Source organism: Pteronotus mesoamericanus, unplaced genomic scaffold, assembly GCF_021234165.1.
Source record: "Pteronotus mesoamericanus isolate MK-2021 breed Mesoamerican mustached bat unplaced genomic scaffold, CSHL_Meso_final contig_94, whole genome shotgun sequence".
In the NCBI taxonomy this organism is placed as follows: Eukaryota; Metazoa; Chordata; class Mammalia; order Chiroptera; family Mormoopidae; genus Pteronotus; species Pteronotus mesoamericanus.
In genome coordinates, this window is record NW_026555285.1 from 38,561,006 (window position 1) to 38,633,094 (window position 72,089).

Sequence of the window (72,089 nt, forward strand, 5' to 3'; positions counted from 1 at the left end):
TTTAAATCCTTCTTTATCACACTTCTATAGAGATTGATTTTCTGATAAATTTGGGCAATGTTTTTTTTGTAACCTACCTGTAATTTCTGCTGCAGTTTTGCATGGAGGTAAAGCATGTTTACCTGTGCCTGCATTCTGACCAGAAGTCCTAAAATGTGAATTTTAGTTACAGTCACAGACAGTATTAACTGTATACTTTCTAAGGACTCCTTGCAAGGAGAAAAGATGGGGCTTTTTAAAAATCATTAAGAAATTATGATATCAACATTAGAGCATTAAATGTATCTAGAGACCTTCTAAACTGGGGACCCTGTGTGACTGCAGTGGAAGCTGGTGAGAGCCAAAAATCATTGTCATGTAGATATGCTTATCAGATCTCTGATTACAGGGAATCTAACTGACCATCGGTTTGGGTTTCTATGCCTTGAAATCCATTGCACTCCCAGTGAGCTCATACTTTCAATAGGGTGCTCTCAGCAGTATGGATGTGTCGAGATTACTTGACACATGCTTGTTTCTGTTCCTGGACTATAGTTAGATATGCCACATTTCCGACAGGCAACTTTGGCTTGAAGACTCAACATTATCTTTGCCATAACTTTCTTAGAACTATACCACAGTCTAAGAATTTGTTGTTTTCTATTCAAACTTTATTACTTCCCTCTCTCCTCATTATGGTCTCACCATGTTTCTGATCTTCGCTGCTCTCCTCCTATTTTCTCCCATCCAATAAATCTTTAGCATGTCTAATTCCATCTTGCTTCTCCAAGGTATCTGCTTCTCCAAGGTATCTGCCTCTCTAAGGACCCAAATTAAAATATACGTTACCAGCAGAGGTCTGAAGCAATGAAGCAGTGTTTGGGGATCACTTACTCATTGTCTGGTGGGCAAAAGAAAACGAAAGAGTAGTGTTTATTCAGTGGCTACTCAGCTGTTAAGGATTTCACTGGAGGTCCCCTAGGAAATTGTTACAAATAGGGAAATGCCTTCCCAAGTATGATGATTCAGGCATTTGAAAGGTAGCATAAGTGGTTGGTTATTGCTGACTTTTTCCAGAGGGATAATGAAAAACATTAGGTCATTAATAGCATATGAAGACTAAATCAAAGAGTGTATTGTGTAGCTTACAAGTAGGTCTTTCTCTCCTGTAGTGGAAAGACAAACATAGAAGAGAAGAAAACAGAAACTCACACAATTAGAGGTATAGAATTGGCAGATACTTAATACTCAACCAAAACACATTCAGTCTACTATGGGAGCATGCCATGTGTTGGATATTGAGGATGTTGGATCAAGAGGGTGAGCATATAAAAATGATAAGTAAAAATTCATTGACTTAAGAGTGCTTTCTAGGGAAATAGGACTTAACAACCTGGCGAAGATCCTGGGGGTGAATCAAGCTCTGTTAGGATGGCTCTGAGAGATCTCAAGAAATTGATGGGTAGCGCTGAGCAGAGGAGAAGTGATCAGGCTACTCTGGTTGTCAGTAGAAGAAGGAAGAGAAAGACTGTGGGTAGTGGGCATGCTAAAACCCAGAGCGTCTGTGAGATAAAGAAAAATTCCAGAGTATTGTGTTCTGTTGATGGGCAAAAAGGGCATAAAATTCAGCAAGGTTGTCAAGAATGTGTTGGTGAAGGAATGCCAACCTCATGAGGAAGGTCAGTGACAGCTTGTCACTGCAGGCTAGGTATGACAGTCAGAGCGGTGAGGTTAGTGTTCACTTAGTTAATGTTCATGGTGTCCTGAAATTAAAAGAGGCCAGGTGACACCATTTAGCTACCAGAAACCAGGTGTCAAGGCAGGGCGAGGGGTCTTCACAAGCAAAGAATTGTATGGGAAGTTAAAAACAACAACAACAAAAATGGCATCCCTTGGAACAGCCAACAGTGATGCAGGAGCAGGCAGCTCAGACTGGTTCGCTCAATAAAAATTGGTGACACTTGCTCAGTTCCCAGACCTCAGTTCCCAGACCTTAACAAATTTTTAGTTCTGGACTATATTGACTGGAGAAGTTACAAGGATACTTAGAAGGAAGTACTCTGCAACTATACAGCGAGTTTATACCATACTGATTCCTTCAGCCTTTCTTCAAAAGAAATGATGGCTATTTGCTCAGTTTACTATACACTGAGGAAAGAAGAATAGTCAGGACATTTTGTGGACCACTGAGCACAAGATTGAGAGATGGCATGGATGTAGAGACCAGTTGTCAGTATGACTCCCCTATTAGACGAAGGCTATCAGAACCATTTGATAAGTAACATCATAGTCAACAGTGGTCCACTGGGTTAATGGACATATCCACTAATAATTTCCCCTGACACAATTGTATAAGTAGCATGTATAGAATTGATAATTGGCATAAACCCTGAACTGCATCCGTGCCTATGAAGTATGAGGTAACACAGAAGAAAAGAGCCAGTTGAAAGCTCTGAAACTGCTACTTTTATCTGTCAAATTCACATAGCAATATTTGTTGTGCTTTTGTTAGGAAAATAAATATATTGACCTGAAAGCAAAGAAAGGGAAAGATACTCTGATCCAGTAAAAAGGGACAGAGTTAGACAAAAGATAGAAAATTAAGTTTTAAAAAAATATATCTTTACAGCTGTGTCTGCTTCAAAAGATTAGATAATTAACAAAGGGGAATTAAATAAATATTAAAAATATATCTAATCATTATGGTAAAGGAAGAGGTCAATGAAAAATATGTGTGGAGTCGTTGATGTCGAACAAGTTATTTAAGATCTGGGAAACGCAAAACTGGACGGAAGGCAATACATTATAGGGAGGACCGCCTGTCTAAGTACATAGAGTTTCTTGCTGGGTTCATAAGGTTACAGAATTTGGAAGCACCAAGAAAGTAGCTTCAGTTCAGAAATCTGTTAGTGATGATTCTCCAGCTAGTATAAATGTTCAAACAAGAGAAAAGTCATTTCAAAAACCTGGATTTATGCACCAAAGGAATTCAGGAGGGGAAGGGAAACAGAGAAGGAAAACAGGCACCCAATAACTACATTCTAATACTACCTTGCATTTCTCCTGAGACTGAAGCAACGTAGAGAGAACAGCATGAAAAGGGATTAGCATGAGACTGTATTAACTGTGGCTTGTCTTTAATTAGGAGTGCCCAGCTCATAATACAGAGAAGGTTATCTCTCTGGGTATTGTGATTCTACATAGAGTTAGTTGTTAGAGAAGAAAATAGAAATGGAGTGGTTTGAAATATATAAGAAATCCATATGGGGAAGCGTCATAACCACACTGTTATCATTATAGCAAATGTGGACATAAAGACAGGTCATAATTAATTCTCTCATGAATAATATTTGTCATCTGATTTAAAAATCTCAATCTATAGGATGTGATCAACTATTATGGATCAATTAGATTTTTGTATGCTACTTGGATGAATTGTTTTCTAACAACTATTAGGTAGGGATATTATTTATAGCAATATTTTTGTTATAACTTTGAAATATGAGCATTCAAAACTAGAACCATGATATCCTTTTGTCCTTTGAATTAATATTAGGCCACTGTGAGGGGTATTTTTGTTAAATTTGAGAAATCTGAGTTTTGGGTATGCCAGTGGAGCCCCATTCATTATAAAGAATAAAGTCCAAACTGAAACCATATAATGACAGTCAAAACAACCTGGAGTTCAGCCCACTACCACTATCTGCTTTCCTTGCTCAGCAGTTGCTATTCAACTCTTCTTGAACACGCTGATATTGCATCTGCGATTATGGCTCATAAAATCATTATCACTTTTTAAAATCTCATCCCTTTGATTGATATTTGGCTTCTTGAAGGGTCTTGATTTTACCGAAGCTAGACAAAACTATTTTGCAAAGCTAAGAAAAAGACCAAGTGTTTCTCTGGGAACAAACCTGTTCAGTTTCAGTGAGTGTCCTTGTTTCCTGACATGTGTGGGAAGCCTGCCTGGAAATTGAAGCCAATAAGCAACAGGAAGCACTGGTGAAAAGATTTTATGGTAAACGCCCTAGTTCCATTGGTACTGAGGCTTTGCTATTACATTGCCTTTAAAAAAAAAAATAGGTGAATTTTCTAATAAAAGCTTTTTTGCCAAAGCTACTTGGATCTGGGATTTCTTTGTCTTTGTACTGAAGTAACAATGAGGAGATGATAAACTTTAAACACTTTAAATTTGCCAAAATAGATTTGTAATTCTACTTTTTCAACATAAACTTATTATTTAAAAATACATATTATTTGATATCGCAGGAGAAATGGTTGAATTAATGTCTCGGTGATTTTGGTGTGCTACAATAATTTTATTTGAGATATATTTTTATTTGTGACTCAAGACAGAGAGAATACTAGAGAAACTAAAGATTCTTAGAAAAATGGAATTTCTCTAGGAAATCCAAAGGTTCTCTGATTAGGGTAGGGAAGCATTTTTAAAAACCTGGAATATCTTGAATATCTTGTTGTGCCACAGTGAGGATGTGCTCAAAACAAGAAAGGGAAATGTCAAATGGACACAGAAACGAGCTTTAATGGGTTCCTACTGGTCAAATCTGGAAGAATTTAAACATCAAAGTAACAAAAGATCATACTGTATTATAATCCACTGAAGAAATTTGGAAACCATGGCCCCGTGATAATATAGATTAACTCATGAATAAATATTTACAGAGTTTTGAATATTCTCCCTACAAAATACTTATTTATTACAAAAGGTACAAGAAAAGTAATTCTACAATGAAGAAGACTAACAGGCAACACATAAATCAGGTGATCAATATGAGTATCAGTAGCATTAGAGCAAATTATGTGCCACCTGATTAGACACAATGAGAACACAGCGTCACTTCTTTAATTTTGCCAAAGATGTATAACCAGAATCTAATCAAGAGGACCAAATGAAGTATATTTGCAGAATAACCAATCTGCAGTCTTCAAAGTGTCAAGGTCATGAAGACTGAAGAACAGTTTTAGATTGAAGGAGACAAAAGACATGTGACTACTAACTGTACGGAGTGATTTTAAGCTGTCTGGGTCAGCTGGACTTTACCTGATCTAGCCTATGCTACTTGTCTTAACTCCAGGTTGTGGATTGAGTCCAGGTCAGTTCCACATGTCTTTCATTTTCTGGATCAGCAGGTACACGAGGCATAATTTTTTATGTACGTGTGGCCAAAAATCAAGGTAAGCTCAACTGTACAAGTATAGTTCAAGTTTCCACTCAGTTGACAGCTAAAACATCTAATTGACTAATGCATGGCACAAGGCTAAGCCCAATGTCAGAAGGTGGGAACATAAATGGATACATAATACTGTTAGCAGAAGGCAATGAAGAATTGAGACCAATACTTCAAGCTGTCTTACTGTATACCTTAGGCATTTTTAGGCTTACTATATGATCTAACAATGATAAATTCCCGTTTCAGGTATGAATTACAGTAGTATCTCCTTATCCATGAGAATACATTCTAAGACCCCCAGTGGATGTCTGAAATTACAGATAGTACTGAGCTGTAAATATACTATTTTTTCCTATACATATATAGTTTTGAGAAAGTTTAATTTATAAATTAAACATGGTATGAGATTAACAGCAATAACTAATAATAAAATAGAACAATCACAATATACTGTAATAAGAGTTATATGAATGTGATCACTCATATCAAGGGATCCCTTGCTAAGGTCTTCTTATAGGCTCAAGGCCTTTTGGAGCAACACGTTGTCATCAAAATACATATTATGCTCATGTCTTACACCTACAAATGTAATGCCTTTTCCATCTTAATTAAGCACTTAACAAACATTGTGACCTCAACTTTTGCAGTTTGAGGTACTCTTTATCTTTCTTTATAATTTCATGGACAGAAGATTTATACTTATTTTAGATCTTAGCAACCTTAGCATACAATTTTATTTTTTCCTTATTTTAATAACTTGAAACTTTTACCTTTTTGCTAAAAGAATTATCTATGGTTTCTCTTTGGCTTACTTAGTTGCTAGTTTCATCACAAGTCATGCATTTTGGGGCCACAATTAAGTAAAATAGGGGTCACTTGAACACAAGCACAGTGAATTCATGACAGCTGATCTGGTAACAGAGAATGGCTACTAAGTGACTAAAGGATGGGTAGCATCTACAGCATGTGACACTGGACAAAGAGAAGATTCAAATCCTGGGCATGGTCAAGGGAGACAGTGTGGGAGTTCATCATGCTACAGAGAATAACATGCAATTTTAAAGTTATACAGTTATTGAATTTTTATATCTGGAATTTTTATTTAATATTTTCAGACCATGATTGACCTCAGATAACGGAAACTATGGAAAGCAAAATTGTGCAAAAGAGATAATACTGCAGTGCCAGTCACCCTGCTGAACCCAAGAAAGGTGCTTATTCTTACTGATCTATTGCTGTTAATTTTTTTTTTCTGTCCTGGTTGATGAAAAGACTACCATGTCAATGATCTCTAATTATGATGGTTCGATGCAGAGGTAGACTTCGTATAATTTCCTGCACCTTGGATAGCTTAGGTCATTTTCATTGGGTCATAGAGATTCTATATGCTGGAGACAGCATATAAACCCAGCAATTGTGAGTCTAAAGTGCTCATTTTACCATTTTATCTTCTTCTTATTTTAACTTTATGCCATTCTTTCTTCTTTTGAACTGCCATAGAAATACAAGCATTATTTAACTCCTATTTTGTTGAGGGTCCTTTGGAATTTTCTACTATATCACTCTCAAAAGCCATGCTGGAATAAACCTATTTTGTTCATTTTTTAAATCACATGTGTGATTATTTCTCCAGAGCAGAAAAAAATGGAACTGATGATATATAGTGTTTGCAGAGTTTATAATAGATAGGTTACCTACATTCAAAGGAAAGCATGAGTTAAATAATAAATATTGCATTCCATCTAAAATTCAAATTATAAAATGCATTTACTATTTCTTCAGTATAAGATCCCTTACTTTAGGGGAAAATACAACTAGAAGAATTTTTTTGAATTCAAATATTAGACCAATGATGTGAATATTTTACATTAAGATAGTTTATTAATTTATTTTTCTCTACTCCTGACTACAGATGAGCCTTGTAATAATTTTTCCTCACATGAAATTTTGTTTTTCTGAAAAGATACCTCACTTATTTGTTGCATTATCTACCTAAGTTTTTGTCCAATGCTTTTGACAACAAATTAACATATACATTAATTTGGTCTCCTGTTTTTCATATAATGCATAGTTAATGAGTGTCTTCTAGGTGAAAGATACTATACTAGGCACATGAATGGACATTAAAATCAATAGTATTAATAATTTAACTTCACAGAATTTAAGAGTTTCAGTGCATGATAAATTACTAATTGCCTCTAAATTGTAGTGAAAATGCTCCTGAGAACAACCTAATATATCACAATGGTACATTTTCCCCTTCAATATCTCAGCATTGCCTTTTAAGACTCATTTAAAGAGGGGGGATTCTAAAGTCAATATAAAGGAGTTCAAATATTCTGCTACCTGGAATCAGTAATGTCTATGAAACCATTCTGAGACATTTCATAACAAGTACCTTAGCCCTTTCTCACTGCCCTTAATGTACTTTAGAGACAAACACGATTCCTTGCTTGTTCCTGAGCACATTCCCATCCATTCTGGTCTCCATTTAACTGTTTTTTTCTAACTCTAAAATTTACAAAGTATCATTTTCATTACCTATTTGTGACTTACACTTTAACTCCACTCTTCCTCATTCTTCTCAACACTTACACACAACCTCCAAATCTCCAAATAGTAAGAGCTATTGGTAGAGCCGGGGTGCACAGCTCTGCGGATACACAGCATCTAGTCAATTTTTCTGGCCACTTTCAAAACAGATAGCCAATGCTAAGTACCAGCAGTTATGACATCCATCTTTTGTTCACCTAGACATTGAAGACTGACTCCCTAGGAAAATGGGCTCTCACCATTACTGAGCACCCTAATACTTTTTATTTGTTGTAATAATAGTAACAGCAGTGTTAACCTGCAGTAAACAACAGTATGTCTAAGTGTCTGATAATTACTTTTCAAACATTACTAATCTGTGCAATGAAACTAAAGCTTTCATTATGCTATTTCTTTTTTGCTGTTAGTTGTATTTATAAATTTGTTATTTAAATTATTACAGTTTAGAGGAAAAGGCCTATATGATTTGTGTATATTTCTCTATCTATCTCTCTGCCTCGCTGTTGTTGTCTTGGTTATAGTGGCCTGTAAAAAAAGGGATACTCATTAGGTAGTTATTGGATTTAGTAGTTAAGAAAATAAATCATGAGTGCCATAAGAACATTGGCTACTTCATTACACTGTTTTAAAAAATTAGTTTGTTTCCCATAATCTTCTCATTACATTTAATGCTAAAATTAAATATGCTTAATTTCTACACTTGGAGAGACAAAAATGGAAAGAGTTATGATTTAGTCATGAAACCCACTAATAGTTTCTGCATAAATTCTGTTAATTCTTATCTTTTTTTTTTTTAAAGTACAAGTGCGTGGGCTGTGATCCTCACAAGCTTCGGACAAACTCTCCTCAGACTCGGATTGTTCTGGTGATCAACCATCTGCTTCTGAAATGGCAATTTTACATCTTTCAGAAGATTAGAATAAAATAATTGAACATTCTTATGCTATTTTTTAATCATTCCATTTTGTTATAGGGCTGTGAGTATTGGCAACTTGACATCAGGATCATTAAAAAGTTTTCAGAAGATGTCTTTTGATTTTATCTGAAATTAAAAATATTACAAACTTTAATACCTTATGATAACTAATAAAGTAGATTTGTTGATCATATAAGAATTAATATAAATTCTTGTATGTGCAAAGAGACACAGAGAAAAATAGAGGGTTTTTATTATTTTTCATTTTAAGTTACACATCAAAATGGTGTTATAAGGTAGTATATGCCAAGTTCAGGTTAATATAAAGGCAACAGTAATTGCAATTGAACCTTTAGATGAAAGGGATATAAAAATTAAAATATTATATCTCATTGCTATGAAAATACCTTAACTTTGTAAATTGTATATAATCATTGTGACTACAACTAAGCATTAATAAGACCCTTCCCAGTGCTCCTAAAGAAACCTATACAAATGAGATCCATGGATTCTGAGTTTCATTAACTTCTTAGTAACTCTGCCTGAATCCATTACATAATTCTAAAGCTTTATTGAGGTATAATTTATATAAAAATTACACATAGTTAATAAATACATTTGATGAGTTGGACGTACACATACCCCTGCGAACATCATCACTATCACCAAGGTGCTAAACATATATATCATCTCCAAAAATTGCTCATGTTCTTTTTTTTTTAACTAAATATTTTTTAAAAATCTGACCTCTTCTCATCAAAAGACTGTCCCTGGCGTACAATGTGACTGCGTGTGTGTGAGTGTGTGTGTGTGTGCACATTCCTCCCAAATGGTCTAGTGCCACTACACAAAGTGATCAAAAAGTAATTCAAACACAAACCCACCAACAAAATGCATATTCAAGGAACAATATAATAATAAAAAGGTAATTGTTAGAAAAACGTAACATAAGTGTAAACAATAGAAAAATAGAAGTTTTATATTTGAGCACAAGAATTAGAAAATTCTGAAAATCAAGAGCAAAATAATGACTTTAAGATTTGAGGTTTTATTTCTAAACATTGGTCAAAAACAGCAGAGAAAATTGGGAAAAGGGGAATGGGGATGGAGAGAAGAATTATATTTATGCATGAGACAACTTTTCTAAAAATTGTATTTCTAAATTCTAAAGAAAAATAATCAAACATTTTCTCATCACTCTTTTAATTAAATGACACGGATAAAACTTCTTTGATCTCAATAATAGGCAAAATCAAGAAACTTGTTCGGCAACTAAGTAATCTAAGTTGATCAGGATTTTCTCTAATTTAAATTATTACGTCATTTCTCACTTGCTGCGCTCTTTTGTTACCAGAATAAATTACTACACATATACTGAGTTAATGAAGCAAACGTATCACAGTTCTGTAGGTCTGAGTTTGATACAGATCTCATTGGGCTAAAATCAAACTGTGCGTGTATCTGCATAATCCCTTTCGTCATAAAGGTAATGTATTTACTGTTTCTGGAGATTTAGGTAATGAACCTCTTCAAAATATCATTGTTTTCTTTTCCATACCCATCTTAATTTTACCTGCAAAATTCTGAACAGAACACATTTTTGAAATAGACAATTTTATACATTGTTAATATTAAGGTTGACAAAATGAACAAAAGATATTGAATTCTTTTCTAAGATAAAGATAACAAATTCTGGAAAATCTTAAAAAATAGGAGTCCTCTAATTCTGAATGACAATACATTTCAGGCCCAGAGTAAGAAAGCTGCAAATATGAAACTTACTAACTGAATAAAGAAACCAGTTATTATTGCTCAGTTCTGTTCAATGAGAATCTGAGCACAAAAAAGTTTATATAAAGTTAACAATTTGGAATACTTATTGTATGAGGCTTATTTTTACTTATAAGGAAAAACTTCAGGGAGTTAGCTCTTTACTACACATAATATTGACTATTGAGATATGAAATACCAAAAAATTATTCCTCAGGAGTTCTATTGACTTGAAAGTTTATTAAGACTGACAAAAGAACTCAGGTGGATAGTTAAGACATTTTAAACAGAACAATTACTTGAGACATATATTTCAAAATAGTTGTCACAAGTAAAAGCAAGGTGACACCAGTAAAACTGTGACGTCGGCATGGTTACTTCATCTCATCTTACTTTTGCTAGTTTCATCTCTGAACAGGTGAGCCGAACCCCGCCCCTGGACCACATGGTCCCTGAGATCCTCAGGGGAGACAGTGTGTTGTTCCTGCATATTTCTGTCACTCCTATGATTCCACACAATAAGCCAGATCTATTCTTTTAACACACCCAGTGGCTTATACCAAATATGTCTCCCTTGTATCCTCTCTTCGCCTTCTCACCTGGAACACCCCTGGGCTTTGCCGAGAGATGAATGCCCATGCCGCACTTCACAACCATGGTGCATTGGTTGGATGGCAGGTAGCCAGAAACAGCAGCTCCAGCTCTTTTAAAAAAGAAATGTGGACTAAAAACGAACAAAAAATAAAGTTAGCTTTATTATATATTGACTAACCATTGAGTTTCAAATTTATTTGTTCATTAAATGATCGATGCCAATTCACAATTTGCCCACGCACATCTGACAAATTTTTCCTGCTTAAAGTTCCATCTCATTCTTAAATACAGTGGAATGTCTGGGATAGGTAAAACTACTTACTGTGCCTCCTCATGTGCATTATATACATATATTTTCAAGGAAATACTAATAATTATTGACGAAAAAGAATAGATTCAAGAATATTGCTTGCACCTTTTAATATTTGAAACCTGTTACCTTGAATTAAGGATTGACAATTATGCCAGGATCATGTTACAAATTCAAATATCCCTTTCAGTAAATCTACACATATTCCCAGCAGGTTAATTAATTTCCATTAGGTAAAATTACTTTTTAAAAAATTTCATTCTAGTGGAATTACATTGGCAGCACCTAGTGCTAAGAGCTGTTCTAGTTCTAATTATAGCACCTACCCTTTTTCCTGTAACCAGAGTAAAAAACAATGGGCATGTTGTCAATTCATTATCATGTAAAAAGATGAAAAAAGAAGTTATACACTTTGCTTTATAAATAGAGTGTTGCTTTACCCTATCAGCATGCCTTTGTTGTTCTAGCAAGTGCAGCCATCATGCATACACAATCTAGCTAAGAACATTATAACATTGCATCCTCATGATGTGTCCATTTATCTAACTACACAAGAGGGTAGAAGTTGTCTTGTTATATATATGATGGTGCACACCAGCCTTTTTCCTGAAACATTAAATAAAGTATGATGTTTGTTTGCAGGCTTACCTTAGTTTATATTAATCTAATATTCAATAATAAGGGAAATATACCATGTTTTTTGTATCCATTGATAATATAAACATGTCATAACATCAGTTAACATTACTGGAAATATCAGAAAAAAATGATGAATGATTTTGCCTAAGAAAAATCATTAAAGATATTGAGGACTTTTGTCCTCCATGGTGCAGGTATCTACATTACAGTATATTAGATTGTAAATGTTTTGCTTGTTCTCCTATTATGTTAGATAAAGATTAAAACAACAATCTTTCTTACACACACACACACACACACACACACACACAGATTCCAGATTTTGAAAATCTCTACACTATAATGTCTATTTCATTATATCATATCCATATTTAAAAGTTAGGACACTATTAAGTGTTAAAATTTTATGCTCTGGGATTTTAACAGAGAGAGCCCAAATTTGTAAAGAGGATAATCTACTTATCAACAAAAACAGTGGATTTAGCATGTTAAAAACTGAAGCATTTTGCCCCCGCCTCAAAATATCTGCTATTCTTTTTAACCTGTTTTCATTGTTGATACTATTACAGAAGCCCCCCTGCCTCGCCCCCCCCGTCTTCCACATCCACCCAGCCCCATCCCCCTTCCCTCTGGCCATCACCACATTGTTGTCTGTGTCTATGGGTTACGCATATATGTTCATTGGCTAATCCCTTCACATTCTTCCCTCTAGTCCCCACCTGACACCTTTCCCCTTCCCTCCTGCAACTCCATGAGCCATTCCTCTGTTTCTATTCTGTTTGTCAATTTATTTTGTTTATTAGATTCCACATGTAAGCGAGATCATATGGTATTTGTGTTTTTCTGAGTAGCTTATTTCACTTAGCATCATACTCTCTAGGTCCATCCATGCTATTGCAAAAAGTAAGATTTCCTTCTTTTTATGGTTGCATAGTATTCTATTGTATATAAGTACAACAGTTTTTTATCCACTCATCTACTGATGGGCACTAGGGCTATTTCTAAATCTTGGCTATTGTAAATAATGCTGTTATGAACAAAGGGGTAAATATATTCTTTCAGATTGGTGTTTTGAGATTTTTAGGATATAGTCCCAGAAGCGGGATCATTGGAAAGAAAAGCAGTTTAATTTTTTCAGTGAACTCCATTCTTTATTATAGTTATTAATTCAGTGTGATTATTATATACCTCTTAAACAAAGCTCTATACTATATTTCCTGTACATAGCTACCAAATTTTAACTAAAATTGCTGATCTGAAAAACAATTATGATGAATTCAGAGATCAATTTCTAAATAATCAGTCCTATATTTTATCTGATTGAATCCAGAAAAAGTTATAAGAAACATTGTCAATATACACAGTAATGAGTATGCTATCCTAATTTAAACTTTTCAAATCCTGTTGAATTTTAAATACAAACACCATCGAAAAGCACCTTAGCTTGTGTTATTGATAGTGATAGGTTTCTTATATTTCCAATGCAAACTCACAGTTTTTATTTCTTTATTAGGTCATCACTTTAATAAAATATATTAATGACACCGAGACAACACAAGTAGGTGGATTGTCAAATTAGTCTCACCAGAATTATAAATTTTGGTCATTATTAAACTTCACTAATAACTGAAATGTTGGAAGTGATCAAAAAATACAGGTGGACCATGGAGTGTGAGGCACACAACGCAGCTTTTGGGTTCTATGCAGGTGCGATAGTGGGCATGCCGCCTGAGACTGAGCGTCTGAAATAGCTAAGGGAGATGCAAGTGGTGCCCAAGGGGCCTCGCCTGCAGAGAAGGGACCTTTTCTAGTCACAAGGTATAGTCACATTTTTGTCTAGGATTTTTGCATTTGCATTTTTAAGTAGCCATTTCCCATACATCATAAATTTCAAATTTTGAACTCTAAGCAACCTAGAAAGTTTGCCCAGGGTCTGAACATGACCTGTTAAAGATATCACAAGGAATTTTTTGAGCACATTTATAGAAAAACTTTATGGAATCTTTCCTTCTCTCCCTCTCTTCCTTCTTTTTTCTTCCATGTTTTCCAAAATTTACAGAATAACTGTTATCTCTAATTTTTGCATGTGACCTATGCACATTGTTTGTACGCTTTAAATCATTTCCAGATTACTAATTACAATGTAAACACTATCTAAATAGTTGTTACACAGTACTGTTCAGAGAATGACAAGAAAAAAGTCATTACATGCTCCTGACAGACACAGCCACTATAGGCCTAACTACATAGTACACAAGAGTGACAATATAACATTTTTTCCAAATATTTTCTATATGCAGTTGGTTGAGTCTGCAAATGTGGAGTTCACGGATACAAAGGGCTGACCGTACATGCCTCATTTTATTTATCCATTCGTCTCTCAGTGGACAGTCAGATTACTCTCACAGCTTGGCTATGGAATATGTGAGTAGAGCTGCAGTGAGCATGAGAGTGTTACTATTTCTTTGAGACTGTAATTTCCAAGCCACAATGAGCTATCACATCATCCATGTTAGTATGGCTATTACAAAAAATACAAAGATGTGGATATGGAGAAATTGGAACGGTTTCACACCATTGCTGGGAATGCAAAATTGTGCAGCCACTGTGAAAAAGAATGTGGGGGTTCCTCAAAAACTTAAAAATAAAACTACTACATAATTAAGCAATCCCGTGTCTTGGTGTTTACCCATTACGCATTTCAATTTAATATGAATACACAATCAAGGATACTGGCATATAGAAAGATTTTAGCAGCATGAATGAGAATAACAATCCATCACAGAAAAATAGAAAATATGTGAAAAACATATGCTCTAGTATCATTCATATTGATTTTTTAAAAAAGTCTATACCCTGGACAAAATATATAGTTGTGATATAAATATATCCAACATTTCTGTCATAAAACTGACATTTTAATAACAATATCAGAAAAGTGGATCTCAATAATTGCATGTCTTGCCACTTAAGCTTATTATCTTTAATGACTTACATATGTGTGTGTATATATATAATACCATTTCAGAAACAGTGAATTACCAATAGATAAAAAATGGCTAATCTAGATGGCCCAGTATTTATGAATAAGAGAGAATGAGAGAATATAGAAAATGCAGGAGATATTTCTGCATTAATTATGTAATAAAGATATTCATAGAAAGCATGTTAACTATAGAAAGCATATGAATAAACATAATGCCTCAGAGTTATTAGATAAAATAGATGTCTAGAAGGCTGATGTTTAAAAAAATGCGTGTGTCTGTGTGTGTGAGAAAGAGAGAGATTAACACGGACAGAAAGAAAGAGACAGAGACGGTGACAAAGGAAAGGAAATGAGACTTGGACTTTTCACAAGCAACACTGGTGGCTAGAAGATAGTAGAAAAAATCATTACAGAGTTCAAAAACAGTATATTTCAAAATTATTATGCTCTATTAAGCAAATATTCTTTGAAGTAACATCGTGGCATGGATAATTTAATTAATTTTATAGACAAAAGTATTGAGAAATATGGCCACCATTTATCCCTTTTGAGAAAACTCAAAGTATAACAGTGGTAGTCCTGTGTCAGTTGTCTTAGTTCATTATTAGTCCAGCCATAAGAACTAAAGAGGAGAGGAGAGCAAGTCTCTCCATCCACAATGGCTCTCTGCCTCGTTCCCTGCTTCATGCACTTTAGTCCTCACCCCTAATCTGTGCAATTGATTCTACTCCTGGTTTAAAGTAATTTAAAATAAGCCCTCTGCTTATATTTAGCTTTCTTGAGAATCCAAACTAATTCATGATGTTTTTAGGATATTTTTAACACCAACTATTGAAGCACAAAGAACAACTATTGAAATCCTAAGAACATAGAGAAATAATGGAATAATTGATTACTAGTAAATATTACTTAATTACCATAATATAAATCAAGATTTAAATAAATATTAGAGTTTGCAAACTGGAAACTCATTCATCTGATGTTAACTATTTTGTTAGTTCATAAAGTACTTTTAAATATTTTAAATATTTGTTTGGATATGAATGCCTCTACATTCGTCATGCACTATGCTGTTTACCATTGTTTCCAACTATATTATTGAATTATTCATTTATTTTTATTCATAATCATGTTTACTTATTATTTTATTATTTAATCATATAACAGAGATTTCTCATATACCCCCACATTAATTTTTGTTACTGGTCCTACACTCATAGATATCTGGGCTCATAACACTACTGTAATATGATTAAATAATGTATTAAATACAGCATAAATATTACCTATCTTGATAATTTTAAAGTATGAATAACAAGAATTTTGAAAGTGGGCAAGAAGAAAAGATAAATTCAGAGAAGCATGAGAGTTACACATGCACACTGAGAGATCTATAAATAATTTTTAAACCAATACATCAACGGATAGAGGCTTACACATACCCTTAAATATTACAAATGTCATAAAAAGAATGTTTAAAAATAAACTCAAACATTTGAAGAAAGAAAAGGTGACTTAGCACAGTTTTTAGGCGATTTGAATGTTCAATTTTGAGAGTGGGGTGACAATCTATGTCTAATGAGTGTTACTCTGTTCCCAACAAGATATTTGACAATGTCCTGAGGCATTTTTGATTGAGGGTTTCCTTTTGTGATCTCTGCTCTATAAATACTTAGTATGTAATTATATAAAGATATAATTATAAATTATATACAAATTATAAGTTATACACATGTGTAAATATATCAAAGTGCTGGGTAACCTAAAAGATTCACAAGAGTTTACTTACATAAGGTTTTAGTTTTACTGCAAAGAAAAATATGTGGTACAGTAGGAGAATGAAAACACAGGCTTTGAGACACTTTTTAAATTGCACAGGATATGCTATTTGACTGTTATAAATCTCCAAGACACATACAAGGAAACTTGTTTTTTGGAGAACTTGAGTAAAACTTCTAGTCAATTCTTATGTTCCATTGAACGTGTACACAGAATAGAATGTGTCACTGATGAAGCCAGTTGTAAAGCACATGTAAACATCCCTAAATAGTATAAATAGGTTGCTACAGGGTGATTCCAGAAGAAGAGTTTTAAACATTAAATAGATGTCATAAGTTACCAATATCTCATGTTATCATTAAGTTAGCCAATAGTTAGTACTCTATTTCTAAGTATTCCTAAAGATTAACACAGAGCTGTCCCTGTCCACGTATATGAAAACCCTATTTTACATAATACATATTAGTAATTGTATATAAGTGAATTGTAGAGGGTTTTTTTTTAAATAGTGTTATGAGATTGCATTTTACTTTACAAAGGTCCAAAAAAATGACTTGATTTACTCGAACATGGTGTATTTAATCTATGCACACTTATTAACAAGAAAAGACTCCAGCATTTGCTGGAATCACAAAAAAAATCATTGCAAATATTCCCAATATTTATCAAGGGAGCGTCAAACAAATAATTGTAAATAATTATAGTAAGATATAACCATGACCACATTGTTGAAATGGATACTAAAATATAGATAGAAAAAAAGGGTTTAAGTATTTTAAATGAATTAGACATATTGCATTTTGTAATGTGTAGATCAAATAATTATATATATGTAAACATGCGTGTATGAATGTATGCTTATATTTACTGTATATTCATATACAAATAATTTTTAAAGTTTTGAAAAGAAACACACCCAAATGTCTTCTGTGGTTCCATTTAAAGAAGGGAGCAGGCAGTTTGAGGTGGATATGTGAAAGGAAAGTCACCATGCTTTTTCACATACTTTTCCTTCTGTACAAATCTGCAAACTTTGCAGTGTGCATTTTTTGTATTATTTGTTTTTAATTATTGGGCTGTGTTATATATAAAATCCAAATAATCTTATGTATTTTTGTTAGCAAAAAGAGATCGTGTGGTTTCATAGGAATTTATTTAAAATAGAATATTCACAAAGACTGGATTGGCTCATTTATAAATCATCTCTTACCTGCCAAAGAGGAGGTGAAAATTTTGCATATCTTTCTCTAATTTCATTTTGCTCATTGGTCAGCTCAGTGTCTTGTGTATATCAGGGAACAGAGTAAAGGAAATCAAAGCATTGTAGTGTTCTGTGTGGACTCTTTCTGGCATTCTCTTGTGTGAGCCCCCGGGAACTCATGCCTTCCCGCCGCGCTCTGCCACCGCTTGTCCCAGGCCCCTCATCAGAGAGTGTAGCATTTCAATGACTCTCAGTGTGGAGCAGAGTGAAGGAATTACTAAAAACAGTTCTGTTATTCATCATGTTGCTGAAGAACTGAATTAATGTTGTTTGTATTTTTTATTTCCATATTGGTTTTGAAAGCTTTCACCTGGTCAAGGGTGGCACATCTCTCTTCTCTCTACCACTGTCTTTTAATGTCTTATATCTTTTTTTAGAAACACATTGAAGCTGTCTTCTCCTTTGGGGCCCTCAGTTTGCAGTAACGAAGCCTCAACATGAAGGCTACAATCAGCGTCCCTGTGCGGCAATGAAGCAAAGGCCCAGATGTTCTCAGAAAGGCCCCTACTAATCTTGAGCATGTTTTCCCTCATGCAAAAGAAAAAAAAAGATCAAGAATATTATTATCTCAACAATATTTCCATTGAGGACCTTTCTTCTCTTATCTAGACAAATTAAGTAGTTATTTCTTCTCCTCATAACAATTGGTCTCTTTCTTCTTGCACTATATTTCTTAGGCATTAAGCAAAGGCTCTGGGTTAAAAGCAACCATCTGATTTATACATTGTCACTCCCTTAGTAAATATTTCTGCTCATTCAGTTTATATTTTGGAAATGTAATAAACATCTACCTGAGGACTTCAGTAATCATCTTAAAAAGTTACTTTATATTGTTAAATTTTTTAATTTATAATTGTATTACACATAAATGATATGAAAATACAGAAACTTCCACTCCACATGCATTAAATATACATAATTTGCCTATTTAGAGTATTTCTTTCCTAAAACAATCTTCAAAGTTTTGTTTTGTTTTTTCTTTTGGGCTTTTGTTTTCATCCAAAAAGAGACCAGATCAAAAGATGTTTAAGGACAAGGGGAACTGTAGTAATGCCCCTAATCAGCTATTATCAGCTTAATTTTAAGTGATAAAGCCTGCACTTCTTTAAAATATTTACCTAAGAAGTGATCTTTTGCAAATTTTAGACAAAATACCTAACATTATTGCCCTTTTCCACATATGTCAAGTACACACTTCAATCTTTTTCTGATGATGTAGTCATTTGTTCCTGTGTGTATGTGGTCACCTAGGAATTTTCAGAAGGGCATAGAACTCTGTTTCTCTTTGAATCAACATGCTACAGAGTGTGAATGGATCTAATCGCTTGTGTTCTCATGTGTTTCTGCATGTCCACTTCCAATGAAGTTATGTAGACAAACATTCATCTAAAAAGTAAATGAAGTGTTCTGCAAAATGTGTTATATGGTCACAACGATAACAATACCATCAAATTCTCAGCTTCATGCCTGAAAAAGTGTCAGCAGGTGGATATAATTTTGAAAAAAATGATAAATTTACTATAATGTGTTTGTAATTTATAGATTTTTTAAAAATATAAACCTTTATAAACAAAATAGTGACCCAAATCTAAGAAGCAATGTAATATTTTATTAATTATGGAGCCAAGTGAGGTGGTTGATTAACATGTCCTACTTTTCTATAAGACAAAATCTTGCCCAGATTCATTTTATAATACCTCACAGAGTAATTTAAAGTATTCAGTTAATAAGATGGATTTTTATTGTAAAAATATGTTTCAATTTTCTCCTATTTAATAGTAATGAAAGACTGTTACTACATCATTATTTAGAGTGCATGTATCAAAATCCTCAAAGTAAATATATCTATGCCATATATACAGAAACAGAATGTCAGTTTGAGTCTCTTATAACTTATTCCATATTGAAAGTGTTTTCTTCATTCATAAGAATATTTATTTTCATATTAAGTTTAAGATAGATGAGACAGTTACATATTTACATATTCTTATAACTTTGTCTTTAGCCTTATTGAATTGTGTATATGTATTTTTTCAATTGAATGCATCATATTCTTCCATGGTACTATGTATTTTATATCAAGCTTATTATTAGAATACAAAACAGTATTCAGTCTTATTCATAAAAGCTCATATTTATGGATTTGGTATTAACTGATTACATCATACAATATAAACAATGAATTTTAAATTTTAGCAAGCAATTTTTTTTTAATGTTAGTCAATCACTAACTCAAAGGATCTCCTCCAAATGATGTTACCTATATGATAATGGGGAGAGGGGGGCACAAAGTCCACCCTTCATAGGTAAATTTTTTAAATTAAAAAATATAATTTTAAATGTTAAAATTATAAGACTATTGGTATTTTTAATGATACATTTTATTTTTAAGACATCATATTTTATGTAAGTACTAGATATCAATTTATTGAAGCACAGCTTCATATACATGCTTCATTGATTACACTGAAATAATAAAGCCTTACCCTTTCAACATTTATTCTATGTTACCTGCAGCAATAATCAACTTTACCTGCAGAAGTCGTCAGAGTCACTGAAGGAGTAATGGGCTTCTCTTCTTGGTTTCACTGTGTTTCCATTCTTCTTTTTTCCTCATGACTTCCAATGATATGAATCAAGAACATCCAATGACACTCCCATCAAGTGTAAACACCACCCTGTTGGATGGCTTCCCAAAGAGTTTCTGTGAGTTCCTGGCAAGTTCCACTGGTACCCCAGTGGGTGGCATTACAGGAACGCCAAGTGGCTCTCCAGGCATTTTTGTACAAGGTTTCCAAGTGACTTCAACTGGCACATCAGAGCATGATCGCTTGCTTGGCTGCCCTGCCGATGGTTCCTCAGTGAACTTGTCTATCTAATGCTACGCTTGCAATTTCTCCTACAAAGTCTCAAAGTCACACTGCAGCTGGAGTTAGGGGAGCTTTTCCATTTGTTTCTTCCTCATATTCTCTGTTTCAGCCATCAAGGGAATGGTTCTTCCTTATATCTGATATTGCCTATTCCAGCAATTTTCAACCGGTGCGCTGCCAAAATTTTTAAAACATGCAATTCCTGACTGTTTAGTTAAGGGCACGGACCTCTTTTCCCTTAGACTGGCAAATTAAAAACTGACAACAGGCAACACAATGGGCATCTGGTATGCATGAATCAAAATCATACCTAGTTTTGTTTGTTTGTTTTTGTCAGATTGGCAAAAAATATATAATATATTTCTGGTGTGCCACAGAATTTTAGTAATCAGCTTATGTGTCCCATGAGATTTATAAGGTTAAAAATTGCTCCCCTATTCGTTAGAGGATTTAAAAAAAATTTTAACCCCTCACAATTAATCCCTAGCTATTAATTACTAATTCTTTACATTAAAATTTTCATAATTAAATTAGTTTATGTTTTGTGTCTCTTGAATGGTCTCTAATGATACAAGAACTGAAATAGAAAAACAATTCAATCTCACATTGAACTACTTCTAAGATAAGGAATGATCATATCATGAGAAAATAAAACAGCTGTTTTACATTCCTCTCCTACTGTAATTTGCTTTATGTAATATCATCATCATTGTTTTTCATTTTTTAATATACAAAGTCTGAAAATGTTCTGAAACTTTTTTTTCAATGTTGTGATTAAATACTGGATTAGGTACAAAATCTGCTGTCAAACAGTGAATATGCTGTTACCTGTTTTATAATTCTGGCCAGCTGATCCCTCAGTGTTTTTCCTCTCATGCCTTATGCACATACATTCAACAGTCATTGGTTTCTACTTTCAAATTGACCATATTTTTCATTAACTTTTAGCTAAAATAATTAGTTTCAATAAAACAATCTGTTTTATCACAATGAAGATTTTTCTTTGTAACAAAGTGTTATCAACACTAGTTTTTTAGCTGTTGTGTGCTAAGCCCTTTTCATTTTAATACCCTGGAAGCTAGCTCATTAGTAAAGGAAGAGTCTGCAAGAACCAAGTGATATCTTAGAATGTTAATTTGAGAAATTAGAGGCTGACCTTTTGCTTTTAATTGTAGTCATCAGGTTTTCCAACAAAAGCTTATTGGAAGGTTCGATAAATATTTAAAATGATAGGTAATAACGTCCAGCAAAGCATGAGAATAGCAAAGAATAAATAGGTATTTGTCACAAACATCAAAGTTGGGAAAGGTTGTTATATTTTGATTAGAAAACGTGTGCCATACCCAAATCACTATTAATTTAAAAGCTGAAAATGGTTTAACATGATAATGTCAACAACTACAACTAACTTTTTTGATTAAAGTATGCAAGTATGTATGATCTTTATATGTTGGATCTGGTTCAAAAATCACAACATTTTAATGAAAAGTAAATATTTTACTCATTTTAGAATCAAAGAAATGGAAATTTTGAGCTTAGGTAGCTTGTCAGAGGTCACATAATCATGTCAGGGCCATGGTGTAAAATCAAGTTGAAACTCATGCTCAGATTTTTTATATCCCATGTCTTGGATTGAAATCTAATTCTTCCATCTTTCTAAATTTTGTTAAGAATTTAACATTTTAAAATGCATTTATTTTATATTTATAACTAAATGATATATATGATTTAAGTTAAAAATCCCTATTTATTATCAATTTAAAATTAGTCATGTTAAATAGTCCAATCAATATTTCATAAATTAGTTTATGTACAATGATACAGAATGGGATGGAAAATTCAGGAATGATGGGAATATTTATTGAGAAATATTTGTATCCCTCATACTGCTAGGTAATTTAGAAATGTTAGCTCTTGCAATTTTAAAACAACATGTTGAATACTTACTACATTTTTTAGGACTGTGTTTGCTTATGAGTAATAGAGCTCTATAATTACAGAAATATAAATAAGATACATGTTACTCTTCCAGGACTGCATGAAAGCCCTAGCGACTCTGGCTACTTTTCTTGAGCCTGAAGAGTGACATTATTTTCAAGTTACCTGCTTCCACTTAGATTTTTCTGGAATTGAGTCAGCGATAAAGATTTATCAGAGATTATCTTTTGAATTCTAAGCTTGGAAAGAAGGGAAGGAAACTGTAACAAGAAAATGGGAGCTTGGGCTGAGACGCTGTTACAGGGTTTCTCCTTAGACGGCAGACAGCTCTGGAGCGAGATGGCCTTGCGGAGTGGTCCAGCGTTAACAGGCTGAACATTTCCACCACGTCATTGGATCACTCGCGGGATGAAGGCTGCTGTGGAAATATGATGGAATCGTGTCTTAGCATCTATAAATTATAGTATCTGATTTCAAATTTCAGGCAGCAATAAGGAGGAAAGTATAATAAGAAAATGTGTGTGCCAGATCTTTTTTACGGCTTCAGGAGCAATATTTCCACTTATATCTTATTTTTCTGTACTAATATAATGTCTTCTCTTAAAATAAGAGGTTTAAAATATGTATGTATTTCGGATATTCAATTTTCCAGCTCAAAATTGGAGGAGGTAGTTATAAATGAATGAAACCAGTGCATAATGTGAACTAGTTAGCTCTGTTTGTTCCACGTGTAAACAAGGATGTTGAGTCAGAGGTGAAATAACTTACCTACAGGTTACATGCTGACGTATTATATCTGTTCTGTCTAAATATCTACCAATTAACTTTATATAATGAGTAAGATGGATATATGAGCAAGCCAAAGATTCTCAGCAATTATATTATCACGTTTTATTCAAAGTGGAACATCTGAGAATACAAAGAAAATGCTTAAATTCTGCAATTATATTATAACTTCCTTATTTAATTCACAGTTTACATCAATATTTTATTATGAGGAGAACATTCTTCTTCCATTTTATATTAGAGATACGAGAGCTCAGATAGTCTCTCAGGGTTGTCTGTCCTTTTGGTGTCTCTGTGCCCCCCCGGAAGAAGAGTTGTCTTGGGCCACACATTAAATACATTGTGACGCGTAATCACAAAAATATCTCATAATTAAGTAAATTGGGTTGGGCTGCTTTCATAGCCATCCTGGGTTGCAGGTTGGGCACCAATGTTTATTCTATAAAATGGAAGTTTCTAATACCTGTTTCATAATACCTATTTGTTTTACATTTTCTTAAATCATGAATTATCAAAACAACAAATATCTTATTTCTTCTAAACCAAAGTTTTAAATGAAAAACTCAGAATCAACTTTATTAGAAATTAAGTAGCGCATGTTACAAGACTCAACTTTTGTTTAAGACTATTATTGATTTAAAGATGTCTGAGGCAAAACTAAATTTCTCAATGGGATACAGTGATTATTTCAGTCAGGGACTTTTATTCAAAAAACACAACTTTGTGTAATTAGAATAACCAAACTTGTGGTGTAATATTAATTCATAGAAAAATTCCTCATTAATCAAATAATGAAGACTGCAATGAAGTTGATCATTCTCAGTGTAGTTCTAAACTTGAGACATTCTAGGGATAATAGCAAGTTCTAACACATTGTTTTCATGCTTCACAATCCATGTGATTGAGTTGACTTCTAAGTATTGGTTTATTTTGGTCTTTCTTGAGCAAGATGTCCTTCTGTGTTAAAATCAGCAGTGGCTGGGGAGGAGATTTATAAAGCTAATAAGGGGCAGGAGGTAGAAAAATGAGGAGAGCTGTAGCAAAGCTGGCCATAAAGCAATGTCTAGAACAAGTAAGTTACATTTGCTACATTAAATTGTTAGATTTTATTACCCTATCTACTTTGCATCTATGAAATAATCTTGTTAACTGGGTAATGTACCAAATAAATCCTGAATTTAGAATATATAGTGCTTATGAAGATGACAACAAAACTTTTTAAAATATGAATAAATCTCTCCAATAAGGGGCATTAAACTTTTGATTTTATATACACACACATTTCTCTGTGTGAATCATGTTTTTGTGTGTGTATAGCTGATTCTTGCTATTCGTGGTATAGTTGTGTTCTATAAAGTTTTTGCAAATACTAAATTAGTAAATACTGAACCATTGCTTCTCTGTGAAATACAGAATTATCTTCTTGGGAGCCTCTGGTCGCAATATTTTTGTTAACCAATGCACATAAATAAGCTCCTTTTATGTTTATTTCTATTAGATAATTTATAGTCACTATGTATTTTTGTATATATTTGATTCATTATCATTGAATTCCTTATGAATAACACTAAACTTATACTTGAAAGAAGCTTACCTAACACATATTTTCTCTATAATCACATTGCAACTTTCTTAAGCTTAGAAAACACTAAACAACATTTAAGTACTATGCATGGGATACTTTTTGAACAACAAAATTTAGAAAAAGTACACTAAACATACCATAAAATAGACACTTGTTTACAGTATAAGAACTGGAACATCACTTTGTCTGAATTCAGCTGATTGAATATGTACGAACATTACATAAACATATGTACACATATACACAAACTAATTTGTAAAATAGTAAGCATGTGTAAAACAAAAGGTTTATGCCTTAGCCACATGGTAGATTGGCATTATTTTTCAGTTAAAAAAAAAATTAATCGGGGCACCAAAAGTAATACAAGTTCTGTTCAGAAGGTATCCAGCCATGTAATATGAAAAATAGAGACATTTATTAAAGAAAATTCAAGAAACATCATACATAGAACAATGATGCCTCAGTCCCTTCAAAGAAGGCAACTTGGGACCTCACACAGTTCTTCCAATCGCCATCAGCTGCTCCGTCATATTTTCCTTAATCTTATCAATGCTCTGAAATCTCTTTTCTTTCAAAGGCAATATTTGTTTCCAGAGAAGCCAGAAGTTGCAGGGCACCAAATCTGGGCTGCAGCAGGGCTAAGTCATTTGGATGATTTGATGTTTTGCAAAAAAACTCTGCATGGAGGTGATGCATGAGCAGGCGTATTGTCAGGCGAAGCTAGCAATCACCAGCTGTCCATATCTGCGGACTTCTGAATCATCTGCATAAATTCTGCAGAGGAATGTTCAAGCTTAATGCAAAATCTGATGCAGATTCATTACCCAGATTGTTAACTGAGTAATGTACCCAAATAAATACTGACTTTAGAATATAAAAAATTTAGTCATTTTGAGTATGACAGCAACACAGTACACATCTACCACCCCCACTGACTAGTACAGTGAAGTCTTCATAGTTCACACATGCACATTCCAGTCCACTCTCCTTGGCTGCCCGGTTACACCGATGTCTCGCAAACTGTTCTCATTGTATTAACAATGGTTGGCCTTTTTCTGGATAGACCTTGTCTATCAGTGCTTGGACATAATTACTACTCCTTAAAATGTCTCATTAAATCAGTTAGTAATATATGTTTTTTTTTTTATTTTATGTTAAGATACTTGTTACAAAGTAACGTAGTAATTTTTCCAGTTCACTCAAAATGTTGAATAATTTTTTTTTGCATTTGGAAAAGCCTTAATTTATGAGTAACTGACAACAAAATGAGTAACTATCAAGAATTCTTCCTTAATTCGAGGACTTGCAAATGCATGGGCTGCAACTGGAAGTGCCATCTTTACTCTTTCACGTGTACTTTGCTATACCCACTTTCAAGTTTAAGGTGAAGCAAGATCTGAATTTCAAATTATATAAAGTAGCCAGCAAGGCAAAATGAAGACTGAAGGAGAAGAGGAAAAGAGGGTACTAAGAGGAAGTCAGAAGTTTAAAGCAGGCTTTATCTGATTCCCATTATTTTTTTGCAGGTTCATGATTGGTGTCTTCACAGAAGATTTTCCGTCACATACTGAGAACTCTAATTAAGAGAGTCATCTCTATTTGTGCAGGCTTGAGGAGGTACTTCAATCAAGTAGAACCTGTTGAAGTGTGAATAAGAAGAGCAGGGGAAGTCAGAGTGTCATCTGGAGAAGCAAGCTGGCTGGCGACCAAGTCACATCAGAGGACAAGCTTCACTCTGGCAAAGTATGGAGGCTTGAGGGAGAAGTCAGCTTTGCTGGCAAATAGGATGTGTATCTGTTTCTCAGAGCTCTCAAAAGCTGACATACAGTTCAAATATCAATGTATTACATTGCAACAAAAAAATACTACTTACTCCTTGTCTGCTTACCATATTTTCCCTGCTGAGATGGATTTGCATTAGACACTAACACATTTTCTCAAGAATTGCTTGGTAGTCATGAAATCTGAATAACGGAGAAGCTTTCAATAATGACAGCTTCTGATAGTCAGCTACATCTATCTCCTCAGTAGAAATATGCCTGCCTCTTAGACTAGAACAGTCATACATCTTGTTATAGTAAAAAAAAAAAAAAAAAAAAAAAAGCGCTACCATTACTTTCTTCTCCAACTCTCATTTTTCCTCTGTTTTTGCCATTGACCAGTTTCTCCTACTGACACACTTCAGAGAGTATGTCATAGAAAAATTAAGATATACTCCTTTCCCAGGAACTTGGAGATACATTAGGTAATCCAGTGAAAAAATAAATTAGGAAAATCTAACACCACAGAAATTGTAAGAAATCTGTGAAATAAGTAAGAGTTTATAAATCAATAAAGACTAACTAATTTAGGAAAGTTCAAATTCCAGTTATGATATTCTGGCAGTAATCTCATGGAGTATCATTCAAAGATTATCATTACTACCATCTGTTAGCTAAAATTTATTTAAATTATTTTTCTGTTTTTATTCTTATTTTTAATGAATTTTAAGTTATGAGTATTGAAGTGATCTTTCTCATATTCATCACTGCTTCAGGAAAGTATATACCTATCTATCAATCTATCTATATATCGAACTATCGATTTTTTGCGTGTGTGTGTGTATGTGTGTATGTGTGATCTATCCCAGAAAAAAAAAGTATGTGTGTTTGAATATTAGAACAATGACAAAAACCATTGCATGGTTTTCCCCCTTCTCTTCCTTTTCATTCCTCAACCATTGCTATCTCTATTCTGAATTCCATGCCCATTAGTCCTTGCTTGGTTTTTATAGTATTTGGCAATGTCTAAATGTATGGTGAGAGAGCATGTAAGGTAATTCAACCACAGCTATGAAAACTTTCCAGAAAAGCCATATGTCCTCTAGTGGTGAGAGGCCAAAATGATCAGCAAGCAATTGGGTAAGAAGGCTTTGTCCAGTTTATCTGGGAAATTGTCAATATCTTTGTTATGATGTCAAGCTCATCACAACCTAATAAATATTTAGTAGGTTTCAAGACTATTGCTTAGAGGTAAAAATATTAAACTTTACAAAATGTTTTGTCTCACCAAAGATCCTCATTTCTCATTTTAAATTTGACAGACACCATGATTACATTTGTCACATCACTTAGCATCCTTGAGAGATAGAACATGCAGGTAGTTTGAAACTGAACACTGATGCTGCAGATGAGATTGTTGTGTTGAAGGCTTGGTGTGAAATTAAAACATCTTTTAGAATACTTTAAGATAAAACTTAAAATTTTCTTTCAGAAGTGTAGACAAAAATAAACATTCAAAATGTTTTAAAAGCATGAGTTTTGGCTTTGTACTCTAATCCAAACTATGCTGCTTGAAAGTCATATTACTCTCTGATTCACATGCTGAAATTGTAAGTATAATCATCTGCCAAGTTCTTAAAGTTAATGCCTGTGCTAGTGATGCACTGCACACAGTTCCTGACCGTAAAATGCACTCAACATAGGATGTCTTTTCTCTTTCTCCTTCTCCTCTACATTGCAAATTAAGTTCTGTCTATGTTTTACCAACATAATAGGTTGTTTTTTTTCTTTACAACAAGTGGAACTGCATACCCATAGAAAATAATTATTATGGTCAAAACACTCTTATAATACATTCTTGAGTGTGCAATATATTTTTCTCAAGCAATGTAAAAGTTATATCCTCTAAGTACACTTGGGTTCTTAATGAACACATCACTGAACCAACTGTGATAGACTTAAGTTAGATAACTTGTTTCCATGCATACACATTACATCATGCTATCTGCAACCCCAAATATATAAATGTTTAATAATATTACCCAGAAATCTTTCATCATCAGACCTAACTGCAAAGGTCATATAACTTAAAGTGGAATCTGCTGTGACAAAAGAAATCAGGACTCTGATATGTCTTATTGATCTCCTAGGCTAAGCACTTAATCACTAGTACTAATCCAATGTGGAGACATAATTAAGAATGTAGATTGATCCTTAAAAGACAATTTTAAAAATAAAAAAGAGAAAAAGCTGTTATCAATACAAAGTGCAAAACATTAACAATAAAGGTCATTGCAGGATAACTTGATCCTTACAAGATCAACTTAAGTTTTGCCTATTTAACATTTTTACCAGTACATTTTCTGAGAACAATGTCAATTGTACCACACTGTTATATGGAATTTTGTCTATAGAAGAACATCCCCAAAACCTTTAGTTTAAGACCATTACAATGAATACTATTCTGCATTATTAAAGAATGAACTACTAATATAATTATTACTCAAAAAGCAGTGTTTCTCAAAATATAGTTGATGGAAAAGCTGCAAATAAATCACCTGGATGCTTGTGGAAAAATAAAATTCCCTGCTTTCGCTAGACTGATCGGTATGTAGACTCTAGGAATCAATACATGTTGAGATACACAAATGATTCTTGCACATACTTAAATTTGAGAACAATGTCTTAGGAAATGTTTTTTGAGTAGTCAGTCAGATCAAGGAGAGAACCTTTATGGCAGAGGCCATAAGGAAAAGGCCCTTTGCACCAAGCAGTAGCATGAACAGTCAACTGGGCAAAGGTGGACTGTCCTGAGGCAGAATCAGGGCCAGGCTGTGAGCCCAAACATAAATGCTCAAAAGCAGAACTGTTGCTCTTTCTTGTAAGGGAAATAGATTCAAAATAAGAGACAAATGGCATTGTAAATATCAGAATAGCAACTATAGATTCTGCCTACCAGGCTTTAAATAAATAGTTATTTCTTTTATTTTACTATTTTGAGTACAAATGAAACAACCATATGGAAACAAACTTTGAGATAACCACCAATATCACATAAGCATTTACACATCAAATCATAAATCTACTTCTCGAAGTATATCTTGAAAATATGACTCCACAAATACATAATTACCTGTGTCTAGACCTTCTCCCTGCAACATCATTCATAACAGCAAAAGTCCTAGAATCAGTCCATGATGACTAACAGGAGATTTGTTAAATAAAATATTGTTCTTAATCAATGGAAGCCGTGCATCTTTAAAATAAAATCAGGGGACTCTCTGTGTACTGATGTAAAAGTCACCCATAGGTACTGATTTTTAAAAATCTTATTGCAGAAGAGTATATATCATACACTAACATATATCAAAGAAAGGGAATAATCAAAAAATGTATTTAAATTTACACTAAAGTAGGTTGACTTTATTTAAAAAGTACTTAAAATAGATTTTTATAGACAGAACCAGTAGGTGTCAGGACAGAGTTGGAGCAAGAACCCTCAACAGATACATTTTCTGCTTTTTGACTTGTGTTAGTATATTTTATATTAAAATAAATGTCAAAGACTATATTTTATGTCAAAGTAAATAAAAATATTTGTGATACACAGCTAGGTATATTTCATATATTGCCTAATCTTTTACAAACACTTAATATACAGTAAAGACAGTCAGCAGATAAAATAATATTTAGACAAGCAATAAGTTGATCCAAATAAATAGATATGGAATGTTATTCAGTGTTCAAATTATTTCTACCTTCTTATCTCTTTTGGAAAATTTCTTTCTTGCCATTTTGAAGAAAGCCTTATATAATGACCCTTTGTCTCAAATTACACTTGCAACATCATTTATAACATTAAAAACCTGGAATCAATCCATGATGAAGTAATAGATTTATTAAATAAAATGTATTATCCTTATATAATGGAAAGCTCTGCATCTTAAAAAAAATATCATGTAGCTCTCTTTGTACTAATGTAACCCTTACATGCTGATTTTTAAAAAATGTTATTGCAGAAAAGTGTATGTCATTACAGTGCTTATTTTTATCTATTCTGTTTCCTTAGAGGGATGAACATTTTCTGACATGAAGATCTTTCACCTAGACCAATGCTGTGAATACAAGGTTTAGCCGAAGCTAATAATTGAAAGACGTATCTATAAGAGTGCCAGTTCCCCCCTGGAATGAACTAGATTGAACTGTAATTTTCAGTATAGATTCATTCCTGCAGTTTGGTATAGTCTGTCAGAATCCAAATCTAACTCTCTTCCAATCAAGTATATAGACAGCAGTATGACAACTGAAGAATTATAATTCAAAACCCTGGTCAGTCACACTTGTAGCATTTATTTCAACTAGGGTGAAGACAGGAAAACAGAGTAACTTTGTTCACAAAATTTCCTTTATAGACATGAATGACTAAAATGTTCTTACACTATGAATTTGCAGGTAAATTTTAGAAAATATTTGCCAGATTTAAGAGGGATAAATGTCTAAACATCTTCTTTTTGGAAAGTTAAAAAAAAAGCACCAATCAACTTTTTATTAGTTTTCTATTTTTATAGAAATTTTACCTGGAATACTGAGATTTTAAATGTATATATTATATTAATTGAATTAAATATCTTATAAGGTATATATTGGAATTAGTCTTCTATTTTCTAAAATAAATAATTGAATCCTAAAAGTGTACAAAATGGATTTTAAAGGGCATTGGCTCAGAGAGTTTCATTTTACCCTATCTGTAGCTTACTAGTATTGTGACTGAAAAAAAAGCAAATGAAGCTAACCAGTGTTTCAGTTTCCCCATTTGTAAATTGAAACATTTAATTCAAAACATTCATTCATTTCTTTTTAAATTGTATTATATTCTGTATGATAAATTTTTAAGTATTTTATGATACCTGAAATCATGTAGTCTTCATGCTACCCCTATTGGATAGAAATTGTCACTATTTTATTCATAAGCGATAAAGCTGAAATATAGGCATTAAATAAAATTTCCTAGTCCTATCAACAATATAATTTCTACTTTGCAGATCCAGCATTTAGACTATAAAATATTTCCTTGAGCAGATAATTCTAAACTATTATTTACAAATATGAAAAAACATTTATATTTTCTGCCTCTAGAAATAATATCTGTATTCCTGGGTATAATTTAAATGGATCTACAGCTTTTAGCCTATTGTTTTAAGTTGTGATTTATACATTCACAACTTATCTCTCCTTATTTCCTTTTGTATCCATAGAAACTTTTGACTAAAACTATATATAAATTATTCATTAGATATCACATTCAAAATTTGTGGTTCAAGTCAGATTCCAAGATGTTTATGCTTAAAATTCTGACATTGTCAATGCTAAAGGGGATTGCAAAGGAGGAATTAATTTAGATTAGTAATGCATATAAAATTCTTTTTAAAACCATCACCCTTTTTTGTAAATTTTGTGCTATCTTACAATATTTATCAAATGAAAATGGGTCCTTTGCTCCCTCAGAGTTTATGTAACTGATACGTCTCCTGGAAATATTTTGATAAAATTAGAAATCAAGTTAAAAAAGCATTTTGGTAAGCAATAATTTTAAGTTCAATTAATTGGCTGTAACCAAAATATAGGCTATAGATAGAAATTCAGGAAGAATTCCTCTTCAGAAAATGACTGGAGAAATGATACATTAATCCTATCATTCAGAATCTGACAAATCGTTGTTGTTGCCGACAGGAAGGAAGGACAGACACATTTTTGTCTCCTGTGGGTCTTCTTTTGGAGGTGAGAATATTCAGAAGATAACCCAATATTAGAAGCTCCTTGAAGATTCAGACTGTTTTCTATTGTTTCTTTTCCTGCTTGCTGTTCATATTGTGAAAGAGAATTAAAATTCTCGTTGAATACTTCTAAGGAGACAAATGAGTTGCTCTTTTCAGCTAACCCTTTGAAAAAGTATGTGATTGAAGTTTACCAGTAAAAAAAAAAAAAACCTGTAACTTCAGGGATTTCTCTTCATTATTCTTCCACCCCTATCCCTGATTTGAGGTCCTGGGGTAGAGTGATACTCAGCATGCCATTGAAGGTTGTAATGGGGGTAAAACTCCTCCCAATTCTCTCTGAGGAAAAACTGTTTAAAACTTCATGGAGGGGAGGGTTTGGCTTCTGCTCAGGAGCTAGAGATTGTATGACAGAAAAAAAGATGGAGTGGGAACGTGTGGTACAGTTTGGTGGCAGCTGAGAGTCGCCCGAGTAGCAGAGAGGGCATGAGACAGCACAATGACCAAAACCCTAGACCGTCAGTGGTTTGACCTCTGAAGCCTTATGACACCGGAACTCCTGTGATATTATGGTGGATTGTAAACTTTAATGCTAGTTAGCTCATCGCAGTTATTGGGCTCATTGGTTGGAGCCAAATTAAAATGAATGAATGTGGGAGGTCCACATCACAGATCAAGAATAAGAGTCACTATTGAGTGAGAAAATTGTTGAACTATTAGAAACAAGGCTGAACAATCTACCTTTTGCTTAAGGTGAAAAGTCAATGAATATACTCTGATTCTCTATAAATCCTTAAATAAAGAATTGGATTTGTTTCATGACATGAGAAGTGCTTTTGCAGGGCAATTAGCAAGAGACAAGGAATGAGAGTCCCTGTTTGGGTTTGTTCGGGATTCTATAGCAAAACTACTCTAGACTCGGTGGCTTAGAAATAACAAACATATTTCTCACAGTTCTGAGGCTGAAAGTCCAGGATCAAAGTAACTTGTGATAGGAATTTAACGTAATTTTTCTCCACAAAGTAATTGCGTTTACCCAATCTTGTCTGCTGATGTATCCTTGCCTCATTTATTTGCTATTTGTTAAATTTGTCAAATTTTTCTTTGATTTTTAATGAAATATACATTCTTATTGGGGTTGGATGTAAAGACATTATACAAGTTACCTTCTATATCATTGCTCATATTTTGACAGCTCGCTTTGTCATTTTCTGAGAAGAATATATTTCAATCCCCAGTGATAACAGTTTGTTTGTTTATTTCCATAGTTTTGTCAGGTGAGAATTAATGGTGGTACACATATATTGATTAGTGGTTTTTCTTCTTGATGTACTCTCTCTTACCAACAGGTAACTTCCCTATATGTCCTTTATATTCTGTATCTTTTAAAATATATTTTCTTGGACACTGAATTTGGTAACATTGATGTACTTTACTTGATATTTGACATTTATTGGATTATAATATTTTGTATCCAAAACGTACTATCAATGAATAAAAAATGTCGAGCTAATAAAAATGTAAAAATATGTATTTCTTTAATGACATAATGGTTTTATTTATATTAAGAAAATGTCACCTTTTTGTAGTTGTGCATATTTTGTTGTTCAAACATATTTTACTTTTCTCATCAAAAGGTTAGACAGCTTTCCTGTCCATTGTCTCATAAGTATTCATATAAATTTTCCTGTAATTAAATGATTTTATTTTTAAATATTTTGTGAAACAAGAATATATTTTTTCTATATTTTGAGGCTCTAAATTTAGTTATAATTGCAAAACCAACCAGTGTAAAATAATTCACTTTAATGTTGATTTGTGATTCTTCCATTTTTCATGACAATTGTTTAAAGAATATCTCCTTTATTTTTGGACCATTTCCTCAATGATTTCTTTACTTTTCTTTTGTTAGTAAAACATTTATGAGCATCAAAGTTCTCTCCACACAATGATTTAATATCTCATTACTCTTCTTTTTCAGATTTTTATCTATAAATCTTGCCTAGTCATTCTTCCAGATACATTGATATATGATTAAAAATACTCAGACACCATTATTTTGCTTACACAATTCATTTTCATGCCCTTTAGTATTGCATTGTTAGAATTTCCATGTTAAGTTATTCTGTTCCCTAGTAAAAAGTGCTAGTAGAATTTCTTAAGTTCAACTTTTTTTGTAAAATATTTTATGTATTTATTTTTTAGAAAGAGGAAAGGCAAGTGTGAAAGACAGAGAGAAACACTGAATTGCCAGATCAATAGGTTGACTCTTGTGCACCCCCACCTGGGGATCTGGCCCACAACCCAGGCATGTGCCCCAACCAGGAATCTAACCAAGTGATGTTTTGGTTTACAGGATGATACCCAACCCATTGAACCACACCAATCAGGGCTTAAGTTTAACTTTTTAAAATACTTTGTTTTTTCACAAAAAAAGTGTCATGCATTTTAATAAAAATGATAAAGTATTATTTCTGAATTGGCACTATCTCTAAAAGCCTGGCTTGCCCATTTTTATCTTACATATATCTCCAGTTTCTGTTTACCATGGGAAAAAATCTTATTAAATTTGCTCTTTTGAGACAGTTGAGAACAATCAATTATTGTCCTTAACTTTTGTCCTGCTTCTTGATATCATCATTGAAATTCAATAGGCTGTTAAAATAACCTCTGCAAACCTGAAAATTTGTAAAATTCTAGGTAATAATTGCAATTTTTTTTGGTAGAACACAGCCAAAATTAATAATCAATGCCTATAAACTGTCATGGGGTATTTGAATAAGGCTCAAGAATTACATTGTCATTTTCAAACATATTTAAGATAATATGATAAATGCATAAACTTTTTAATACAAAATCAAATTAACTTTCAATATATATAATTTAGTCATTTGTGAAAATATTCAAGATTTTTACTACACAAAAATTGCATCGAAATTACCATTTCAAATTGTTCATATATAATGGCAGTAGAAGAAAAACTTAATTGAATTGGGACTAGTCACACTAACTTATTCAAGCTTTAATTCTATGATCTACTTGCTATATGTTGTAGATCACTTGTAATTTATAGCTATATGCATTACTAAATGGTTATCAGATTTATGGTTAGTTAAATTTTCTAACATCATTTTATGTAGATAATTCCAGGGAGCAATTTCTATTCTTCATACCAAATAAAAACTAATATATTTACAATTTCCCAAAGAATTAAAATAAAAAGTTAAAATTTTCTTTAATTATATGGAACATAGTATATGTCAAATACCTGGGAATCAAGACCCAAAAGAAGCAATGATGAAAGCTCAATCTATAGTTCTTTCCCAACAAATTATGTACTCTTTGTTCAACCCATTAAATAAGCCTAATTTTCTTCTATGTTTTGGCTTTGATAACTCTTTAATTGTATTTTAGCCTAATCAATTACTTTCATTGTAGAAAAAAAAAAAAAGTCCCCTGGGAATAGTGTCTATTTATCACATGGACTATAATATATATCCTTTCTTACTTTGAATTTTGGTCTTCTTCTTCATCTAAGCCTGTGAATAAAGAGGCAGTCTCTTTAGAAGTATAACTATTGAAAAAATAGAAACTAACAAAATAATTTCTGGCCATGCTCACTAAAGTTTCAGAATGATTGTGACTTGAGCTGGAACTCAAGGTCTCTGTTTCATCATTCTATTCATAGTATTCCTTCTCTATGGCTGAACAGAAAATCCATTTTATATTTCTATGTTGAATCCAATTTTATATCTGAATATCTTTCTCAATATGACACATCTAGATGGATTATGTAATTATTAATTTCAATGAGAAAGAAATATCATATTCTAAATAATGATTTCCATAAGAATTATGTTCTTAAGAGTATGGTACAGTGAAGCCTGCCTCTCTATGTCAGGAAGGTTCTAGACATATCAGTATGGTTTGGGAGTGAAGAGTGAATTTATGTTAAGTGAAAAATATACACCTATGGTCTGTTTTATATAGTACAATGGGTATTATGCAAAAGCCCTAATCTGAGCTGGTATTTTAACATCATCTTTTCATGTCCACAATATTAATTTATCAACTTTTCAGTCTCCAGGACATGCAAATTGTTGATAATAAGTGTCAACTGAACCACATGAAAAACAAGGGTAATGTCATTTTGTAATTGTACAGCTTAAGTTCATTTAATAGGTTGCCTTTAATTCTGACTATTGGAATGAGGGCCAGAAATATTTTGAGAAGAGAACTGCAGTTGAAAAAAAACTTGGATTATTTGTATTTGTACCAATGATAAAGGATATTTTAAAACAAAAACTCGTTTGTGATGTTACTGTATTATCTAAGGTCTACCAAAATTTTTAATCATGTCTTTTTTAAAAACAATTTGAATAAACATACAGTTTCTCCAACATATTCAGTAAAAGACATGTGGACATGGAATTGGCCTTTTTATAAGTAAAGAGGCTAAATGCAGTGGATGTTAAATGGCAATACCTGATGTTGCAACAGACAAAAGGAAATTGGAGACACAGAGTGAACCGACATGAGCTATTCACATCTGAAAACTTAATCATAAATTGAAAAATTTAGGGCAAATTAGAAAGTTCAAGATGAGTTTAAAAAGAGCTGACCAAATGCTTTTAGAAATTCACAAATTCATCCTTAAATTTTATTACTTCCATTGTTTGGTCTTCTCTTCTCTCTCCCCCTCTCTCTCACGGCTCACTATAGTGGCATTATGGACTTGCATGTTTTAACTTAACTTCAAAGTTAATTTTGTTTCAATTTTTTTTTTGTCTGGACAGGTGACAGCAGTGTGAATTTTCTTACTCTACACTAATTTATTTTATAATTTTCTTTTTTTGGTATTTTATTTATTTATCTTTAGAGAGGAGAAAGGAAGGAAAAAGAGAGGGAGAGAAACGTCAATGTGTGGTTACCTCTTGAGCACCCCTTCCTGAACACCTGGTCTGCAACCCAGGCATGTGCCCTGACTGACAATCAAACTAGAGACTCTTTGATTCACAGGCAGGCACTCAATCCACTGAGCCACACCAGCAAGGGTTATTTTATAATTTTCTTAACAGATTTGTGACTCTATTGTATGTTGTGGATTTGGTTGGTTGATATTTTTGTATAGAAAATAGATATAACTAGACAGAATGCCTGCCCAATACTGAATCCTGAGACATGGAACAACAACAAAAAATATGCTCTTCAAATTCATTTCAATTATCCAATTGTCTAGCAACTTTCTCTTCAGTAAACATTCCTCCATTAACAGTTGTTCAGAGAGTAAGACAGAAAACTTGGGAAGAATATTTTAAAACCCCATTTAAAAACTAATTGAAAAGCATGTGATTCAAGCTTGCTAGATTATACTAACATTGAAAATTAACAACAGCATAAGATATTTGTGGTTCCATTTTTCTCTGTGTTAAATGAGTTAATTTATTGCAATCATGGGAAATGAGGATTCCCACTCAAGTAGGTAAATCTCACATAGTGAAAATTATGGCTATTTGGAAGAATCAAATCGTATGAAATTGTCAGTTCATAAATTTTAAAATATAAAAACTCTCATATCAGAAGAAAGTAACTGAAATAGCTATATGTCTAACATTCAAGATACTCCATCCTAGTTCTCTCCTTTTTTATCCCCAATCTGTCCCTTCAGCCATCAGCATAGGCTGTATGTTAACAGTGGTTTATAGAAATATAAGTGTGTGATCTCACTCTGCCTCATGGTCTTTTTATGTTGGGAGATAATTTTTAACTTTTGTGCAAACAGTCTCATTAAGATATAATTGACATAGGAAAAAGTGCATATATGTAAATATCCAAATGGATAAATTTAGCATTTATTTAATGAAACCATAAATTATCATAACCAAGGAAATAAACATACCCATCACTCTCAAAATTTTCTTTAGTCCTGTTGTAATTCCTTTTTCTGGCCCCTCAAGACTGTATCCAGTCCACCCCCAGCAGCACTGACGTGCTTTCTCTTTATAGATCAAATCATACAGAGTAATTTGAATTTTCTAAATAAGCAGAATCATAGAGTATGCATATTTTTAATGCTAGTTCATGTCTTTTATTAACCCATATACAATTATTTGTCTTCTGGTTTCTTGAAACAATAGGTCAGTCAACAGTTGCCACAGTAATGTTTATCAAAGTGGCTAGACCTAAAAACCCCAGCACCACATTCATCTGAAGGACCCTGGCAAGGAAAGGGTCAGGTTTTGCATTCTAATCCACTTTGTATGATCCCAGGACAGCCAGCTTAACCTTCTTTCTCTTTTGCTTATTCTTCTTGGGACTGGTATAAGTCTTCTTTTTCTTGGCACCACCCTAAGTCTTAACACAAGACAAAAAGTAGATTCCTTTGAATGCTGCAGTCAGATAAAGTATGTCCATCCATTTGCTTGCCAGCAAAGATCAGTCTTTACTGATCAGTAGGAAATCCTTCTTAATCCTGGATCTTGGTCTTTACATTTTCTATTATATCTAGAGATTCAACCTTGAGAGTAATTGCCTTCCCCATAAGTGTTTTTCATGAATAATTTACATCTTGCAAGTGGCGCCACTTGAGGTGGAAGAAAGGAAGATACAGGTTAGACCTGGGACACAGAAGAGTGTGCTGGGTAGGTTCTAGCCCTGGAGCAACCGAGAAGCACACATTCACCACAGAAGGCAGATCAGAAGAGAGTATTTTTTGAAAATCCATGCCTTAAAATATTTGTATTGAGAGAGAGAGAGTGAGGGAGAGAGAGAGAGGGAGAGAGAGAGAAATATTGATGCGCGAGAGAAACATCAATAGGTTGCTCCTATGCATGTCCTAACTGGGGATCAAACCCACAACCTAGATGTGTCCTTGTAACTATGGAGCATGTGGTCCAACTGCTTGTCACCTTGTGTACACATACTCCAAAGATTAGTCTTGAAGGTGACAGGCTTCTATTAACATGGTTTCGATTTTGGGCAGGTGGGGCTCTGAGACCTTCTCTCCCACGAGACCCAGAACTTCTCTTGCTCCCCAAAAGATTACAAGCCAAGCCTACACCCAGAAGTTTCACATTTCCTTATCTGTCCTTTTTTTGGAGCTTAAGCCAGCCACACAAACAGATCTCCATCCTGTCTGGAGTGTGCACACGGGAGGTTTAAGAGTTGTCATCTCCTTGCCATAGCTCTCTCTCTCAGGATCTGGGGTGCACTGTTCTCAGTCTCCCTGTAGCTGGATCACAGTGCCCCAGAGGCTGGAGCCCAGGGAGACACATGTCCCAATGTAGGACCCTGCCTCCAAGAGCAACTTCCAACCACGGTGGGCCTAAGTCCCTGATGGGCCCGGAATCTGCTGGTCCCATGAGTGTGCCCGTCCATGCGGAGAGCACAGGCCAGGGACCCACAGCATCGAAGTGCCAAAGCAAGAAAGTCAAGAGCCAAGTGCACCAAGATCCAAGGGGATGCTAGCTTCACCCTGCCTCCTTTATTAGAAGTCCTCTCCTCCAAATCTCAGGCACTTCGGGAGCCAGTGGGAGTGTCCAGCTTTCCAACCAATGAGGGCCAATGTCCACCACAGTTTGCCCCTCCTTCGTCCCAGAAGGAGCGCGTCTCCTCCTGAAGCCCCTCCTTGCTGGGAAGGCACAGGTTGCCTGGTTGTCAGGGTAACGGTTAACCTGTCTGCCGGTTTGTTTACAGTTGATAGCTGCCTTTGTTATGCAACGTGCCTTCTGCTCCGTTGGCTCCTCCCTGCCTTGGAGAAGGCCAGGCTCTTATAATCTGCAGCCTTGGCAGCTTTCCCCGCCCTCCAGCCTTTCCCGGCAGGAGGGGGAGCGGCTTCCTGCTGGATTTGGAGGGACACTCTCTGCTTTCCAGGGACTCGCCCGGCTTCCAGGGATCTCATGTCCACCTTGACCGAAGATCAAATCAACAACTTTTTGGTAAATGGGGCAACGTTCTAATCAACTGGGCACCCAGCCAGGATGAGTATGTATTATTATTTTTTTTTAAATCTGGCATCTTTCATTTAGTATAATTATTTAGAGAGAACAGGTCGTCAGGTTGATGCATATATTAATAGATCATTTCTTTTTATTGCTGGGTCGTATTCTATCGCCTGGACGTGGATATACCATGATTTGTTTATGCATTCAACCATTTTGTTTTGTTTCTTTCAAGGCTGTTTGTTGAGATATAATTGAAATATAACATTGTGTAAGTTGAAGGTGTACCATGTAATGATTTGATACACATATATTGCAAAATTCTTATGGCAATAAGGTTTGTTAACACATCCTTCACCTCAAATAATTTCAAGTTTTTTGTTGTGATGGTCGTGGTGGTAAGAAAATTAAAGCTCTAGATTCACAGCAACTTTTCAGGAAATAATAGAGTATTTTTTCAAGGTAACCTTCGGCAAGTTAAAGAATATGGGGAAATGCACCAAACTTTGGGACCTCAATTATTCCTATAAGATAAAAGACAGAAACTATTTTTTATTGAATTTTGATCTTTTCTGAATTAAAATTGTCACAGAGAGGCCTCAACTGTTTATAGCGAATAGATTGGGCAAATACTTTTAGAGGCTGAAGAGTATCTTGAATCCTTTATTGCTTTGAAATAAGTGAACCAGGATAAGCTTTTGTGACATGTTCTTTCTGAAACACCTTTGTTGTTCAACAACTCTCAAGTTAGAAAGAGATTAAAAAGAGTCAACCATCATTCATTATTTTATACAAACTTTTATCATACTATTGCCTATATGAGTTTCTTTAATCAATTTCATACAGTTCCAAAAACATACTGTGGGCACTGGTACTTTGCAAAGATGCAGAACAGCTCTGGCTGGCATTGCTCAGTTGGCTGGGTATTGTCCCGCAAAGAAAAGGCCACTGGTTCAATTCTTGGTCAGGACACATTCCTGGGGTCTGGCCCAATCCCCAGTTGGGGCAAATGCAAGAAGCAACCCATTGACTTTTCTCTCACACATTGATGTTTCTCTCCCTTCTTTCTGAAAACAAATAAATAAAGTATTTTTAAAAAAACTAGAGAACATACAATTTAATATATCTAGCTACTAGCACTCAAAGTCAAATAGAAAATAATAAAAAACTAAAAGAGAAATAGTAGTTGAAAAAATACCTAAGAACATAAATGACTATATGTCTATTGTTGTACAGCTCATATGATTAAATTAGGATTTCTTTAAGGATTCAAGGTCTCTCATAATTATATTTGTAAAGCACATATCCAATTTTGTTATAAAAACTAATGCTAAAAGGGCTTGTTCCACCCCATAACCTATATGATTTGTTTTTGCTATATTGATCTTCACATTAAAAAAAAAAAAAAAAGGACCAGTGCTGTGTACTTGTGAAAATGTGTTTCAAGGACCACTGATTACACACTTCATAAATGTCAAACCTTCAAGTTCTGTGAAAGGCGAGTTTCTATGCGGTGTCAATTGCCTTCTGCCCATGGGGTCGCGGACGCCTTTACTCCACACGAGTGGCCCATTTACAACGTCCTGTGCTAGGACAGTTGGCTGACTGCTGTTTCTCCACGTCTCCACGTCGCTGTGCCCTGCCGAGTGAAGAAGCTGCGCCTCAGTGAGCGCTTGCGGCATCTCTCCCGAGCACTGTGTGCCGGCGAGGTTCCCTGCGCGCCTTCCCCTATCGCAGCTGTCACCCTGATGTCATCTGTCTTCTGTGGATGTCCTCCCTCGTAGCGCTGCGTTTCAGTGTGCGTGGCCTCCCTGCTCAGGACGTGGCTCAGACCCAGGAACTTGAATTTGGCAATCCTTATGAGTGAAGGCTTTTGACTCTATGCTTACTCACCGTAAGTACATTGAAACTTTACAAGCAGGGCAGAAATAAATTTATGCATGCCTACTTTGATGACTGCAAAAGAATTTAATAAATGTACTGAGAATTTCAATGTTAATTTAGACTGAGTAGAAAAATAAACGTTCCCCATTAGCAGGAATTCTTCAGGACTGTAGAACTAATGGGCCATATTGAATAATAGAATATATATAATATATGTAAGTAATTTATTAAAAAGAAGTGGCTCACAGGATTATGGAGCCACTTCTGGGGATTGGGCCAGACCCCAGGAATGTGTCCTGACCAAGAATTGAACCAGTGGCCTTTTCTTTGCGGGACAATACCCAGCCAACTGAGCGGTGCCAGCCAGAGCTGTTCTGCATCTTTGCAAAGTACCAGTGCCCACAGTATGTTTTTGGAACTGTATGAAATTGATTAAAGAAACTCATATAGGCAATAGTATGATAAAAATTTGTATAAACTTTGGACTTGCTGGCAAGTCCAAATGTGTAGTATGGGCCCCCAGGTTTGAGTCCCAGAGAGCAGAAATCTGAAGGTAATTTTCTGGAGAATTCACTCTTGTTCAGAGAAGAAGAGGGTGTTGTGGTGTGAGGTTGGGTGAAAAAGAGGGAGAAATTAAGAAAAAGCAAGACACAACGAAGCTCACAAAGACAACAGCATGGTGATTTGGTGATTACCAGTGGGAAAGGGGGCGAGGGAAGGTAGAAGAAGGTACAGGGGGGCTGAATGGTGATGGAAGGAGACTTGATTCGGGGCGGTGAATATGCAGCACAATAAAGTGTTGGTGTGGCATAGAATTGTACACCTGGAGCCCATATAATTTTATTAACCAATGCCACCCCAATAAATTCAATTAAAAACAAAAAATAAAAGCGCTGAAAATGTATTTAAAATCTTTTAAAATGAAAAAATAGAAGGCTGGTCTTTTTATTCTATTCAGACCTTCACCTGATTGAATGGGGCCCTCTCACATTATGAAAAACAGTCTGTTCTATTTAAAGTTCACCAGGTTAAAGGCTAATTTCTTTAAAAAATACCCCACAAGTTGACACATAACATTAACCCTCTCATAGTCCATATCACAGAATCCATGTCATAGTATATTAACTTAGTTTTAAATAAATTCTTTCACTTCAAATTAAACATTTTTATTTTTCATTCAACCTAGTGGTGTGTAACTTGGTGATCTACATTTTTTCAATTCCAAAGTTACTGTAAATAACTTATCTAGAGCTTTGATTCAAATAATACCCTATTGTCAGTATTTAATATTGACAATTGTGAAGTTAATAAGTATAGTATTGATGTAATTTATAAACAAATATTTCTCCTTTTATCTGCTTTGATTTTAACTGAAGAACCAAGTAATCAATGATTTTCATTAATATTAATAGATATTTAAACAAAATTTGGAGACTTAATAGAGTTGTGGTCAAAGAAAATACTCATATCAAGCTTCTGTCCAATTTATGTTTATATCAAAATACATGAAATATTAAGAAAATTGTCCCAAGAAATCAAAAATAAAGTTTCAAAAATGATATACAGCTTCGTTGAAGTTGAATGAATTAATTTTATTGTGTTTTGTGTCAAGGACTACTGCATTCTTAGAAAAATTATGTCAGAGGAATGAGATGAATTTTGACAAAGGAAGATGAAGGAAAAATTTCAAGAGATGAAAACAATATAGTAAAACAAAATAGATGGACATAAAGATTGTGTCTTCACATTTGAAAGTATTTTAGCACTTAAAATGCAAAATAAATTTTTGGGAAAAATGACACTACACACATTGATAATGAAAAGCAAGAAACATAAACATATACCTAAAATATATTTGTATGTATATAAAAGAAATATAAACAGAATACTTTGAGGAAAAAAGTAAAGATGATTTAAGAAAGGTAGTGGTTACATAATTTTAATAGTTTATTTTTTTAATTTTTTATTATTGTTCAATTACTGTTGTCCTCATCTTTCCTGCATTACTCCCCCCTGCCCTGCCCACCCCCCACCTTCCACATTCAATGCTCCCTCCTGCCCCTGTTGTCCTTGTCCTTAGGTCCTTTATATATTTTCCTTGACTTGACCCTTCCCCTTCTTTCCCACGCTATCCCTCTCCCCCCTCACCCCCTCCCCTCTGGTCACTGTCAGTTCTTTATTTCCATGTCTCTGATTCTATTTTGCTCACTTGTTTGTTTTGTTGGTTCGGTTCTACTTACAGGTGCGATCATATGGTATTTGTCTTTTGCCCCCTGGCTTATTTCGTTAGCATAATGCTCTCCAGTTCCATCCATGCTGTCGCAAAGGGTAGGAGCTCCTTCTTTCTTTCTGCTGTGTAGCATTCCGTTGTGTAAATGTACCACGGTTTTTTGACCCACTCATTTACTGATGGGCACTTAGGCTGTTTCCAGTATTTGGCTGTCATAAATAGTGATGCTAAGAACATTGGGGTGCATAGGTTCTTTTGGGTAGAGGGAGTTTCATGTAAAATGTCTATTTCTTTTAATGTACATTTACAATCTAGTCAATAGATTGTCTAAATAATAAAATATTCAATTAGAGGTTGCATATTGTCACACACACACACACACACACACAACTCATGTTAGAATTCAGGTAGTAAATCTTGCACTCAGGAAAGGAAGTTTTACTATATGTACTAGATTTGAGTTGTGGTGACCAAAAACAAAGAAACAAAAACAAAAACAAAAAATGAGTTCACAAAAGCATTGCTGTTTGCTGTCTGGATGTTCTAGGGACGCATCGCACATCAAGAACTCCTGGAAATAAGAAAGGAGACACAGAAACCCGCACAATATATAGAAAAGTCAGTGTGCTAGAGGGAGCAAGTGTCTTAACAGTTTTCTTTGATCTTCTAGTTTGGGCATTAATTTGACACCAAGGTTACAGTTTGTTCCTCCTTTCCACATAGCAAGGTGTGTGGATTTTTTGTCTCTGAACAGCTAAGGTATTCTAAAGAAATTAAGAGGCAGAAGTGATCTTTCATTCAACATATTATTTAAAGATCTGCTTGATAGCATCATTCAAAGCTGAGGGTGCCAAAGTAGTAACTCCTCACGGATCCTCCAAGACTTGCAAAAAGTTTTATGGTAACCACCTTTTTAATTAACAGGGAGCCTCATTGGAATGCATTAACTGGGAAAAAACAAACAAACAAACAAAAAAAACACATTAATACACCAAGCCTCTATACCCTCGACAGAAGGAGAAAAACTGGCAACCATCTACTTTTTTCCTTTCTATTCAATAAGCACTTCCCAAAAGGTAACATTTTCCCAATTAAAACACAGGAAGGAAATGGATTTTTAAAATGCCATTACATAGCATTTTTACAATTAGTATATCTAATTCTTTGCAATTCAGTTTCTATTTAAATTACTCTGCCACACTTAATAATATCACAAATTCTATTATTTCTGAATATATAATATGTTTAAAAATGTGATTTGATATTTTAAAAGCACAGTGATTGTTTTATAATTAAATTTGTTTATCTTTCATCATTCAACTGAAGAGGTTCACAAGAAATGCAGATAAATTCTATAAATCTATACAACATTGATTTTGTCTATTTCATAAATGATATATACACATGTATAGATATTTTCTCTATATTCAACTTAACAAAACGGAATCAAATTGAAATGCTGCACTTTCTTTCAGTTAAAAATGCATACCTTCATCTAATTTACAAAGTGCACTTTTATAGTTTTTTGTGTACTGAAGGTTTTTGGTGATAATTTCTGTTACTCTATTGCTGAATATACAACCTTAATAAATGAGATCAGTGAAAAAAAATCTAAAGTCTCTTGATTAACAACTCATGTATTTAGTCATCGTATAATGCAATCCCATAATTTTTTTATGTTATTTTCATTTATTTCATTTTTATGCTCATTTTATCTTTATAAAGGTATTGGGGATCTTTCAATTGCATTCTGTATTTATTTTGTTTATATTATTTGGAATGTTGATCTGTGTTGTGTCTTAAGGGTTAAACCATTTTATTTTCAGTGAAATTATCAAGTAATAATGCTGCATTTATGACTTATTTGTAACTATAAATGATATATTTAATTATTGTATTTTTTATTTTTCTTTGTCTAGGAAGATTTAGTTGAGATTACCCTTAATAGTTTTTACTGACCTGTAAACCTGTATGTAGCTATTAGGGAAATAAATGCATTACATTAACATTTCTGCTAAATATTGAAGCTATAAAATATTTCTTAATATATAAAATTCTGCTAAACATATGATAGATTTTAACAAATTACAGAATGCTAATAAAAAATACACACATGATATTTTTAGATGTTAAACTTTTTAGAATATATACCTTTCTAAGTTTCATTATAACAGTTTTATTAGTTCAGTCAGGTAAATTCATTTCATTAATTACTATTAATAAATAACATGCTCTTGTTTTTCTAATATTTATGTAGGCTAGGAGAGATCTATAGAAGCAATAATGACCATTCATGATCTTTGTTCAGAAAGATAAGAGCAAAGAGCCTGTGAAAATGCACACTGAAATCTCAGTAGAACCCTAAATGAGTGAAAATAATCTTTATTATCTTGGTAGCAAATTGACATCTGGATTCAGGTGCAGAATGGGGGCCCCCTGCTTCTCCACATTAGTGCACTAAATTAGCAATCAACTAGTTCATTGTGAAATCAACTGCTGTTTCCAAACAAAGAATGCCAGCATCCAATGTCAGGGTTGCTAAGTGCCTGATTACACTAAGACAATGTTGGCTGCCAAAAGCTCTCCTTTAGTCTGGCTTTCATACTAAAGCCAAGAGGCATTTGGTATGCAGAGCAGAGCCCTGGTCAAACATGGGTAATTGAAAGATTTAAATTAGGTTGCTTCTGTGTGGTTCTCTCTCTCTCTCCTTTTTTTCGCCTTACTATTGCATGCTTATACTTATTCTGTCCATGTAAAGGATTTGTTTGGATCTACATGATTTTTATAGGAAAAGGTCTAAAGCTCCACTAAAACATCCAATTGTATATTTTTATCCTTGTTCTATGTTCATCAGTCCTACAGTGGATTTAAGACTTGTGTACACTCGGTTTTATTTAACCCAATTGCTGTAACCTCCAGGCATCCCTTGTTGTAATAAGGAACTAACAATCACTTTCTCAAAATTATATTAGATGTTCCCAGTGAAAATATACCCAGAAGCATTTTCTCAGCTAGGAATCCACACACAAAAACATGTTCCTATCCTTGTGGGAAGCCTTGGTGTGTGTTAGTACCACTGGCTCTCTAAAAATAAACAAATTGACTGATGACTTGGGAAAAGCGGGAAAACGAAGGTTATTCCCTTCCAAAATATCTAACCTGCTCATAATGTTTGATCACTGAACAAAATACTCCCTCAGTCCTATCCCAAACTTACTTAAAGCTCTATTTCCTCAATCTTGTTTCTTCCCATTATTGTTCCAACTTAAATTCCACACTTTGGCAATGCAATAACGATATAAATGCTTTAGATCACATTTGTGTCATGTAAATCGGCAGCGAAGGTTTGATTCTTTTACTTATATATATCCACCTTCCTGCTTTCATTTCTATCTGGAATATTTTCATATGTTCCCATTAAATTGGCTACTACAGAATTCTTTATTCTGGAAATGGCATTATAATACGCCTTATTTCCCATGTTAGGGATTTATCAATTACTTTTTGTCTCTTTTGTCTTCCTGCAATAGCCTGCGTGCACTTATGCCCCCTGCATTTCTTGAATTCTGATTGCTTTGTTTTTCTCCTGTATCGGCCCATGAAAGGTACAAGGGAAGCTCTTTTGTCACTCCCCTAAATAACTAGCCATCAATTATAAGATAAAGATAAATCTCATCTGGGAAGACATTGAGGATCCTCCATCATTTAGACCCTGCCTATATTGCCAGACTCAACTTTTATCCTCCTCTACCTGACACTTTATGAGCTGGCACACTAGATATTGTATAGTTTACAGAAAAAACTATGTTGTTTGGTGCAACACTCATTCACATATTTATTGTATCATAAAATACAAATCAGCCCCTACAGAGAACTTCAATGGCCCTTTGCTTACTCTCTATTTCCCAGTTAGATGCTTCCCTCCTACTCCAGCTGGTTAATTCTTATTTATTTTTCTTCACGTGTTATAATGGTTAATTTTGTGTGTCAACTTGAATGGTCCACGGGGTGCCCAGGTTACAGATTATTTCTGGATGGGCCTGTGAAGGTGTTTCCAGATGAGTTTTGCATTTGAGGCAGAGGACTGGGTAAAGTGGCTGCCCTTCCCAATGTGAGCAGGCACCAACCAATTCACTGAGCACTTCCCCGGGAAGGTTTGGGGAAGGAGAAATTTGCCTGCTTTCACTTCCTCTCTGCCTACCTGAGCCAGGACATTGGTCATTCCTGTCCTTGAACTGGAATCACACCATTGGCTGCCCTTGATCAGGCCTTTGGACTTGGACTGGAATGAGGCCAGTGCGTTTTCTCGGTCTGCAGCTGGAAGACGGTACATCATGGGACTTCTCAATGACTTAACTGCATGAACCAACCCTTCATAATACATCTTTCTTTGTACATACTTCCTATTAATTCTGTTTCTCTGGAGAACTCCAATGCAATCATCACAACATTTAAAAATTTAACCTTGAGTACCTCACAAGTTTCAGGTTTTTCAAACTTTGACTTTCTTACAGGTCTACAATTATTTCTAACTCTGTAACTCTTAATTGTAACTGTCTGCCCATCAGGCATGTTGTCTCCTTCTTGTCTGTAGGAGGAACAAGGTGCAACCAGTTATATCCTTCCCCTTAAACGGGATATAAGGAAAAATAGTGATGAAATTCTTTACTAAGATTTAATAAAAAAAAAAAAAAAACTTTTCAATTACATATGCCTGGAAAATAATGCAAGATGCATCTATCACATAGGCTTAGAAAATTTAGAGTCTGTATTTTTTAAAAAAGCTCATGATTTACAAGTTTCTAACTTTAAATTGGAGAACACAACTTTTAAATAAAGACAACTTGACATTTTAGTCATTATCAGATGGAAGTTACGGCATAAACAAGAAGAAAAATATGTCTGTGTCATTGGGGCACATTCTCCTTATTTTGAAGAGTTACAGAGGTTATTTTTCAAAGCTGATGTGAAGGAAGAGAGAAAATAGGGTTAAGCATTGTGACATAAATAGATTTATGATTTATGAAGTAGAAGTGACACTCAGTTTTAGAATTTCTTTTAGAGCACTTGTCTGCTTTATGTGTGTGTGTGTATTTGAATTTGGGTACCTCAGATATATTCATGTTTTTAGCCCAAATTTTGTCATTATTGTTTAACACTTCTGTTATGTAAAATGACAATGTCTCCTCCCTGTGTGATCATTTATAAGCTAAAGTTACTAAAGGAACCATTTTCCATGGTGGCAATAACTATAAACTTTGGAGTCATGCCAAACTGAGTTTCAGTCCTGGCTCTGTCACTTACTAATTGTGTGATTATTAACAGGACTTGAACTTCTGTAGTCCTCGATACCTCATTTTAAAAGCAGAAGCAATAATAATACCTACATCAGCTGTTATGGGGATTTAATAAGATGACAGGCACCTAGAAGTAATTATGTACCCAGTCATCTTCTATTTATTATTAATGCTACGTGTCTCCTCTAATATCTGTATTGTTGCCTCAAATATTCTCTTCTTAAAATTAAAAGACTGGGTAGTTTGTTGTTGTTGTTGTTGTGGTTGTTGTGTTACAATTTTAATAATGGTTTGAATATTAATCTTTATTTAGATAAACATTGAAAACTGACTTTCACAAAGAGTGAAACTAAATATCTGTCATTTAGTGGTAAATATAGTATGACTGCCATATGCTTATTCTTCTAGACTAGATAAGTAAATAAGAATATATAGCCTCTGTTCTAGAAGAATGACCAAATTTGCGTATTTGAAAGTTTTAATATATATGAAATATTAATTCTTATTTTGACAAATATTGCATCAAAACATAAATGGAGTAACAAATTCTAAAATTTTCATAATATGAAAACTAAAATAATTTGATATGCTATCAGTATAAATATAGTGACTTACTCATTTAGGGCAGTTACAGAAACAGGACCACAGAAAAAAATGACAAAAATAAAATGGTGTTTTCCTTTTTTGAAAAATCAAAAAAATTATTCATTATTTAGAAGTGTGAATATTATCTCATGTTTACTCCATGGACTCATTTTATATGTAATTTAGCCAATATTTATCTTAAAATATTGTCCCTTTCTAACTAAGTTAATTTTTCTCCCTTTTCCATAAGAACATAGAATAGCAACATTAGCCCAATTAGAGATTGAATTCAGTCACAATTCTATAATCATATCTCACAATTCTTCCATCATATTTTTCAAATATTTCAAAACATTTTATTCCCAATAATACTTTATAATTTTATACAAAGTAAGGTAAAATTTATCCCTTGTTTTTAGAAAATAAAATATCTGTTTCAATGCCCAATACAGTAGAGAGTGAACAGGATGCATTTTGTGAACTTTAATCTTTCAGCAGATATTAATTGGACTCACAGTGTTCCAGATCTCATGCCAGATGATAGAAATATAGCTTTCTAAAACACGAATGTAGTTTCTATCTTTCTGAACCTATGTATTTGCACACCTTGTGGTGGAATTCAATGAGCAGCTCCAGGAAATATTCAATCTCATTAGCTCCACTCAAACACTTTACATTTTTGTCAACATATAATAAATATCATATAACATAATTGACATAAATAATATTAATGCAAAAAAGGGCATGTGAGTCAACTGAATAAATTATGACTGGCACACATAGCTTTAATTTAGTACTAGATAGAGATCAACTACATGGAACATACAATTATGTGGCTGAAAGTATTACAATAATTTACTAATTACTACAAAATTTGAAAAGTTAAGGTATTTTGTTACATTCATGATGAAGCTTCTACTTACATATTGTATATACGGCCTAGTTCAACTGATATGTAAAATTAATCATCACAGCATCATGGAAAGGATAAGCAACAAAATGACTGAGTCCATGCATTTGAGTCACATTGTTGAGATTCTTGTATTAAATATTAAACTATATAGTTATGCCACTTCAGTAAAGTTCATTGACCTCTGGAAAACTCTGTAACTGATTTACAGCTCTAGTCACGAGGTTATAATAAGTAGCAGACTAATCCTTTAATCGCAAACAACTAAATAACTGACTGGGGGTAGGAGAAGCACAAAATAAATGCTTTTACACTTGGCACAGCAAACAGCTCAGGACCGTGATCTGTGAGATAAGAATGCCAAATGAGACAAGCAACAGGACTGTCCTGATTCTGTCTAAAGGAAATTTCTAAACTATAGTCTGTTTGTGAGGACAGGTGCAGAATATACAGTATGTGAGGCCTGTAAAGCTGAGATCAGAGTTTGGGGTTATTAAGATGTAATAACATTGCAAAAGTACATTGTAAAACAAAGTACTGGAGAAGAGGCAGCTAAGCAGAGACAAAGGTTAATAAATAAGAGTCTTCCCTTGAGCTTTGAGCTGAATCCCATTCATGCCTACTCTTTGAGAGTAGGGGAAAAACAAACAAACAAACAACTCTTGGCATAAGAACAAGTATCCAGGGATTGTGAGATGAGTATCCCTGGAACTCATACAAAATTATAATGTAGTTGTGTTGAAAATAATCAGAGTGAAGAAGCACACTGAGCATCCCCGCAAACAGCAAGGGACCCAGAACCCCATAAAGACCACAGAAAGCTCTCAACATAGAGTTGTGGCTAAACTAGACCAAAAGAAACACTACAGACCTGGTTGGTGTGGCTTAGTGGATTGAGTGCCTGCCTGCAAACCAAAGGATCGCTGGGTCGATTCCCCTTCAGGGCACATGCCTGGGTTGTGGACAGGTCCACTGTAGGGGATATGAGAGAGGCAACCACACATTGATGTTTCTTTTCCTCTCTTTGTCCTTCCCTACCCTTCTCTCTAAAAATAATTAAATAAAATTTTTAAAAAATTTTAAAAGAAAACACTACACACATGTAAACACTACATATATAATAAAATCTAAAATACTCCTCAAAAAGATCAAACTAATTTTCAAGAAAATCAACTTCCTGTGACAAAAATCAAAAATCAGCACTCTAGTCATTCAGTTTCATAGAAACAATCATATTTTATGTGCAATTCAGAATCATTACACACATGAAAAAAAGCAAGAACATGTGATACATAAAAAAATTCAAAAGCAACAAACACAGAAATCAATAAAAAATGAAATAGGAAGCAGGAACTTTAAAGAGGTTGTTATAAAAGTGATCAAAGAAAAGATGGACATGTTGAGAGACAAATAAGACTACCCAGTAGATGAAACCTATAAAAAGGAATCAAAAGACAATTCTATATAAAATCTTTATATTTTAGTTTTTAAAACTACTGGCTGACATTAATAGCATATTAGACAGTGTATAAGAAAAAATGAACCTGATGTCAGGAAGACAGAAATTATAGAAAATAAAGCAGTTTGAAAAAAACTGGAATGAATGAACAGAACTTCATTGACATGCTAAAATATCAAGTGTGATAACATCTAATTTTAATCACAGGAAGATAGGTGAGCAGAAAATATTTTCAGAAATTCACTTAAAATATTCCAATTTTTTGACAATTATAAACCTGTATATTCAAGGAAGTAAGCAAACCCCATACAGGATAAAGAAAATAACTCTATGGAAACATAATCAAAAGACCAATGAAAAAGGTCACTCCTTAAAAATACAAGAATGAAAATATATATCATAAACAAATTAACAATTGCAAGGAAAAAATTCATGGGAAACTATGTATGCCGAAAGGATATGAAATGGTAACCTTCAAGAGCTGACAGAAAACAAACAAGCACACACAGACACACAAAATCTAGTCAACCTAGAACCAATCTATTTCAAGTAAAAATATTCCTCAAATTGAAAGCAGCCTATGTACATTTTCAGACAAAAAAAAAAAAAGAAAGCTAAAAACATATTATTAGAAGACTGGTAGAAAATACTTTAAAAAAAATCTTCAGATGGAAATAAAGTTATTCAGACAAAATTTGGGCCTACACAAAAATATAGAAAACAAAAAAAAATTATAAATGTCAAAAGTATATAAATACTGTGTCCAGTTTCTTTCTTTATGAAAATAATTGAATGTGTAAATCAAATGAGTTTAAAACATAAGTGAAAGTAAAATGTATGTTTTAAGTATACAATAAAATATAAAATAATATTTCTGTAAATAAAACAGAAGGAAACTTTTGTAAGTGATGGATATATTTATTATATATATTGTGATGGTTTCATGAATGCATATCTCTAAACTCAAGTTGTGTACATTAAATATGTGAAGGTTATTGTATGTCAGTTGTGACTCAACATAATGCCTTTTTTAATTTAAAATCTATGACAATAGCACAAAGAATGGGAGATGAAAAAATAAAATTTTAAGATTCTTACAACAAACATGGCATGAAATAATATTTTAAGGTAAACTGACTAATGGTTAATGTAAACACTAAAGGAATAACTAAAAATTCAGTGATTTTTAAAATCACAAGACAGCCTTGACCGGTGTGGCTCAGTTGGTTGATCATCATTCTGCAAAACAAAAGTCTGCTGGTTTGATTCTCCATCAGGGCAGTTGCGTGGGTTGTGGGTCCAGTCCATGTTTGGGGCACATGCGAGAGCCAACCAATTGCTGTTTCTCTCACAAATGGATAGTTCTCTCCCTCTCTTTCTCTCTCCTTTGCCTTCTCCCTAAAAATGAATAAATTAAATCTTTAAAAAATGAGACCAAAAATACATTTAATAATTCAATACAGAAAATATTCAACTAACAAAAAATAATCAATGTATCAAAAGTATGCAAGAAAAAAGAAAAAAGGCACCAAGAACAGAAGGGACAGATAGAAAACAAATAGAATGACTACACATAACTATAACCATATCAATAATTACATTAAATATAATTCAACAATCCAACACAATTAAAAGACAAATTTCAGACTGCATTTAAGAAAGATACAGTGGCTATTTCTGTATGCAACACTGGAGTACTTACCCCATATATATTAAAAAGTGCTTTATCGTTAGTCATTAAGGAAGTAGAAATGAAAACCACAATGGGATATCATAACACTACACACTGGCCATAATGGTAAATTTTTTAAAACACCTTTTGTTGTGTTTTAAAAAATAAATAAATTTAAGAAAACCATAAAAATACGATAACAAATGTTAGAGGAAATAAAAATGTTAGTGACTGATATTGTGAATAAATTGGACAACTATTTTAGACATTGCACTGACATTCTTTTTCTCAAAAAATTGCACCTAATCTATGTCCGAGACACCCCATGTTCTAGGCATTTCCTGATATACGTTAAATCGTGTGTGAGCACACACCTGTGCACATACACAAGCACAAAAATGTTCGCCACTGATTTATGAATAGCAGCTCCACACTGAAAGCAACTAAATGTCCTTTGGCATGAGACTTGTATAGGAAAATCCTGGTGTATTCATATGAAAAGTTACTGTTCAGGAATAAAAGAATGAACTAGGAATGGGTACAGCAGAATGAATTAACTTCATTAATACCTTGAGTAAAAAGAATCCAGAAGAGCCACCCCACCTCAGAAAACAAAACAAACAAGCAAAAAAAGAGTATATTTGAGGATTCATTTATATGATATTCCAGCAAAGTCATATTCAGTCAGTAGTAACAAATATCAGAAAAATGGTGGCAAAGTGAGCAAGGTCAGAGTGGATGACGATTGACTGGGAACGTACACAAGGGATGTTTGCGAGCGACAGAAATATCCTTCCCCTTGATAGGGACATGGGTGACAGAGATGTACACATATGTAAACCCCTACATGGATTTTCATACCTAAGAGATGTGTGACACTGTATACAAATGACGCCTCAATAAATATCAAACATTTTAATAAAAATCTGATTTTAGAAGAAAATAGAACTTAGCAATTATCATTCCCAGATACCTGAGAAATTAAGACTAGAGAGCGTATACATTCACAGAATCTTTGATGAAGATTCCTGCAATGATAAAGCTATAAACTCATTGCCTATTACATTAACACAGTTGTGTTCTCCTTGAATAAGCATTAGCTTCAGAGAATCATTATTGTACGACTAAAACTTAACATTGAGTTTTAGGACATTATTGTCATTTCATGTACAGACACAGGGGTTTACAGTATTGTTAATACAAGTTTGCATTTACTCTGCTGGTCAAAGTACTGGTAATTTCCCTTAATTACAAAACGCCCTGAAGTTTAGAGCATAATGCACATAAGGACAAAGCAAAACGTTAGCAATTAATCCTTAAGTAGGAAGCCATGTGGGTAGAATGCAGTGTCAATTATTCTATACTATTTCAAATCCCACAAAGGGGCACTATCATCAAGAGGTTCCAAATAACTGGCTTCAAACATAATTAAAATTAGTACAAACCGTACTACTGCTTTTGAAGCCCAGTGTGAGCTGTGTGAACCGTTTTAGACAAATGTTTAGGCTAATCTCACACCAATTGCCTTTATGAACTTCTTTCTGTTAAATTCTATTAAACTGGTTTGATTTTCTAGTGAGAAATTCTAGTATTCTTATAATGAAAATGTTAAAGTAATGACATGCTAATATAAAAAAAGCTAAGACCATTTGTTGAGCTAGTCAATGACCTGTTTTCCATACTAATCTTACATTAGTGATGGTCTGAGACTTTCGATGAAAATTAGAGTTCATCACCTTTCCCCCCTTAAGTTAATACTTGGTTATTCTTTATTTATGAGAATAACTTTTTATTTCACATTCCATGTGTAGAACTTATTGTTTATTCTGTACACTACAGATTTTTTTAAATTATTAACAGAATATTTTACATATAAAGAAAAAATAAGATTTCTATTAAAGTACCCCTATAAAAACATAATATGTAGAGCTATTATACATAACAAAGATTTTAAGAACCAGAGGTGAAGATTAAAAAATAGTATACAGAAAGGAGGTATTTTAATGCATATTTGGTTATTTAAAAACAAGAGAAAATTAAATAAAGAATATAATCATTCCTTTACGTTTATTTTTATAACATCGTTGGTCATTGTATTAGGCTCCTAGTCTGCTATAACAAGTTAATGCAAACTGGGTGGCTTATAACAACAAATTTTCTATTATAGTTGTGTAGTTAAAAGTACAAAATCAAGGTATAAGCAAAGGTCATACTATTTTTGAGAATGCACGGAATAGTATTTTCCATATTTCTTTTTTAATTTCAGGGAACTAACTTGCAATGTTTGGCATTCCTTGGCTTCTAGTTTTATCACTCCAATTGCTGCCTCTATTTCACACAGTCATCTTTGTGTGTGTGTGTGTGTGCCCGTCCAGAGTTCCCTCTTTTTATTAGGACACCAGTCAGAATGGATTTCAGTCATACTCTAAGTCAATATCACCTTCTCCTGATTGGATCTGCAGAAACCCTATTTTCAAAGAATATTTCATTTACAGGTTCCAATGGACACAACATCTTTAGGGTACAATATTCAACACATAACAGTTGTAAACAATAAAAAACATATTTTTCAATGACGTCTCCCATTAGAGCAGCAATTGTTGACTGGTGTACCTCGAAAATTATAAAACATGCAATCCCTGACTATTCAGTCAGGGACACTGACCTTATTTAGGTCATCAAATCAAAAAAAAAAAAAACGGCAACAGCCAACATGATAATAGCCATCCAGTGTGAATGAATCAAAATTATCCCTTTGTTTTTGTCAGATTAACAAAAAATGAAAGTTTTAGTGTGGGGCAGAATTTTAGTCATGAGATGAAAAAGGTTGAAAATCACTGCTTTAGAAAACCAGTTTAATTCAAGCATATGAAATTGAGCCCTTAACTCATTTATTTAATTGTTCATTCACAAATACTGGGGAGTATCCACAGGCAGAGTGATAGTCACTGGTAGCTACTGGTGATTGAAAAAAAAAATGGAAGGAAGGAAGCAAGGAAGCAAGGAAGGAAGGAAGGAAGGGGAAAGGAAGGGAAGGAGGAAGGAAAAAGGTAAGAGAAAAAAAGAAAGATAAATGAAAAAAAGCAATTTATTACTATTTTAAATCTTAAAATATCCTCTTTGGCTTTGAAAAATGGTTATCATGCCAAGTTGCTAAATATAAGATGTTCAAGGACAGTAGTGTGATTTCTACATGGATGGCATCCCATACAGGTTTCTTTCTCAATTCATATGAGCCATTTCACTCCCAAATGTCAATTTCTTAGCTTCTGCCAGTGAAAAAAAGAACAAGAACAATAAATCCTTCCAACAAGAAACAATCCAGCCTTAGTGATACTGCCAGTTTGTTGACTTTATGATTGCATTGGGCTAGAAAAACAAGGTTAATCAAAATTGTTTCTAAAGCAACACCAGGCATGGGCAATGCAGGTGATATATACAAAAAGAAAAAAAGAAAGAAAGAAAGAGAAAGAAAAAGAAATAAAAAGAGAGAGAAGAAAGAAAAAAATCAAACTCCACTACCTGTTAAGTTTTCAACATCAAATTCTAATATGGAACTATATAGAGCTCATCAGGCTATTTCTAACCTTCATATAATGATTACCTAAATATATTGTGGAAATACTGTATTTAGAATTATCTGCCATGACTACTAAACCCAGATGTTCTTTGGTCTAAGACTACAGCCTTATTGTTCCAGAATCTTTGTTGACAGGTATAAGAATTTGCATTTAAGTTAGTTCTCTAATAGGTTCTTCTATTACAGTTTAAGAATTATTGCTGTAGTCTATAAATGGCACCACTAAGATATAAATTAAATCATTCCAACAAGAAATGTTATTGTATGAAAAAAACTGAAAAAGAGTAAGGAAATTAAGAAAGAGCAATTTAAATTGTGTTTGAACAACTGCCAGCTATATTCACCCCCTCCCCCGCAGTTCTATCTTCCTTATATATAAAAGCAAAAGAGTTCAATCCTGGATCTAAATAGTGTCATATAGCAAGTAGAAAAGTATCAGCAAGTCTCTTAGACTAAACACTGAATTTTGAGGTTCTGAGTGTATGTAATCTTGCTCCAAGTATTTCTTGCATTCACAAGGTCAGCAAGTCATGTTATTGTTCACATATTTGTTAGACCTCATGTGGTCTAGGTCCTTCTTTCTCTGCTCACTATTCTATCCCCAATCTCTGAAACCTGAAAAACTTCAATACATATTTGCTGAGTAAACCACTAAATCCTACAAATCAGTTTGGGAAAGGTAAAAATCATGCTCTGACAATTGGGAGTAAAATTTATCGTGGAGTTGCTCTTCATTGTAGGTAAAAATATGCCCCTGAAAGGTACTACAATGTCACGTCAAGGTACTAACCGTGTGACCCTGGAAATGACTCTACTTCTAAATACAGGCCCATTGGTACAGGCAAATTTCCCATTTTTTTAAAACAACAGTACAACATTTTCCTATTTATGAATTGGTTTGTGATAATACTTTGCATGGCATATAGATATTTTTATATTAATTATCAATTGAATTTACAAATACTGTAATAATTATTTTTATTTACTGACTTTTTTTTAAACTTCACTGGTACTTATCAAATAGTTTGGGTTTTGATCTCTGCCATTGCAATTTTTCTACAAATTTTAAAATGAATTTATAAAAATGAAACATTTGTAACATAAGCAAATGGTCAGGGTTGACAGATGATAACTCTCTTCAAAGGATAAGGCCTTTGAAGGGATGAGTATTTAGAGAAAAGAGGATGGGCAGAACCAATGAGAGAAGAGTAATTTTAGAAAATAACACCATTATTTATTAGATGAAAGACTGCCTTCCTTTTTTGACTAAACTCAGAAAAATTTAAGTGGATAACGTGTTCTGTTTACAAATAAATGAGCTTTGAGCCTTCTACTTCAAATTTATGAGCCATAAAGCTCTCTACATATACCTACATGCCCAGCACTTTTTCTTTTTGATGAATTATGAAAATCATTTCAATAAATCATTACATAGGGTGTCAGGATTAGAATATCTGATAAGGTTAGGTACATAAAATATCATAAAAGAAATATCTACTTTAAAATAAGTATATTAAAATTATTTCCGGATTTAATTGTGGGGTTTCAATTCTTTTCCAAAGAATTAAAAATATGTTAAATCATATCAGACATTAAATAATATAGGTAATATTTAAATATTAAAATGTATTTTAAAAAAGTTATTTCAAAACAGGGCCTCAATTTTTTGTGTCATTAGTGTATTTTCTTCCAAGAAAAGCTTTTCTAGCAATATAATATAAAAATATAAATGTGTCACTATTTTGTTGGCTGGATTAAAGGAATAAAGGAGTCCTTTAGTTGAACTTACTAATTCTGAACTCACTTGGGGCATTCTGCTCAGTGATTCAGGATCTGAGAAGAACAATTTGAAAACTAATACTCTAAAATAAAATTAAATACAGTTTGTAAACATGTGCTATGCTTATCTGTTTTGTTATAAAAATGTGTGAATGTATATCTATCAAAAAAAAGATAACTGTACAATACCATAAGTCCTTATTGCATTAGGGGATTTGACCAAATAGATTCATAATTATAAAATCCTAATTTGTGGTACCAAATCCTCCACATGAGGTCAAAAAATCTCAAAAAAATATATATGCATTCACAGATAAGAACATCAAAGCAATATCCTTTTTATTCTGCCTCTAAAATGTACTCTAAACCCCTGGTGCGCCAGATAGGGCTAAGTTGGAGGTTTCTCTTGCTTAGGCTCAAGGCCAGCCTTAGCAGTTTTTTCTCCTTTTGCCAGCAGCACCGCATCAATGTGACAGTAACTGAAACATTAGCAGCAGACTGACATGTGCTCAATGACAGCTGTAAAAGAAATCAGAAGAGGAATCAGAGACTCACCTTGAGCTCAGAGAATGGCTGACCTAATCTAGCCACTGCAGATTTTCTAAATAAGAATAGCCTTCAAGAACTACTAGGCATGATTTTTTTTTTCTTAACAGTATATCCATTTGGGAACAAGAGAACAAAAGAAAGTACACTTTGACAAGGACTCATAAATGTCACATCTAAAGTTCAAACCCCATGGTATATTGACCCAATTGAATTTCATCTACTCCAAACAATATTTTTTTGGCTGTTGAGAGTGGTTTTGGGGGGTGTGGCTATGACAGTGAGGAGTTCTGGCTCTCCCTAAAAGCAGACAATTAATACGCAAAGCACTGCCTCATAGATAACATAATTTAATTTTATATTTTAGTGCATCTGCAAGTTGGAGATTATATTTCCATCTAAGAAATAAAATGATAAGAAACTTGCTTAAATTCCATAGTAACAATGATCTTAAAATAAGTTTTAATCTCTGGGACAATCAATAGTTTAAACAGATATTCTAATTTCAAGTCTTCATTTTGTTTTATATTCTTTCATTGTAATTACAGTTAAATACAAAATGCATACTGAAAAATGCATAAATAAAAGCATACAGCTCAATAAGCTTTCAGATCATGAGCCACAGCCAATAACAAGAAATAGAATAACTTCAAAATATGCCCCCTCTTCATCAACCAAACACCTCTCCCCAAAGGTAACTACTCTCAGATTTATACGGCCATAGATTATGTCTACCTGACCTTGAACATTGAGATTGATGCGGTTTTGATTTATGTCTGGCTAGTTTTCCTCAACTTACATTTTTAAAACAACCCTGAACACGAGTGTAGTTGTACTTTATTCATTTTCATTTCTTTAGAACAGCGATTTTCAAACTTTTCCATCTCATGACACACATAAAATAATTACTAAAATCTGTGACATTCTTTTGGCTGATCTGACATTAAAAATAGGTATAATTTAGATTTATTTACAAAAAGAAATAATAGTATTACCTACCCTTTTCGCTACCAAGTGACTTTTTAAAACTCTGGTGCTTATACTTGCATATAAGCCTTTCTGGTACCAAGAATTAAAAAATCAGACACAAATTTATTATGCAGTGTGTCCAATAAGAGGCAACTCTTACATTACCTATATGATTAAGTGTCAAGATAGGGCATTCACACTGGACAGCTATTGTTGTGATGGACATTGTCACTTTTCACTGGGCAATCTAAAACAGGTCAGTACCCTTGACTTAGTTGTAAGGTATTACATGTTTTAAAAAGTCTTGCAGCACACTGGTTTTGCTGCTATAAAACTATTCTATTAAAGAATACAACACAGTTTGAGTGCCGGCCTGTGAACCAAAGGATCGTTGGTTTAATTCCCAGTCATGTCACAAGCCTGGGTTGCAGGCCAGGTGCTTAGTGGGGGGCGCGCAAGAGGCAACCACACATTGATGTTTCTCACCCTCTCCCTCCTTTTTCCTCTCTCTAAAAATAAATATTTTTTAAAAAAGAATACAACACAGTTAATTTATTAGTCTTCTGCTGATGGAAAATGATATTATTCACAGTCTGCACAGCTATACATAATGCAAAATGTTGTGCTTATCTTTTGTAAAATACATGTATACATTTCTGTTGAGATTATGCCTAGGAGTGGAATATGCATGCCATGGGCCATACGTATGTTTAGTTTTAATAGGTAATATTAAACCTACTCCCAAAGCTGCTGTAACACCATATACTCCCACCAGCTCTAGTCATAGCTTACATAGCCTTGATTCAGCAAGATCAAAACTGTTGTCCTTAAATTTATGTATGAATTAATTTATGATAATGCTTTTAACATGCATTTTTTATCTCAAAAGATCAATTCAATATTACTAAGGAAGTGCTGCATAATCTGCACTTTACAACAAAATTTCATAACATTGTGATGATTATGATTTGAGAAACATGTGTGCAAAATCTCTAAATTAAAACATTTTGAAATCAGTTTCCTATATTAGAAGCCTAGAACCTGAAATATTAGGTATAGGTATTCGAATAAAGATATAGCAGCACCAATTTTCCCACCAGTATAAAATGTAGGGTGTTACTGTGAGAACATTTCCATAGGCTAATGGGTCTCCCTGATCAAGGAGAGTGGGCACAGTTGGAAACATAAATAAATTAATAGAGTTACTGAGAAATATAGGAATTTAGAACTTCGTGGTTATTCTTCCAAAAAAGACAATGGGACTTGGTGTCCGTCAAAGTCAAAGAAAGAACTATCTCAATGGTTCATATCTGATTATGATTTTATCTAAAGTCACCTTTTTTCCGCTTTCCTTCGTTTTAATAATTTTTTGTTCCTTTTGCTGTTTGTTCCTTTGAGGCCTATGGTAGAGAATTTAGTCTCTATGTGAGGCTTATCTCATGATCTAGAATCTAGATTCTTTTACTTAGATCAGCACCTTAATATGACAGTGCACCTCCTCTGCCCTCCTCTCCTTATCCGGCAGTATCCTTGAAGGCCACATGTTCCAGATGGTGGAACACAAGAGAGCAGAACCTCCAGAAGCAAAAAGTGCTGTGGGAGAGGAGCCCATCCACAGTGAACATGTAAAATCTGTGCAAAATTCACTGCAAACAATGTTTGTGACATAAACAAAAATATGATATATGTGGCAATGACTTAACATTGTTTGTATGTGTTAGCAACTGCAATATGTTATTGAGGGGAAAATAATTAGTTATCGTGTTGCTTATATTAACTTTATGTAGCTATCAAAACCCCACTGAACTTCTAATTATAGGAAAAGACCTTGGGGAAAAAAATAAGGTTAATAGTGTGTATTGATTGTTACTGGATATACTTAGCAAAGGTTACAGGACAATAAGGGGCTCATGAAAGAAGTGGTTAGTATGTAAGAAGGAATGAAAGATAATAGGTTCCAGAATGTGTGTGTACCTTGCAGAGTTGCAACTGCTGACTGCTTTTAGTAAAAGATGAAATTAAAAACACCTTTAAGTGACAAAGACTGATTTTATCTGAACGGCTTGTGCAACTGTAGTTTATGGAACAAATGAACACCCATTATCTAAGTAAGTATGATCAATACTTTAATAAAATATCTGACACTGATTCTGTTACTACAAAGATGTCATAGAATCACACATGAAACTGGAGAATAGGTGGTAAGATCCTCCCATTTCATTTTCTTAACAGACATTTTCAATGTTCAGCCGTGTAGTTAGCCATACGTTTTCAAAAATGTTGCAATTTTTAAAGACAAAACTTTTGCGAGCTCATTTCTCATACCCGCACTACCATTCTGCCGTTAGTGCCTGGCGGCAGACAGGGTGTCCCTCAAGGTTTCTGTCGTCCTGGTGCCCATGTCCTACATAATCCCCAGATCTGTAAAAATGATGAATTCTACTCCATGATTCGGTTATGTTATGGAGCACAGTTGGTCTCAAGATAGGAAGCTTATCCGGGTTGGCCTCATCAAATTACATAAGTCCTTTAATGTCAGAGTGTTTTATCTGGCTAGAGGAAAAAATGGAAATCAGATAGACAAACTCCAGCTGGCCTGGAAGAAAGCAAACATCCATGCTGTGAACTGCCAATGGAGAGGGATGGCCTTTAGAAGCTGAGAGTGATCTCAGCACAGAACAACAAAAGGGTGACTTCAATCCCACAATGGCAACGGAATTAACTTTCCAACTATCTGAAGGAAATTGAAAGGGTTATTTTGTTTCTTAATAAAATTTAAAACACTGAACCAAAATAAAGTGTTAAATCCATCTATGATCAGAATTTTCACATATTATACGCAACGTCTAAGCTTGATTTAATACAAATAATATCTATATATAAATGGCATGTTAATGGACATCTTCTGGTAAAGAAGAGGATGATGTCTTTTAGCCCAAGTGAGATGCCCCCAGCCTTCATGGACTCTAGATGTATTTATGGGATGGGGAGTTTTCTTTCAAAGATGAATATTCTATCATAGTGTATAATATTATTTCTGGTCTGGGTAACACTGTTTTGTACACTCATTACTTTGAAATATAGGGAAAAATCAATATTATTTAAAATTAGATTGTAAGGGAAACAAATTATTTTGCATATATATTAATACAGACATAATTTTTGAACATGCATATTTTTGCGTATACATACACACACGCACACAGTTATGTGAAAGAGCTTCTTGTGGTTTTGCAAGAGAATGAAGAAATGTTAGGAAAAATTGCATAATGATATCGCATTATTCCAAAAATCATGATGATATATATATACACGAACACATTTATGAGATTGTGTATGTTTTTATCTATGGAAAGTCACTAGAAAAGTGTTTAATTAACGGCTTATTCTGAACAAAATCCTTGCTCGTAATAAAGAACAATAAAATACCTCTTTAGGGAAGAAAAAAATACTAGGTCATAAAGTGTAACTGAAAATTCAGGGTCAGCTGCCTGTTAGGAAGGAAGACAAACTCAGGAGGGAGGTGCTGGTGCACAAGGAAAGAGGCTTATTCAGGTGCCGAGTTCGGGAAGAACAGCGGACTCCCCTCTTCAGGACCATCTCCTCTTCCTGCTCAAGGCCAATTAGGATAGGGAGGAGAGGGCTTCTTTTTTATATACAACTATCTACCTCGCTTTTGGCACACTTGGGCTGTGTCCATTCATCCTTCTAGATTCGTCATTCTCAATGTGAGAGCCTCCCCCTGTGCCATCGTGGCCAATTGGGGGAAGATTCTCCAGTGCTCCCTGACTGTGTACAGTATCCGGGTCAGTGCCAGGCTGCTGCGGGGCCTGTTGTCAGAAACCCGGGAGGTACGGCAGCCCTCAGCCTGCATACCCATGCGCCCACCCATCCGGAGGAGGGCTGGGAAGAGTCTGCGGGGCATCTCTGGATGCTGGCTGCCCGTGCTCTCTCACGGCAACCAAGAGGGCACCGAAAGAGGCAGCCATGATGGAAATGGTCAGTGTTCTGCGAATCCAAAATATTTGTTGATGTATAATTCTGAAAATGTCTAATAAAGGATTATTTTAAAGTGTACTTGCTGCTTGTTGAAGGGCACTAGATCGTTCAGCCAAAAGAATGTCGAAGTTTTTAAATGATTAGGATGTCAGTGTGTTCAGTGTTTTGTCGGATGCAGAAGTCCTTCATAGGTCATTAATAAGTCAAAGGCCCTTACAAGTGTTTTAGAAATATTTTGTTGATTAGCTCTTTGCTGTTGTTGCTTGTTTGTCTTTTAGCGTTCTGTGATTAAAACTGTTAAAAACAGGAAAATGGACTCAAAATGGTGTTGCTTATGTTACACCCTAAGTCACCGAACTTTTGTCATTATATTGTCTCTTTTCTTTAGTTTCAGAAAATGTCTCAAGGCTACACAAGTGAAATGATTGTCTTGTTTTTCATAGTAAGTCCTTTTATACTACAACTAGGTGTATATTAATGAAGGTGGCTTTTGGAAAACACCAAAGGATGGGGACTGGTTGCCAGAGGAACCAACCACAACTTAAATATCCAACTCCATAATTTCCAGGGGGAAGGGCTAGAGATTTAATCAATTGCCAATGGCCAAAGAGTCAATCACTTACGCCTAGGTGATGAAACCTCCATATTACCTCCAAAGGTGGAGGTTTCAGGAAGCTTTGGGGTCAGGGACACAGAATGCTTCCACATGCTACTGTGCCAGGTTCCAAGCTTTATGAGGACAGAAGCTCCTTTGTTCTGAACCTACCCTATGACTCTCTTCATCTAGCTGTTGATTCATATCAACAGCTAAAAAAAGCTTTGTATTTAATCAGTAATCTAATTAGTAAACAGGTTTCCTGAGTTTTGTAATTCTTCCTAGAAAACTAATGGAGCCCAAGGAGAGCACCATGGTAACCTCTGATATATAGCCAGTTGTTCAGAGTTTAGGTAACAACCTGGACTTTAAACGGGCATCCTGAGTGGAGGGCAGTCTCCATTCAGTCCTTTACAAGTAGAATCTGGTGCTCTCTCCTGGTAGATGGTGTCAGAAATGAGTTAAATGGTAGGACGCCCTGCGGGTATCCTATAATCGCGTGTTTGTGTGGGAAACCTACACACACACACACACACACACACACACACACACTTCCGAGTGTGCTCCAGGAGTCCAAAAGGACAAAGTTAAAAAAAGTAACCTGAGAATAAATATTTAACTATATGAAGATTAACAAAAGCTAATTTATTTGGTTTAAAGAGAGATCATAGGAACCAACAGTAAGTTCAATGTAAAGTTTAAAAATTATTACAACATAAAATGAAATTGGTTTATTTAACCTAATTAAATAAATGTTGATCAAATAACTAACATTACTTATTTTGGCAAGGTTGTGGGTACAATCTCTCAACCCTCTTATTCAGAAGCATATAGCATTTCAAAACTTCTGACAATAAAAACAAAATTTAAAATGACCTTATAAATATGTTTTAGAAATTTTACTGTTAGTAAATTATTCTATTGTAATAGTTACAGAATCATCACAATATAATTATAGTATAAAAATATATAAGTAATCATTAATAAATAAGTATAAAATGTCAATAGAGATATAATTAAGTAAATTATATTATAATAAAAACAATAATATGGATAACTATGAACATAGTTCTCTAATAATATGCCATCAACAAGCAGGCAAAAGCCAAGAAACAAAAGGTGAAAGATACAATATGTTTTATTAGTTTCAATCTATGAATATAGATATATATTCAACATGTAAAAAGACAACAGTGGTTGAGTTTGAGGGAAAATATTGTGAACGTATATTCATGAAATGTGGTATAACACATTATAATTTCTGAATTACACAATTCTTGTTCACTTGTCATGTCTCAATGAAGTGAAGAAAGAATTTTAACTAGGTAATAATTCTTATAGCTTTAACTTTTCTTATTTTATTTTTTATTAGTTTGTAACTGTCCCTGAAACTTTTAGGTGGCTTGGGGTAATTTTTGAGGTAAATCTGTTAATAATCTAAAATTATTAAAATGATATTATTACTATAAATATTTCTGAATTTATATTTTAAGTTAATTAGAAACCCTAAAATAAAAAATGATAAACCAGAAAATATCAGAAGTCACTATATGACTTAAAAGTGTGGTTATAATAGACTGTGATTAAGTGATTTCAGTGAAATGTGATTCAGAATGGTACCCGCATCCCAATTTTCCTATTTTACACCCATGTTCTGCTTTTCTATGAATCTGTAACTGTGAAATTTAAACATTCTACATATTTAGTCAGTAAATCATTTCATTTTACAAAAATATTGCAAGGCAAGTGTTATTTATATGCATTTTACTCAATGAATTTAACTCAAAATAATTTAAAGTAATTTTAGGACCCTAAGATTATAGGAATTAACTTTTGCAATCATCCTTATTTATATAATGTATCTTAATAATCTTGCCTAACATATAAATTAAAAACTACATGCTGAATTGGTACCTATTTTAATAAGACATGCAAATTAAAGAAAATTAAAAACATAGAGAAGCATTCTCTAAAGAAACTGAAATAATTAATTCATGTTATGACAAAAATATCAGAAAGCATCTGGATGAATATCTTATTTTAGACTGTTTATTACATTGTTACTGATGTGGTATTAAATACATAATTTTTAACCTTTCTATAGTCTTTCATTACAAAAAAGACTTGATGAGATATTATTGGGAAGCAGAGATTATTAAAAGACAGTTACAATATCTGAAGGAAATTTCTGAGGCACATCAAAACAGCCATTAAACAAAATTTATAAAAGTGATTTCTGGCTAGCAACCAAGAATCTACCCTTTAAAAATTATTGCTAAATTATTGATTAAAAGATAAAGGCCACAATTTCAAAAACTAAAAGAACATCCAATGGTATGATCAATACAAATTAAAATTGATACTAAAGCAGGTAATATCTCTTTGAAAACTACTCAGTGTTTAATCATGACATTTTCAGGATCAATATAAGAGTAAAAAAATAATTCCAGGAAAACTAATAAAATAAGAGAGATGTGGCTCAACTGTTCCCTGATTTTGGTGAATAAATTTTAAAAATATCCTTTTTTTATTTTTTTGGTCCAATGTTGAACTATGAGATAGAAGACAGGGACAGCCAATGAAGGATGGAGTTGAGATGCAGATAAATAGGAAGAAATAAAAGCGAAACGAAAGAGTTAAGAGCTATGTTTTCCATGAACTGTCTTAAAAAAAGAACTGGTTATTATTAGTTGGATAAATACTATGAAGTCTGTCTGGAAAAAGTCCAGCCATTGTTAACATAATGAGAATGGTTTGTGTGACATCCAGGTAACCTGGCAGCCAAGGAGAGTGGACTGGAATGTGCATGTGTGAACAATGACAGCCTCACTGTACGAGTCAGTGGGGCAGTAGACGCCAATGAGTGAGCATGTGTACTGTGTGGCCTTCACATGCAAAATGACTGAATAAAATGACTGAGTAGAGTAACAAATCTGTGTCAGATTTTGCATTAAGCTTGACTGTTCCTCCACAAAAACTATTCAGATAATTCAGAAGGGCAGAGCTATGGGCAACTGGTGATTGGCAGCTTTATCATGACAACACACCTGTTATGCATCATATCTCATGCAGAGTATTTTTGGAAAAACATCAAATCACCCACGTAACTCAGCCCCCTATAGCCTGCATTTGGCACTCTGCAACTTCTGGCTTTTCCCAAAAACTAAAGTTGCCTTTGAAAAGGAAGAGATTTTCTACTGTCGATGAGATTCAGGAAAATACGACAGGGCAGCTGATGGCGATCGAGAGAACTGCGTGAAGTCCCAAGGTGCCTACTTTGAGGGGGATTGAGACGTCATTGTCATAAGTACAATGTTTCTTGTATCTTGAATCTTATTTAATGAATGTCTCTATTTTTCATATTATATGCCAGGATACCTTCTGACCAGACCTTGTATGGTTTTATTTCCTGGAAACGGATGAGGCACAAGTAAGTGACCAATTCCTGTATGAAGTTAGAGGAAACAGTAGAGCAAATGTAAATTCAGTAATTAAAATGAGTAAAACCTGTGTTTAAATCTTGACTTGACCACCTTCTAAATGGAAGTATTAGGTGAGTATTACATAATCTTTATTAGTATAACTTTTCTTATTTATAAAGTGCTTATCACTAAGCTTTTCCAATGAAAGAATCAATAACTGGTGTGCTGTTTTCATTTACACCAAAGAAAAGCCAGGAAGGCCATGTCAAGGGATCAGTGGTTTTGTAACTGCACACAGGTCCAGCTGCCTGCAGCTGCGACAGCCAATACTCAAGAGGCAGGTGCTGATGCAAAGGGAAGTGGTTTATTCAGACGCTTTTCCACTGTTACAGTTTAAGTAGGTTGCTTTCAGTTGCAGCAGTGGAAGAATGGTTAAAAACTTTAAGTTCAAAAGATATCACCAGTGTTGAAGGGCGTGATAATAAGATAAAAAAAATACATGGTTCTTCGGAACAATTACTAGTGAAGTTTTTATGCTGGATAGAGTTTCTCAGTAAATAGCATAATAAGAACTGAGCTTTAGGAAAGTTTATCCGGAAAGCGGGAATGGGAAGGATAAAAACACAGGAAGCAGAGAGAAAAAGGGAACTTATTAAAATGCATTGCCATTGTTAAATGATGAGATTATATTTCACATAGTTGAAAAAACTGGAGCAACCATAAATCAACTAGATAAGCTCATAGGAAGGCTAGTAGTGAATGCACTGGACTAACAGAAGATTCATTATGCAATAAACATTATTGCATGACCACTAAGAAATAAGGAAATCAGTTTACTAAAACTCTCTTCTTAAAGACTCTCCCTATTTCTAAAAATCAAATTTAGGATGGCATTGTCTAAATTGGCAGATGGCACAAACCCAGAGAGAATAAATAATATATTGAAAATGACAAATTGATAAAATTTTTCCTAAGACCTGAAATTTAGTAAAACACATAGTTTAAAAACTGCACTTACTGAGGGGAAATAATATGATTTAAAAACAGCTCATACCCAGTACAATTTAAGGGCTCAACATTATAATCTGACTGCCAAAACAACAAAAACCTTGTGAAAGCCTAATAGATACATAGAAAATATATATATATATATTTGTTCTGTTTTGTGCACAGAAAACCAGAAGCAAAACTCAGGCAAGTACAGTGTGTGTGTGCGTGCGTGCGTGTGTGTGTGTGTGTGTGTATGTGTGTACGGACGCGAGTGTCCGAGAAAGAGAGGGAGAGAGAGAATAGATCGTCTTCAGTCTGGAGCTCAGATTTCAACTTAAGTGTTGTACATAGTTCTAAGAGTCATGATTTCACAAGAACATTGTTAAGCTGGATGTTTTCCAAGAAGTAACAGTGTAGGTAGAGACAGGAAGGGAAGCCTTGTTATAGAAGCTTTAACAGAGTAGATTCTCTTTAAGATTTCAGACAAATATAATCTTTAAAAGACTTCCATGACAAGTAAGGTTTAGATATTTTACCTGGGGCTTGGAAGAGTGGAGCAATTAGAAAACAGATGTGCGTGCAATGCCATAAGAGCTTTATGATAATTAGAACTGCCACTTTGAAATAGAGAGCTTCAGAAGATCACCTCCAGGGTGAGAACGGTAAGATTCTTATCACTGAGTTTTTAAACTGATCATTAATAGCAACTTTGAGGAATATCTTGAAAATATATATTTTTGTAAAAATGGAATGCTTTTGAAATCAACAAAATAATTGAAATTAGCACTGTTTGGTTTTATTTTACAGTTGCTTATTTTACTCAATGTGTGAATTTCATCATTTGGACATAGATATAAAAGGTTCCCCTGGCCTTAACAGAAAGACTGTTGAAGAACTTTGCTTTTGCCCCAGTTGGTGTGGCTCAGTGGATTGCGTTCCGGCCTGTGAAGCAAAAGGTTGCCAGTTTGATTCCCAGTTAGGGCATATGCCTGGGTTGCAGGCCAGGTCCCCAGTATGGGGCATGTGAGAGGCAACCACAAATTGATGTTTCTCTCCCTCTTTTTCTCCTTCCCTTCCCCTTATTCTAAAAATAAATAAATAAAATATTTTATAAAAAGAAGTTTACTTTGGATATTAATTGGAGATATCCAGATATTCTCCTCTGAGTTTAATATGTCTAGATATGCTTAACATTTTAAAGTTGACGTATTGGACGGGCTATTGCAAGTCAGTCAAATTAATTATTAGCATTACCCAGAAGCCAAAAGAGAAAACACTCAGGGCTCAGGTTCAGTTCTGTTTCAGAGCAAGACAAAAATATATTCTTCTATCTGGCCCAGCAGGCATGGAGATCCTCAGGTGACTATTTCCAGACAAGCTGAAGTGCTTACCTGCAGGCTCTTGACAACAGCCAAGTGCAAAAAACTGCAAGACTCTAGTTCCACTCCCTGAACCGGGAGCGCCCTGAAGAAGCACAGCGGCTCACCTAATGGCGTCCGGGACCCCTGGCAGTGGCCCACTCAGGGACAGAAAGTTCTGT